Here is a 72,089-nt window from a genome sequence, read left to right as displayed (position 1 = left end):
ATTACGTAGTTTTGTTTATGAATAATTCAAATAAATTCTGATAGGTTTGGTACCCAATATTATATTTGAAGCCACACTCATGGATTAAGTTGGAAATGTTCTTAATTCCAATGCCAGCACTTTCACTATAATGACTATTACTACGCCTCAATCCCCATAAAAAGATCGTGTTGATACTTTCCTGCACTGTAGTTTTTCTGTTAAGAGAATTGTATGGTGCAGTTTGTTTCTTAACTATAATACTTCGAACTTTTTCCTTCCATGCGTGTATGTGTTCTCTGATATGGTTTTCAATAACATGCACATTTCTCACACTTGGAAATCATTAATGTATGTTGTGATGAACCAAAGTAGCTCCAAAGTTTTGGTGAAGCATTAATCTACGCCTGCTGATACAACTATAGTGCATACTTTGAACCTCCTATTCTTATGTTAATTGTTCTTTATGCATACTGTAGGAAGACGAACGGGTAAGAACAAACCGGCTTGCACTGCTGAAGAAAATAGCAGACTTGCCAAGGGGAATAGTAGATCTCTCAGTTTTACCGGGATTTTGAAGTATGTACCAGTGTCCGCTTAGTTTGTGCCATACTATCAGCTGAGGCATCAAAGAAGAACAGCTATTGCCCATTAGCGGAGGAGAAAACAGTAAACAGACTAATTTTTTTTCGCGGAGGGGAAGGGATACGACCAAACAGAGGGAACTAGAGGAGAAACTGTTACACAAATTTCGTAACGATGTCACAATTTTGACTGTTGTACAAGTATGTAACAAGTGAATGAATAAAATGAACTGTCGCTTGTATGTTCACATTGTCTGAGGAATATATTATTTTGTTTCAAGTTATTCAAGAAATTCACCTTTGATTGAATGAATAAATGGCCTAAAAAATAAGTACCAGTAACCTTCGTAAACTACTGTGGAATTAGTAAACTAGAAATAATGCAAATTACGTGTTATATTAGAACGTAATATGGTAAAGATATAATGAAAAATATACATATTTTATGGACTATAAACTTCTTTTAAGTAATAATGTTTTAAAATTGAACTTGTACTTTTATTGGCCTAAATTACATACGAAGTTAGGAACTAAGTGCCATTTGTATTGACTTAAAAAAGTACTTCCTCTATTTCTATGTACTTATCCACTTTTAAATTGACACAATTATTAAGAAAACAATGATTGATATAGTAAGTTTATCATTTTACTCCTATTAATTGTGAAGTGGATGAATTAAAAATTTAAGATTTTCAGGAAGTTTTACCTTTTTCAAAGTAACTAATTGAGGGCATAATAGGTTAAAAAATTATTCTTTTCTTGAATTGTCAAAATAGACAAATAATTAGGGACAATTAAAAAAAGAAAATGGACAAGTAATTAAGGGCAAAGTGAGATTTTAAAAAGTGTCAAAAATAGGTTTGACCAATTTGTGGTTACACATAAGTTCTCTGGCGATTAAATTGTACAAATTATTATGGACAAATTACTTGACTACACTCCTTTACTTACCTTAATATCCATTTATCCCTACTTATTTCAAAAATTTCAAAAATCCCTTATTTACCTATGTATTCCACATGTATCCCGTGCACAACGCTATGTATCTCGCTATGTGGAATGTATCAAACGCTATGTATCCCGCATGTATTCCGTGCACAACACTATGTATCCCACTATGTGGAATGTATCAAACATTATGTATCCCATGCACAACTCTATGTATCCCGCTATGTGGAATGTATCAAACATAATGTATCCCGTGCACAATGCTATGTATCCCGCAAACATCATTTTTAAGGAATTTTTGGTAAATAGAAAACTAGAAGGGATAGGATGTTATTTAGTACTTATAATATGTGATTCCTATAATTTATACAATTATTATACCAGACATAACTAACTTGTGTTATATTATGGTAAGAAAATATTAACAAGATTTTTCTGCTTACATAGGAATATTTCCACAGAGAAGCAATAAAAAATCTCCGCCACTTTTAATTGTCATATTTTTTCCTTTTTTTTTTAGAGTAACTTTGACTAACATTTTACTATGTATTTTTCATCATATTGATATGCAAAAAATTGAAATTTATAGTACTTTTTGTATAGTTTTTGAATATCTAAATTTTTGTTTAAAATATCGAATTAATATAATCTAATTTAACTTTGAAAATAAGTCAAATTTACTTTCGAAATGCGCAATATGACAATTAAAAGTGGATGGAAAAAAGAGCATGTTATATATGATTATATTCTTCAAAAATTGTGTAGTCAAATAAAGATGTGTTTGACCTTTGAATTTGATTACCTAATGAGCGCCGAGATACTCGTACGTATTCGCATATTCTCTATATGTAAGGATCTCGCAACGTCATGCATCCTTGCATCGACATCAATGGAAAAGTCAAAATGGGCCTAGGTTTTTCCACATTGAGATGTCCGAACCAAGGTGTGTTGTGAAATTTACAACCTGTTTAAGGAAATTAAATCGAGGTCTGTATTCAGTACGATTATCAGCAATGAAGAGCGGAGAGCAATTGTATTGTGATGATGATGATGAAGGAAAAAAAACTACAAATGGAAATTGTGATGTACTAGGAAGAAGAAGTAGTAGTAGTTTAGAGAATGAAATTGAAGAAATAGAAGAGGAACAGGGGACTAATATTAATGGTTATGTTCCGGCAAGTGAGTTGTTTGAGATTGATAATAGAGGAGGGTTAGCAACAATTAAAGAAAGTCATGAAGTTGAAAGTAGTACTTTATATTCATTTGATTTCCATAACAATGGGAATGTTGTTGTTTATGTTGCTGTTGGGAATAGTAGTAGTGCTAATAAGATTAGTAAGGAGACAAGTATGGATGCTCTTCTTTGGACACTCAAAAATGTTGTGTTGGATCCTCCTTCTACTATTGTTTTCTTAATTCATATCTATCCTGAGACTAAGTACATCCCTACTCCTTGTAAGCTCTCTCTTTTCTTTTTTTTTTCAGATTGATATTTGATACCAATGAACATATATATTTGTAGTCTTGTCCTTCGAGTTTTGTTACTACCTGTTATTTTGTTGTAGTTACTGTTCTGTTGCTTTTGTTACTATCAGTTGAGCCGAGGGTTTATTGGAAACAATCTCTCTACTTTTGAGGTAGGGATACGGTTTGTGTACACATTACCCTCCCCAGACTCCACTGAGTGTTGTTGTTGTATGAAGATATTTGTAATGACTAGATTTGATTAGCTAACAACAGATGATTTTAATCTAAACTATGAAACGTTCAATGATATTTGTAACTAGTTCTAGCTATAGTAGCAAGTATGATCTCTAGGAGTTACTGCCTACTATAAATCACATGCCCAATCGAGTACACAATACAGAATGGCTAGCAGGATTTCTATTCAGGATCAGCTTGCTTGGGTTAAGGGCTGTCCAGTAAAGAGTTAGCATCAGTTGGTCCGGAATCTCCTAGCTAGCTTGTTTCATGCTTGAGAAACTGTTTTTGATGTGTAATTTGCTGTAATCTACCAAGAATATTGATCGACTAATTGTCGTTACTTGGTGGATGATGGTTACAACAGTGGGATTGATTCCAATAGGTCAAGTGAGTGCAGAGCAAAAGGAGAGCCACATGGCTCAAGAAAGAGGCAAGAGGCGGCAGTTCCTTCAAAAGTATTATGATGCATGCGCTGCTACAAAGGTAACCATTATTATTGGCTACTAATTCATCTAGCATAGCATACCTTCTTAATACACAAAGATAACATGAGGTTAACCATGTAACAAAACACATTCAACAACAGGTTAAAGTCGATACCATACTTATAGAGAGCGATACAGAAGCAAAAGCCATACTGGACCTTATGCCCATCTGCAACATAAGAAGGCTTATCTTGGGCACCTCTAAAGCCAATCTCAAGTATGAAATCTCACTTGTATTATTGAATGCATAGTCCTCATTTCTGAATCTTGTTAACTCAATTCCTTTTGATGGGTCTTAAGGAAACTAAAGTCGAGAAAAGGTAGTGGAACAGCGGATCAGATACTACTAAATGCACCTGAATTCTGTGAGGTTAAGATAATATGTGAAGGCAAGGAAATGGTTGAGCTGCAGATGTTTGAATCTCCTTCTCCCAAAGCCACTACTGGTAATAGTCCAAAGCCAATTCAGAGTCATACCGAAGATCAAAATCAAGTCCAGAATGGATCCTTCGGATGTGGATGCTTTAAAGCCAGAGTCTTCAACAATATGCATTAGCATCAAACCCAAAAATTCAAGGTTGGATGTCAATTTCAAGTTGAAGGACTTATCATATCATACATATGCATGAAAGTCGGTAACTATATATTGTATATCGAGAAACAATTAATATACACACCATCGTTGATATGTTCAAAAAGATGTAAAGTTCTCTTTTTTACCCTGATTCAATTAACTACGGATCCTTAGTTCGGTCCTGGTGAGTAACTTTTAGTATAGACAATTGATCATTCTTATGAAATGATAGTTGTGTAAGTTAATGATCGCGCTGAGAAGTAAGGAGCTAAAGGCATACATGACTAGTAAGAAAGAAATATGGGTGTTTCTCCTTTCCTCAAAAGAGACGAGCAAATTCTATACATACAAGGAGAAGGTAAAAGGCAGCAACTTCCTGTGGATCAAAAAGGTATAGCAACAGGTTTTTGCTGGTTGATTTTTCATCTTTGAGACCTGTGCAGAGAATTATCAGGAATCTTGTATCTCTGCTGTTGGGTGATCAGCTGCAACAAGTTTTTTGCTGGTTGATTTCTCATATAGTCGCCCAACTAATAATTATATTATCTTAGAAAGTCGTCCTTCTTCTTAGTTTCAATTTTCTTCAAAAAGAAAGTGTTTTCAGAGATAATAACTGAGTTGGACATCCAAAGTGGAGTGACATGTCCGAGTTGGATTACCACATCAGGTGTCATATCAGCACAAAGAAGGACCTGTGAAGTTGAAGGGCATTTGTGATCCTTGTGTTAACGATAAGGGTAGTTTTGCTACCAACATGAAACGAAGGGTATATGTGATCCAAATCCAATAGTTTAAGGATAATTTTGGCCCTTTCCGTTCATAATATTACAACCCTCCTTAATTTGCAGCTAAAGTATGCAAACACTATTTGCAAGTCTTTCTCTTGCAAACAGTACTGGCCTGTTCTTTATATACCACACTTTTCTTTTTAATCCGTTCTAAAAAGAATGTCATTGTTTTATAATTAGAGGTAACTTAACTTTTAAATTCCCCTTTTACTCTTTAATAAAATGATTTATAGCTACATAAACGTATAAAGTTCGGTTTAGACCCTAACTTTTAAAAGTTTTTGGTTTTTATATTGTGTGTCAAGTTAAACGGTGTTATGTAAATTGAGATGGAAGGAGTAGTTTCTTACTGTGGCCCTTAGGGGACACGTCGATGAGCTAACAAAATTATTCACCAAATACAAATATGTCTTCAAATCATGACACTTTGCTACATTTCCTTTTCTAATTGAATCTTTGCTACTCAACTTAAGTTCCTTCCCCACCTCAGCATACACCCATTGCGTATCTTCCATGTACTTTTCAAGCCAGCTTGGCAGTCTTGCCACCGTGGCCTCCCCTCAATGTGCCATGTCATCATCATCAATCACGAATCCCGGAACTTTTGTTATGGGATCATCAGAGTTGACTATTCTTAGTACCTTTGTACCATTTTTTTCCAATTGATACCTAAAGCTCTTGTTACCAACTCTAGGCCCTCCAAATGATAAAACTGTCACCATAGGCAAGTTATTAAATTTTGTTGTTATATCATATGCTGTAAGTGTAGCTAAGGCTGCTCCAAGACTATGTCCTGTAATTGTTATACTTAGAGAATATTCATCACTATAATTATTGAGAATGCTGATAATTTCTTCTCTAATTGTTTCTTGTAAACTTGGAATATGACCTTCAATTTTCGTAGTGTACATGCTCAAGAGTCCACTTTGTACCATTGGTTCGCTATTTTCATCAGGTGACATGTCATCTGGTAAGCAAGTCAATGTGGCACGTAAATTTTCAAGCCACTCCGAACAAGTGACAGTACCTCTATAAGCAATCACAATGTCACGGCGACCTAGCCGGGTAATTTCGTTCACGTCATCGCATACCGCCACGTAACCAATCCAGCTGGATTGCGGCGACTTCAAATTAGGGAACTTCTCTATCCACCGTGGCATTTGAACAGCACACGTGGCATGCAAGTTTTTTACTACCTTGTACCCGCTCCGTCCTAGTCCGCACTGCATCAGCATCGAACGTTTCGGGTACTGACAAGTTGCATACGTGGCTGATGACGTGTCAAAGTCGAAGCAGCCATAGGCTGCTTCTACAAACTCTCCATACCTTAAAATCTCCCCGCGAAGATCATCATCTAGTGGATCAAGCAAACCGTCCCAATTCTTGATTCCTTGAAACTCCATCCACCTCTCTCCGAGTTTGTCTTTATCGTTAAAAACAAGGCAATGACTCGAATCGGGGTGGCAGGAGTTACTAATTTTGGTGATCCGATGAGTAGTAGTACTCAAATTTAGAGTAGACATGGAATAGTACTGCCAAGTATTAGGCAGTACTATTCCAAAATATTTGTTGGTTAGAAATAGTTGATTTGGGCAGCGCATTATGTCGCAATTTGCAGCGCTAGTTTGTATACTTTAGTTGTACATTTTGTATACTATATATAGCATAAATTTATAGTTAATGTAACTATCACAAAATTCCCTCCTTCTTCACCAAGCCATATTGACTCGATTAAATAAAATTCAGTATTTACAATGACACAAGATATAGTTTTTTGGGTAAAATAATTAAAAGTGGTTTTAACAATACTAAATATTAATGGTAAAATATCTTTAGTGCTAAAAGTGTAAAGGTTAAACATATTTACTTTGAATATTTCTGGTTGTGCCCTCTTCCCCAAGCTAAAAGAGGAAATTACGTTGTTATGGGGGGAGAATATATGTATATTAATTTTTAATTAAAGAGGACTAATTGATAGAGGGGAATTGGGGGCGGACGGTGCAATGAGTTTTATGGGATAAGTATTATCTGATTAAAGTGTAATTAGTGACTAAAAGATGATGTTGGATTTTTAATATTGATGACGAATAAGAAAAGGTGAAAATCAAATTAATGAAAGCAACATGTCAAAATAATGATAGGGCTTCAAAGTCTTAGAAATTCCTCTTTAATAAATTCGTATAAATTTAAATTAATCAAGCTAGTAAATTTCGAACATCGCATGAATATTATTATACACAAAGCATAACTAATATTTTGATATATAATTGTGAAAGCCATAAATCATTTGACAAGAAGGATGATAAAATTGTCGATAGAGAGATAGGCATAAGGTCCTTTATTTAAAGAAAGAATTCACATCAAAACTTTGATAAAGAACTCTAAAGATTGTGTAAGAATATCCTTGAGGCTGCTATTGTGGGTTAATTATAACTTGCAAGCGATCATCCCATAAAGTTGGTTAATATTGCATCAACCTTCACATAAATTAATTTATGGTCATTACTGATTCCCTCCCCCTTAATCTATCTCATGCATAGAATGGTGACATACAGTAAGGATTTGAAAGTATTTGTGTGTTTCTTCAAAAATCTCGAATTAAAATATAATAATAACTGAATTCACAATATTTAATGAATTTCTTAACACATGCAAAATTTGAAGAAAAATTACTGAATCCATAGGTTACACTGTGCATCCATTCCTGCTTACTTGTGTTCTATTATTTTTAAAAAATCTGTGACATCATTCAAGATTATCGTTAACTAGACGAAAATATGCTAATTATATTCTCATTGGACAAGTTCTAAAAGTGAAAAAAGCTCAATTGGATAAGTTAAAAGACCAATTATTATATTAAATATCTTTAATATTCATCTAAGTATATATGGTGATACGTATTATCCCTTCTAACCGAAAGGCGAAAGTTAAGATGCTGAGTATTTCATAATTATTCTTCAATCTTTGTTGTATCTTATGCTAAACTAATTTGGAATATTGCTAATTTCCTTTATTTCTAATCATTCTACATTTGGTCATAATATGTATTGATTAGAGTTGACATTGAGAATCATTCAAATATACTTCACAAGGTACCTTCCTTCCAAACCCCACTTATGAAATTATAGAGACTACGAGTATCATATTTTTGCAATATTTTTGAGGAGTCACTAAACCACCTAATTTGACGTGCATGAAATGATAACTAATAGTGCTATTGTGGTGACAAAACAACTTCGTCGTTGCATCGTTGCCACAAATATGTGCTGAATAAAATTGCTAGTGTCACTCCAAAAAATCTACCTAAAGGATGGTATACCTAACCAAAAAAATTCTAGCAGCAAACAATCAATTCAGATATTCACGACCAAGAAATACTGGATTCTCTTACATATAGGCCCAGAAAGAAGGAGAAGGAAGGTTGAGATTCCAACAAACGCCTATTATATTGAATTTATCTAATAGTTCCCATTTTGGGAACGTCCAGTGCAGGAAAACACAATAAATCACCAATCCAAGACCGTAAATATACCTTATCTGCAGGACAGTCATACTTATCTCTCCAGTCACATCGACACAATAAAACTTATAGTGAAAGCACAGATTGCCTCGACTCGGTGAAGAGCTGGAACAAGACAGAAGTAATTGTTTTGAAAAGTTTTTAATATATATTTTGTCTTGGAGAAAGATATCATAGAAGGTACAGAAATCTTACAAATGAGAAATTTATCACTTCCAATCATGACACTCTCTGCGCAATAAAACAGTAGATGCCGCCTATCAGCCAACTTCCTTGATTTCCCATTTTATGCCACTACTTAACCCTGCTTGACATTGATATATTAGAATTGATCATGTCAGCAGACCGATGAATAATGACAAGAAACAATGGTTTTCTTTCCTTTCAACGTTTTTTTTTAAGGATTGCATATCACGTCGCATTACTATTTTCTTTCTTAACCCACTGAGTGACTTGTTTTCTTGAACTTTGAGCAACTTGTTTTCTTGAATTGTGCCCCTGGTGTTTCTTTGTGCCGGAGTTCCTTGCTCTACTGGTATTAGGTTTGTTTGTGGAACCACTAGAATTTGTTCTGGAGTTGACTGCCATACCTTTTTCTTGTTGCTCTTTTGCCTCCTCAGTGGATGCTGTTGAGGGTAATGCGGCAGGTTGTGGAAGAAAAATACCTGGCCGCAACACTTCATGCTTTTTGATTTCAATTAGGCCGCCCTTCTCTTGCTGGAGTTTCAGTATTGCATCAAATTTCTCTCTTCTTAATTTTTCCGAGTCTGAGGAAAGAATTTTGTCCTCATTGTTGACTTCAAACCTGCTGGACGTCTGGATTCAAACAGTGAGCAGATATCAACAGATCCTCCAGACTACCTCAAATGTAAATAACAAAACACCACAAAAAACAAACACTTTATTTAGTACCCAGGGGCACTAACCAACTGTACTTTGTTTCAGATCTAACATATCAGATCTCCTAGTTTATTTGTTCCATATTTAATAGGCAAAGGTTTTACAGTTTGACTTCTCAAAGCTCAATATAGAAACTAAACGTGCATAAACAGTCACTAGGAAAGAGTTTAGAAGAACCATAATCCACACATAAAACTGAGGCCGTGTATACTGTCTCATCCTCTTAACTTATCATCCTCATTATCATCCCCATAACCCATAAGTGTGGTTACGCATATGGAGACCTATCAGCCTTTTATTTCTATCCTTGAACTTTTGTCTATCGGCCTCGTGCTCTATCAAATCTCCCACTGGCTACAGAGCACAAAATCATTCAGCACAAAAATTCAAACAGGGTCTTTCTTTTACAGAAAGGCAAGAGTAGATATTTCTATAATAATACTGTATTCAAAAAGTATTGTGACCATCAAATACACCAACTTATTACAGATTGTGATGCTACTGCAACACAAATCGATGTGTTACTTTTATACAGTTATTACAAGAGGATTACATTATCATCAACACTATCATTTCCCAGGATCAGGATGCAATAAATTCCGATTTGCCGGCTCAAGGTCTCTGACATTTTTACCATTTATTCAGCACCCTCAAATAGAAGAAACCCAGACGTTTCAAATTTTAGGATGACATAATTGAACAAAAGCATCATGTTTAGCAGAGTGAAGCAATTCATCTCGAATGAGACTATCTCTTCACTATTAAAAAGTTAACACTTTGTGCTCAAAAAAATCTTTCATTAACCAAAAATTGATGGTGAATTTAGAAATCGACCTATTGGATTTCAAATTGTAACAACTAGAGACTCAAAGTCATGCTTAACTCCTCAAATTATTTTCTTTTCTGTTTCTCAATGCTTTGGCAAATGTTGCATACAATCCCATACCTTCTTACTCGCTCGCCATTAATTACCAACAATACCTACACAGTTTTATAAAGATCAATACAATAAGAAAAGGGAGGATACGGAAACTAATCAATGAGCTAACACTTGGTTCTCAAAAAAGTCTTTCATCAAATAAAAATTGGAGGAGGTTGTTAGAGATAAATAATAATCACATCGGATACACAAGAACATCCACAAGAGTTATAAAGGCCTTAGGTAACTCCACCAATATGTTGACATTCTATATTTGGATGCTCAAATACATTCACAACAAGGAGTTTTATACTACACTTCACTATTCTTTTTGCTAGTGAGGAGTTTCCTTGCCCCACTAAGGGAGAAGAACTCTTTTTTGTTGAAATCAGGAATATTCATATATAGGAGCAGCTGGTACAATATTTCAGCAAATCAAGGTATTTCCCCTACCTAAAAATTCGAGAAAAGATATGACTTGAGTTATAAATAAATGAAGATATTTGTGCAACTTACCACAGCATGCTGAGTCTTCACAAAGTCAAGCACATGCTCAATGTCCTTTGCAAGAAAAGATTTGCGACAAACTGGGCACTTCCTCCTAGATTCTTCTGTTGAATCACACATCACCAAGCAAGATAAATAATGAGCTATGGAACTAGAAATGTTGGAATATTATGTCCACAAAAAGACACATAGATAAAAATAAAAATTCACCCTGGGCTCGTCCCCCAAAACCCCCAATTGTAAACACGCATCTGGAATATATTTAAATTAGAAACCTAAACATAAAAATAAAAAATTCAGTGATTTCTTTACCCGCTCCTCAAAAAATGAGGGATTTTACAATGAAACACAAAAATATTAAATTAGTCCTTAACAACCAAGCTTGCGAGCAAAAAGAAACACTTAGTATAACCAATGTGAGTGATATAGGAGCAAAATATGGAAGAGAAATGGAAGGAAATAAGCTGAATCATTGAATGATGGTATATAGACAAAAGCAAGGCTCAAATAAAAACCTCAACCTCTCTGCAGAATGAAGAGACAGGGGACCACTTAGCCCCTGGGTTAGTAGATGCAGAGCCTCTTAAGACTAAATGATGCAAACACTTGTTCTAATGAAGTGAAAGTGCTAATACTCTTGCAACTAGATGGGGTATGCAGAGAGTGTGAATACATGAATTATTTCTACAGAATTTCATTAGTCAAGTAAATTGGGTAAAAAAGATCAAGTCCCTGAGCAAAGTTGACACACACATGGTTCAACACAAGTAATTGGTTGGCCCCACACAACTTTTTTATGCATCTGTCATCCTATTTCTTTCTTTTTTGTGTGGATGAAAACTATCCTAAAGACCTTTGCTTCCCAATAAAATCCAGTTAACCTTTTTTAAATCTAGTTGGAGCAGGAGAATAGAATGAAAGAGGAGTAGTATATGCTATAAAACAATTCAAATCCTAAGGCATCAATTTCATTGCAACGGACCATCCTGATCCCTGATACTTCCAGAAGATGAAGCAGAACCAGAAGCTGTAGGGGCATCAGATTCTTTTAGTAGTTCAAGCCAATTCCACCATCTGATGATGCACTCACTGCACAGTAAGAAAAATAAATGAGTTTAAAGTTGCAACCACGCATCTTTCAGCCAGCAGGCAAAGTAATCATAATAAAAAGGTATTAGCAACAAAATTTACCAATGAAAGCAATGAAAACAAGACATTAGTTTCATAAATGGCTCAGAGCTTCCTGAATCTTCAGCAACTAACGGATACAAGCACAACGGACACTCTCCATCAGGGTGATTCATACTCGAAAGCTGCTCCACTGCTTCCTAGTGATACATTCAGAGCATTAAATTTCTGGAAATTAAACCCACTTCTGAAATTCTAACAATTATTTGGACCATTTAGCAACACATTGCCTTTGTTGTTATAGCTTATAAATGTGAGTCCCTGATGAAAATTCTTATTCATAAAATCAAAAATAGAATTTTTATTAGCATAAAGCTAAAACAAAATCCAGGATCAATCAAGCATATAAATGACAGATCTTTATTTTTAAAAAAACATATTAATGACAGATACTTGGCATCTGCAACCTAATAAACTTCAATATCCTTATTGAAACTGAACCTTATAAATACTCTATTCTACATCTACTTTGCTCCTTTTTCAATTAATGCTCTAAATCGGCTGCAAAAATATCAGTGTGTTCTTTGAATTCATTTGACTGAGGACAAAAAGATCCGAAGTACATTGTCATAAAAAAAAAAGATCCGAAGTATATAGTTATTCTTATTCATCATAACGTGAGTTCTGAGATTCTGGATCTATGTTTTATTAAACGAGGATAATCTAACTAGGATTGTCATCCATCACCGAACTGGATCTCAACAGTACAATGGTTACCTCACAAAGTGCTACAAGCATTAGACATGAAGAAAGTTCACTGGCCCTTTCTGAAATACAACTTATCAATTGTTTTTGCCTTTGCTCATCAAGACCCTTGGAATCAACAATTCTAATAGCAGGGGGCTCGTCAGGATACTGCCAAAATAATCATATCAGTGCAGGAAAGAAATATGAAACCTGTCTAATCACACGAGTATGGCTATTGCATGAACTAGTTAACCAAGACACAAAATGGGACACAAGCTATCAGATGAAAAAAAACATAAAATTTGATGAAAGAAATGCAGATGAATTAGACAGCAAGGTCCAAATGGTAATCATCACCCCCAAAAATAAATCACAATGATAGATGTTCAAACTTGCATATTGTGGACAAGTTAGAAGAGGAGGAATGCAAGATGTTTTGAAGGCAAGAGCAGCTCAACCCAGAAAATCAAGAGTACAGGCATTTCTCTTTTTCATCTTTTGGTGTAAAGAACAGTTTGTAGAAGATGCAGGATCATGGATGGACATTTTTTTTAATCAGGAATGCTGAATCATTGATCAACTTTTTTGACTCCTTGTAAGAATTACAGGGGGGGGGGGGGGGGGGGGGNGGGGGGGGGTTGTACTAGTAAATATTAAATCAGCCCTTTTTGGGTGCTGATGATATAACATGTAACCATTTTCAAAAAAGAGAGAGATCACAGTGACAGAGTACCTTTGAACCAGCCTGGATTCCTATGATTGCTTCCACAAACTGAAACACAGGAGAAAGTAAAAATGATACTATTTTCTATAGCAGCATACAACATAATCAATATGAAAAGTAACCAGGAAATCAAAGAAGAAAAAGAACTGTCAAGTATAATGCCACTTCATTAGATCCATAGAAATTATCAGAAAACATTGACAGCCTTAGGAAACACGAACTACTCTTAAACCAGTTCTCTCTTCTTCACTGTGTTCAAATCGTGTATCTCATCTTTATAGAATATTATGCCTCCATTAATCTCTCTATCAGACTCCGCCTCTGCATTTTCTTACACTATCCAAATTGTGACTAAACATGAAAATTTTGCTAATGCTTTAACCTTCCAATCTAGGCGATTCATAAAGTATTGTTGTCAAAGGCTTATCTGTAACGAGCTGAAATGGAAAGATGGTCAGGTCATATAGCTGACTCTGTCTCTCTTTGGATTGAAACATAGTTGTTGTTGTAGTGTTGTCAAAGACTTATCTCAACCATGTTAACCCTGAAGCTACATGATGCTCAAGATGACCACTTTGCCTTGCTTAAACACACTTCAGCATAGGTATCAAGGTGTAAAGGTGTGCCTCATTTCTATGGACTTCATATAAACATTAAAATTACAGGTAAAAAGATAGATTTGTATTTAATAAAAAGTAAATTTAAAATTTTAATCGAAGAAACTAGTCACTTGACCAGAATTAAGAACTCTTTTAGCATCTAACCTTGTGTTGGTTTTTTAACTTAATTATGTGCTTTTACTTCATAAATTTCACTTAATTTCAGATTTTTCATTTACCTTGTTCTTATAATTGTTGTATTTATTCAGCATTATTTATTCTTGAATTATATTTTCTTTTTGTTCTTTTTTTTTTAAATCCCTCTTTTAATAGCGCTTCTTTGCACTTAGACCAGCAAACTTTAGGCACTTTTCAATGTTTTTTCATCTTTGACAGTGCTGCATATGAGGTGTTCAAATATGCTTGCCTCCATGCCGCAGCGGAAAAAATAAAACATTTTGGTAGGCGGTAACTACATGTGGAGAATAAGGGAGTCCTTAACTGAATTCTGGCATATCCTCCTCTTCTTTTCCTATTTTTTTGACAAGTTACATTTCATTTATCCTCTCCCCTATATTTCCCCACAATTAACGATATATCTGGATTACATTGTGTTCCCACTTGACATATCATTTCTTATGAAGGTGACCGACGACAAATTTGGAAGGAATTCAAACTAAATTATGAAAGAATATGGAGGAGCAATTTAAAGTTTAGGAGGTCCAATGTTTAAAGGAACAGTTCCAATGGATGCACAGAAATGAGAAATAAACATACGTTAACCTTAAAAGAAGTGAAACCAATTGTAAGAGGTGATGGAATGAAGACCAAAATTAAATAGACTCAGATAGCTGCCCCCTTAAAAAATCGATAGAAACGTATTGAAATTAAGACCAATAACTGATGACTAATGAGAAAGCCAGTTTTATTAAATTTATTGATTTGTCACTTTTAACCGATGATAAGTGAGGATTATCGCCTTATAGGTGAAGCCAGTAACTTTAAAGACGTTTGAACTTCTAATAATGACGAGCAAACTGATCCAAACGGAAGGCGGTTGGTTCCTTGAATCTCAGCTTTAAGGAGCTGATAAATATTGGGGGTATTGGGACATTAAAATTAGTTATTTTAAGTGCAAATCCATTATTTTGTACTAAAATCATATTTGTTATTTTTTCTTTTAAATCTCTAAAAATGTGTGTTTCACTTCAATGAAGCTTGCACTTCAATAAATGCTTGTCGGTTCAAGACCCGTGGACCTTGTTGTGTTTTTATGCTTCGCACTTTGGAGAAAACATTGATATATTACACGGGAAACTATACACGCAATGACAAATTAGCAATCTGAATTTAAAGGGCACTAGGGGCATATTACCATCAATGCACAATGATTGTAACCGATACTTAAAGCTCTTAAATTGCTACTACACTACAAGTTTCCAAGGTGTTTGTAGCTTAAGTGGAAGTTAACTTATTGTACTTCCTAATATTTCGGAATTAGCCCCAGGCCCCATTCTTTGGGTTGTTATGTAGCACTTTATCCTTATCTAGAAAGTAGCTAAAACAGAGTGAAGAGCAAGATCCTCCTATTCCTCCTATTATATTTTGGAGGTCTTTATACTTTTCCCCGTCTTGATGACAAATGATCTTTTCCCTTTTGTACTTCTTTTCATTTTGATAATGAATGGACTTTTTCCATACCAAAAAAATTTATTTTCTCGTATTTCCTTTTCCATCATACATTTTTTTCCTTCTTTTATAAAATTCTGTTTTGGGAGGTTTTTGCTGCTCTATTTGGGAGATTCCACTTGAAGGATCGGACTTGTAGTGTAACCACAATGCAAGAATGATACACAGAAATAGAGAAGTAGCAGTTTTCAAATTGGGGTTTATACACATTCAGTTCTCTGCTCAATAGCTAGTAGATTTTAAGATGTCACTCTCCTATCACAATTACCAAATTAGCGCCAGATTCATTAACAAAAAAAAAAACTTGCCCGCTGCCCCCAACTCCCAATTCTCATAACAAAAGTCCCAGGACACAACAAAATTATATTGCAAGCACAAAATATAAAGATTCCAGCACAAAGATCAATCAGCTGTTTGAATAATTTTGGTTGGAAAGAGAAAGAACCTGTTGAGAAGAGTCATCGGCAGTACGAGGCTTGATATGAAGATGAAACGAAGGAGGATAAGTTTGTAGGAGTAAGCAATCATCGCCGTAAACAGCTTGTAATGCTTCTACTTCTCCCACTATTTCTTCTTCTTCCGCCATGTTTGGCTCTGTGGCAAAGGCGGTGGTGAGCGTTGCTAACTTTGTACACAAAAATATATATATGGTGGAGCTCCTTCAACTATACTTTATGTTCAACAAAGACAAATTTAGTCCATATTAAATTAATTTCCCTTTATTTTCAAGGAGCTACTTGTTAAAAAAAAAAAAGGAGAAGGTTCTATTTTGCTTTAGGTATTTTTGAACTTTTTTCAGATATTAAAAAACTTGCACGTAATGAAGTAAAGAAAATAGAGTTGAAAGTAGACTTTTCCAAGGCTTTGTTCGGATGGTTGTTGCGTATTATTTCATTAAATATCGTATTGTATTGTGTTGTATTATATTATTTTAATGAGCATAGTGTTTGGATAGATTGCATCGTTCTCCGTCGTTGCATAATGTCACACATTCATAATTTGAATTATATACCTAGAAAAAAAAAAGTAGGGTATGGTATAAAGTTATTATGAAAAGGTAGGATAAAAGACGAAATATGATTATTAAATAATAAAGATAAAATGAGAAAAAATTATGATAACGAAACAATCACACCAAATCGGTCATTACAATATTTTCGTCGTTATCTAACAATGAATTTAAACAATATGATACAATAAAATTTAAGTAACAATCAAAATAAACATTGTATTTAAACTAACAATACAATAGGTAATAACCATCCAAAAAAAAGTGTTAATTTCCTAAAACTGTTTTACTAAAAATCTCTTTATAAACTCTTCTCCTCATTCTTTACATTCATTCTTGTTGAGAAGAAAGAAAAATAAAATTATTGAGGCATGAAAAATTCCTTGAGATCGAGCGTTCTAGTCCAACGATTCTGCATTTTTGTTATAGTCTACACTTGTCTGTCCAAATGATCAACCTTGCTATCAAGTTGGATTACTCAATCTTTGAGTGTATCCTTAACAACAGTCGTTGTTGAGTATTTTCTTAACTACAGTTGTCGCTAACACTTCACTGCTATCATCATGTACATGGTACAACAAGAAGAGAATTAGCAGAAATCGAAAGATTTTATTCAACTAGCCTCATAATTATATTTTTTACTACAACCACAGATTAATTTTACATAGTACAAGGACAAATTTGACAATTCTCACCGTTTAGAACATATAATTTTCATGCCTACGGTATTTAATATGCAAAATTATTCACGTGGTAATTGAAATTGGTATAATTACTAGGATAGTAATTACCAGTCTAGTAATTATACAATCTACTAACTACACTATCTGTTTGTTTGCCACAGTGTAATTACACATGTACTGTTTGGTTGAACAAGTGTAATCATAAGGTTATATTGAATTTTAAAAATAAAAATTAATTATTTAAAATTAAAAATTTATATTAGACAAATAAAGGCCTTTATAAATGATATTAAATTGAATATTTAAGATATATATAGTCTTTTGAAAATATATTAATCAATAAACATATGATATTAACTAATATTATAAAAAATAATTAATTTATATTTTTCAATTTAGTATATTTTAATTAAATTAATCATAAAAAACTAACAATACAGAATTCCTGTGAATATCATGAAATGCATGTTTGACAAAAAAAATTAATATTATATATATAATGTCATAAAATTATAAAACATTTGACAAAAAAGATAATCTATCAAGTCTAGCTTTTTTTAAAAAAAGTAGTAGTTTGCAATGTAAAACATCGACTCAATACTCTTACAACAAATGAAATTAAAAATATAACATAAGTTCTAAATTCAAAACAAAAAATTTAACATAACATACATGAATATGACTTAAAAGAAAAGAAAAATGTAAGTCCATAACTTTACTCAAAAATGAATTCCACTTTAATTTAAAAATTAAAATACTAACAAAATTATATTAATGATTTGTTTTAGATAATAGAATCACACGAAGTAAAGGTTAAGAATAAGAAGGAAATGAAATATAAAAAATATATATTTTTAGAAAATATTAGAACAATAAAAATAAAAAAGAATTTCAATCAATAAAAATAAAAAATACATTAAAACGAAAAAATAAAAATAGAAATAAAAGGAAGAAATTAAAAAATAACCAGCTTGAAATTACCGACAATTCACAGCCTTCCCTGTGAATTGGAGAGTGTAATTACACCTTGCCAATTACACTCAATTACCTATTGACCATGTAATTACACAGCCAACCAAACAAGACATACACTCAATTACACTAAAATCCAATTACCACGATGACATTCCAAATAGGCCCATAGGTCCTACTTCCATAATTATTCAAATCATAGTGTGGATATTTTACCATTCTCAATAAAAGATTATTCAATACATGATACAAAGGCTCTTAGGGGGCTTGTATTTGTTACATAATTACAATTATTTTACCATTTACGTAGATAGTACAATCATGTAGTTATTGAAGATGTACATGAATGTCCAAAACACAAAATAAGAAAAATGTACAACATGCAAGCCTTTCACCCAAAGAAAGAAAATAAAAATGGACAAAAGAAGTAGCAGCATCTATGTACACAGCTCATTTATCCTTTCTGCAGCTTCCGTAGGTGCTCAAACTCTTTCAGTTGTGTCTTTAGAAGTGTATGCTCCTGCTGCATTTTGCCAAGCAGTGTTTCGACCATAAACATCTCATCTTTTAGATGATTAATCTTTTTATCCAGAAAACCTAGTATATCAACACCCGTCTCTCCTAGTCGATACATACTACTTGCAGAGTCCCCTTGAGATATCACTTGGACGTGCTGTGGTCTACCTAACAACACGAGTATGCTCATCTGCAACAAAGTTTGATGAGACAAAAAGATTAATCAGTAAATTTATCTTTCACCATCTTGACTACACAATCAAGGGGTCAATTTATTGCAGATCCATCATACGTGGAAACCAATTAACTCATAACAGAAAAAAATCAATGTAACAAGAAAGTTAGAGCAATGATGAAAATTGACATAGTGAAACAAAAGCCAGACTGGGCTTGAAGCTCTTGACACTAGTTTTTGACCTGTTTTCCAGAAGACAGACATCAAAACAAGGTGGAAAAGGGCAGGCATCTAACTACATTTATAGAAGATGGCCAGAGCAAATATACTAGAATATCACCTGGTCATTCCCTTCAAAGTGGGCCCTTAACTTACTTTTGAAAACTAAAGTTGTTACACTCCTGTAACATTCAGCTAATTACACTCCCTTTACTCGTCTCAATTTATTGACCAAGTTTCTACCTTCATTTGTCAAAACAATGATTTCGAACTTTGATATGTTTAACTTTTTTCCCCTTCACTTCAAATAACAACATACACACTGGTACATAGACCCTACCCCTACCTCAGAGGTAGAGAGGCAGTTTCCGATAGACCCTCTGCTCAGGGAAAAACAGTCCAAAGCAATCCAGAAAAAGAAGTAACCAAAGTGCAAGTAACATTTCAATAAAAGCTACTTTATTTTATTTTATTTTTTATGATGCTGGTGTCAGGGCTAGTTTGCGCGCACCTCAATTAATTCACCGAGTACGTGTTACCTCCACCCATCATAGATACTGGGAAAATTTATCCCCCAATGCTAAGGCAAATGCGGAAAATCAGTGCCTCCGTTAGAATTTGAACCCGAGATCTCATTGTCCTCATCCCACTTCATTGAACAGTAGGTCATATACCTTGGGTCGCCAAAAAACTAAGTTGCTCAGACTCTCCAAAAATGTTGCCGCACCCGTGTCGGATCCTTCAAAAATGCACTACTTTTAAAGGATCCGACACACACCCGATAACATTTTTGAAGAGTCCGAGCAACATAGCCAAAAAATGCTACTTTATATTATTTCAAAAATTAATTTGGTTTACCATTTTACACTTCCTCACAATTCAAATTATTTTAACTCCTTTACAAGACCAATACAATTATCTGTTAAAACCTTGAAAGTCAACCCATATCAATTAAAATGGTAAGGGCGGGGTGTCTGCATTGCTATCTTAAACATTGAAAGGTGAATTCCGCTGAGCCAAGACTAGTTTACAGAGAGTATCTGATGCTAAACAGAAAAGCAAGAAAAAGAATGAGACCAAAAATAAGTTTACAGTGTTCGGTTATTTTTAACACTAATATCATAAGAGGAACAATCTGTGGTAACAATTTCGTTAAAACATAGTTCTCAGATAAAGAGTGCAAATTGAGAAACATACCTGCATTAGAATCAGTATCACAGCAATGGTGATCACTATAAGAATGGAAACATGGCTCTGAGATTTCAAAGATGATGAACACTTGAGCATGAAATCTCTACACAAGGAAGTTATGGACACAGTACTGCTATCTGCAGCTTGTTGGTTGAGCGGCGGTATTTGTGACCTGATTTCATTACTTGTCTCATCTAAGTTTTCTACATGTTCATAACTTTTTTTCGGCTGAGCACTTGTTACCACAATAGCAGCTTGACCATCAGCTGACAGAATAATTTAATCAGATAACATGAGCTTGGAACCAAAGAATGTATAGCCCAACATATAAAATAGCCAAAGGTGTGATGCAAGAGGTTTCCAGAAGCACTACCTTTTTCCTTCTCTAACTTCTTTTGCTTCAACAGTTCATCATGCGCCTGAAATAAAATCCCACGTCAATCTTTTAATCTGCTTTACAGATCCTGCAAACTGAAAATAGAAGAAATTGTAGAGGAAGAGGAATATACAAGGGCAATCCATGTGACATACAAGGCTCGACATTCATCAATTGTAGACTGCACTATCTTCCCTGCAGAGATTCCCAAGCAATTAGCAGCGACACAAAAGTTCTCGTAAGGTGAACATTATAAATTACCTTTTTTCTGTAACTGCTTAAGCAGCCAAACTAACAAGGATACACAGCTAGCTACCCACGATATGCGCAAGATACAATACCTACCCCCTCCACAACCTCATTTTCTAGCTCCCATCACAATTTTAACTCTTTGATGGGGTTGCGAAATGGAGAGTCGGGGATTAAATTTCAAGTGCCAAAGATCAGAAACTGACACTCATCCATTAAACATGAAAACTTCTCAGCTGTTGATATCAATGAAGTGTCTAATCCAGAAGTGTTCAGAGAAAAGGTTCAGTAATAAATATCATTGTGTCAACTGGAGTGAAAATCTCCCACATACAGTATGCAGACGATACGCTTATATTATGTGCGACTGAGGAGTTTCGCAATTGAAATATCTTAGGTATGATCCTACTACTTTTTGAAATGATTTCTGGTCTTGAGATAAATCTGGAAAAAAGCTCTCTGTTCACAGTAAATGGGGAGCAAAGCCTACCTAGATTAGGAAATGTTTTGGGTTGTCAGATTGGCGAACTACCCACAGAAGATCTGGAAATGCCATTGGCGGCTAGGTATAAGGAGAAACATGTGTGGAAAGAGATTGAGAGAGATGTGAAAAGAGACTTGCTATGTGGAAAAGACAATGCTTATCTCTTGGGTGTAGGGTGGTGCTTATCAATAGTGTTTTGGATTCTCTAACTACATGTCTTATGTCCATATTTCCTTTGCCAGTCAGTGTGAGAAACCGATTGGATAAAGTTGGGAGGAGTTTCTTGTGGGGGTGGTAATAAAGATAAGAGGATCTATTAATTTGATGAAGTGGGAGACAATGTAATTCTTGAAAGAAGATCTCGCCATCAGAAACTTGAAGGTCCATAACAATAGCTTATTGATGAAATGACTATGGAGATAAGGAAAAGAAAATGAGAGCTAGTGGAGAAGGATCATATCTGAATAATTTGGAGAACAAAGCATCTGGTTCACTGGTCCTATTTAACTATTCTCATGGTTTAGGCCTTTGGAAGCATATATCTAGCTTATGGTGTGATTTTGTTGTAAACACAAAGATCAAGTTTCGTAATGGTAGACACACTAGATTTTGGCAAGACGCTTGGTTAGGACACGCCCCCTTAATGACTCAGTATCAAGTATTAAGATATCGACAGGTTCCTTCGAATGCAGGTAGTTTAGTCTCAGATTCTTGGAATGGAAATAATTAGTGCTTAGAACTTTGCAGAAATTGTTTTGATTGGGAAGCTCTGAGAACAGCTCTACTATTGCATGATCTAGAGAAGGTACCATTGAATGAAGAAGTATCTGACACTATACTATGGATGACACAGAACACTGGACACTTCTCAGTTTATTCCTGTTGCAAGGCTCTTAACAGTGAAGGGGGTCCAGAAGCACAGTTTGGCTTTGGAAGCAATTATAGAAGTTGAAACTGCCCTATAAAGTCAGCTATTTTTTGTCGCTAGCCTCACATGATGCTTGTCTCACTCAAGCAAACCTCCAAAGGAAAGGACTATATATTTGCCGCAGATGTTTTTTGTGGAACAGTGCAGAGGAAAGAAGCACTTGTCTTTTTATACAGTGCCCTGCGTCAAGGCTGATTTGGGCTTGTTCTCAATCTATTTAGAGTTCATTTTGTAGTGGCATTCACTATGAAAGATCTATTGACAAGCTGGGGGGTTGAAGGATTACAGAAGTCAGTGCAAATAGTATGGAAGACACTGTCAAAATGTCTCTGCTGGGTTATATGGAAGGATGCTAGATGCCTCAGAACGGAAAACGAAGACTGTTCCAAAGATTACATCCAATTGCTTATGGCTTTTGGCCTTTTGGTGTAATTTACAAAATGCAAAAATGCTAAAGATGAAAATAACATGTTGAGTTCATAGATTCACTACAGGAATAGGAGCTCATTCCAGAGAAAACCTTCTTTTTGTTTTGGTACAGAAGGGTTGCGAATTATCCTGGCACTAGCTTAGTGCCAGGCTTCCATAATACTGTGATATAATACACCATCTTACCTGTTCTAAAAAAAATTATTCATATTTGAACTTTCTGAATAACAACCAACAGGACACGAAAGTATAGTAAAATGCACATCAAACCCACAACATTTCCAGAAATTACTGTCGTATTTCACCCTGCTCAAATTTTGATATGTCAATCCTCATTAGCCAAAACTGCTACACATGTCATGTCGTTAGGTGAAAAACTTCTTGCTGCATTTTCCATCATTACATGTCATGCCATGTGATGAAACATTATCTGTTTTTCCATCATGTCAATAGTTTGAGGGCACGGGAACACACTTTAAAGAGCCTAACCCAACCCAAATTTCTATAATATCAAAGATCCTAATGAGGAATCTTTAGATTAACCCACTTTGAACTCCAACTTGGGCAACAAAAAGTATAGCTTTGATCCTCATAATAACCCTTGCCAACAGATAATTCCTTCTTAAAGGACATACACTGGATGATAAGAAGATGAAACATAATCTGATAAAACACAACTAAGGCTGAAGGAAGATAGCCAGAAAATAGCTATATCCTGCTCAGGGTCTTACAAATCAATATCAGAAATAAAGTAAATTTCCCATGCATCTATCGAAGTTTTTCATCTTGACATAAAACAACTGTCCAACCCCTATTTCTGTTTTCTTTTGTTTCAGAATGCTTTATTTTGTTGTTGTCTTTGTGGGTGGGGTGGGGGGTGGGGGGGGTGGGGTTAGGCACGGATATTGGCATCCAATACATACAGGAAGGGGGTTTTTATAAGACCTTACCTCCGCAAAATCTACATGGTGATTGGTCATTCCCAACCATTTTCATCGGTCCTTACCTTGCTTGTGGTATGTGTTATACAAATCGTGATGAAAAGGTTGGATTCCTTAAGAATGAACTTCTTTGGGGAGGGGAACAGTGAGAAGAATAAAATACATCTTGTCAATTGGGAGTCTTGTCTAACCAGCAAGAAGAATGGAGGTGCTGGAATTAAGAATATGAAGATCCAGAATCAGAGTTTAATAATGAAGTGGCTATGGAACTTCAACTCAGATGACCAGCCATTACGGAAGAAGGTAATCAGGGAGAAATATGGTTTGGATGGAAGATGGAATACCAAAGTGAGCAATAGTCCGTATGGAGTCAATCTCTGGAAATCCATAAGGAACTTGTGGCCCAAATTGCTAACAAAAACCATGTTCAGCATTGGTAATGGAAAAAAAGTAGATCTATGGAATGATAAGTGGATAGAACAAGGACAGATATTCCCTCAATCAACAAGAAAACTCAACAATTGAAATGGTTTGGGGTGAAATGGGGTGGAACTTGAGTTTCAGAAGCTTTAAATGATTGGAAAATTGATAGACTAGCAAGCTTTTTTGGAACTTTACAACAGTTCAAAGGAACATCAACTGAGCCAGATTTCTTGATATGGTTAAGGAAAGCAAAACAAATTTACAGTGAAAACATCATCCATGGTATTCACAACCTCAAACAATCAGAGTGGGACTTGGCCTTGGAAGATGATCTGGAGGGTTCAGAACCCCCACAAAGTTGCATGCTTCTCTTGGTTGCTAGCTAAAGAAGTTGTACTCATACAAAGTTAAACTCACGAGGAGAGGTTTAAATCTTTGCTCAAGCTGTTTTCTCTGTGATAAGGAAGCAGAAACAATCTATCATCTCTTTCCTCACTGCAGTTGGACTGACCAGTTGTGGAAGATTTTCATTTACTTGAGGGGCATTAGCTGGACTATGCCAGGAACAGCATTCTGAGGTGCTGCAATGCTGGAACAGTGGTACCAATCCTTCCAATCAGAAAGAGAGATGGAAAATTGTCCCAGCTTGCATTCGGTGGACTGTGTGGGGAGAAAGAAACCAAGTTTGTTTTGAAGACAAAGCCATTAGTATAAAGAAACTAAAGATGAAATGTTTACGGCTTTTCTTTTTTTGGTGTAAAAAACATAGCTTAAGGGAAGAGTCGGAATCAATTTTTGATGTACTAGATTCCTTATGAGAAGATTAAGGACTAGGAGCTCATTTTTCTGCTCATCTGGATGTAAATATGGGGGACTACACACCCTGTGTAGTTTGTTATTAATATACAAAAATGTTACCTGTTCAAAAAAATAATTGTGATGCTACTATGTGTTTTTTCAATTGAGATGCTCCCAAGTTGTGAGATAATTCCTCTACTTCATAAGATAAACTCTTGGAAATTACTTACTAAAAAAGATATACCAAACACAACTAAGGTTCAATTGAAGGAAGGGCACTAGCAAATGGTTATATATATTTGCTCAACATTTCACAGTCAAAATCAGAACGACCAACTAATAAAATCTGAAAGGATAAGTCCTATGTACCATCTATGGAACAACATTTTAACGAATCTATCAACATAAGTGTACTAAGCACATGAAATAATTTGACTAATCTATCAAGCACAGACAAGCAGGCAATATGTGTCTTGTTTATCCAGCTTCATCAAATTTGACTATGACAAGAAGAATCCAAAGTGAAAGGGAACCACATTTTGTGCTTCTAGAAAAAACAAAGAACCAGATCCCAATATCAAGTTAGATAATATGCCTGCTAAAGCACAGGTTAATACAGGCCGACCAAAAGAAGCAATCATAGATTACCAGATCCTAGACACATCTTCCTAGATAAGGAGAGCCCAGGATATGGGAAAAACGTCTTTTGGGATCGTAATGGTCTCTGAAATAATTTGGAATGTGCGACAATCAAGCATTTCTTTCCAATTTCCACATTGACACAATACAATGTCTCACACTCGTAGGTCATTTCTTTTCAATTTCCACATTGACACAATACAATGTCTCGCACTCCTAGGTGGCCCTTGAGCGCAGTTGCTTTTAGTTTAATATTGTATTGATACCAGTAGTTCTTGTTTTCTACTTCTTCTCTCTATTTACTGATTTATATAATCGTCATCTTCTCATGCTCCAACCAAAATTTTCTTATGAGCCAAATAATAAAGCAATAAAGAGATATAAAGAAGAAGCCATTTGAATAAAAGAGGCCTATAAGCATATAGAAGCATTTGATTAATTTATCACCAAAAGCTCGAGTTTTTTGAAGATGAGGAGAAGGCAAGATATCTTCATGAAACTAATAACTTATTGATGAGTTGGAGAAAAACCCTGCATAGGAGGAGGGGGGGAAATAATAAAAGCATGATACCCAAAGCCCTAACATTGCAGCAAGATTTGATCACACTTGCTCTTTCTTTTTGTATACTACAGAAGTTAAACTTCAAAAGGTATATGAGGAATAAAATATTACACCTGCTATTTCTTTTGGAAACTACAGAACTAAAACTTAAAGAAGGTATATGAGGAATAAAATAAGGATGTGCACCTCTAAATATAGTTTTCTTTGTAAATACCACATTTAGGTAAACCTTCATACTGCAGCCTCCTTCGGGTCCATCCTCATCCCTTTCTACGTCCCAAAAAGCCTAATGTAAAAGCCAGAGATTATGAGCAACAAAGAATAAATAAGAAAATTTAGACATAACCAACAATGATAAGCCCCCTCTCCCCAACACACACACACACACACACCCTTCCTATAACAAAAGGAATCCTAAAGCATAAACATATTCAAAATAATTGTGGTCAAAAGAAGACATTGTTTGACAGTCTACAATACTTCTAGAAAATAAAAAGGCCAGACAGAACACTGGGGATTACAGTTAGCGTAGGCAGCAGAATAGGCTTAGATGTGAAACACACACCAATTACGCAGATCTATAGACTCAATAATGTTATCAAGAACAAATGCTCAGCGGAAAAGTATCTGCTCTTCTTCGCTCATAGATATTTTCTTCTCGTGGTTATATCCTTACTTTTATATTCATATTCAAGCATCATATAAGAATCGGCAATTCTGTAAAAATAGCTGGTTATTCAAATAGAATTAATTTTGATAACATTCAGTTAGATTTTCAATGAACTGATAAACTATAGTTACTGTACCAGAGATATTTTCTTTTTGATGAAAGTTGTTAATAATCTGACTGTCCCAGGGATATCTTCCCTCTAAAAAATCTTGCACGGTAATCTAGTCACTTGACTCAACCTTCCACTTATAGTTTTTCATTTGGGACTTTAAATTAAATTGAAGAACAAAGCAATGTACATGCCCAACTGTGCTTTAATCTCAACACAAAAGGAACTTACAAGTACCCAACTCTCATCCTGCAGCACGATACAACACTAATTGCCATGGCGGACAAGTAGACATGACCATTATGTAGCCAATGAAAGTTACAAGGAACAAGGAAACACCTGGAAGATGCTAATACATTATTATCATGCCGTTGACATCCCCGAGGACCCCAACTGTTGATCTATGTTTAAGGGTCTTCAACAATCCAGCAGAAACCATCTGGTGCAACTGTGGCACTTTGACACATGCCAGCATTCAGACTGTGCCACCAAGGATTAGAATAATATTTGCTTGGAACCGCCCATATGCCAGGCATGCCTATGGCCAATATGCGCCAAGTGAGAAGGCCTTGACACTTATGCCACACACGTCTTGCTACGCCTGCCTCGCACATACCGACATGCGCATGCCTTTCACTTGCCTTGGTGCCAGCATTGCCTTCTTTTGCTTGATAATATCCCAAGGCTGTCTTGCCTTCCACAGGCACCTTGGTGCAGCCGTACTGCCCAAGTGTCAGCAAGAGCACTTAGCCCAAGACAACACTCACATTGCGCACTCATGCAATTGCTTCCAAATCCTACCAAGTCAAATGTCAAGTGGCAATTTGACACTCTTGCACAGCCTATTCCATGTTTGAGGCTCTCGTCTAGGGGCCTAGCTCTTACCTTGGTTCTTTAAATTTTAAATTATAGCTCTGTACGCTAACCCCCTTTTGGGATAAATTACCCTTATGGGTCAACTTAAAGATAAAAATCCTTTCAATAATTTATCAAGAAAAGTTGCATTTGTGTCCTTAGCAAAACAGAACGGTGTGGACAACCAACAGCCATCACTCTTGTCACCTCCTCACATTCCATCCCCTGTCCTCCCCGAGACAAAGAAATAAAATAAATGAAGTGAGAGAACAGTAACAACTCAAACTGTCCTTCCCACCAACAAATCAACCTCCAACCTGCCTCCAAAAAAAAACGATAACCAACTTTTGGCCCTTCAAGGTATGAGAGTTTTATTGCTGCAAGGACGAACCACTTGTGCTTGAATTGTATTGTACAAAATACCGGGGGGTCATTTGATATTTCAAGTTTTAGAAAATATTTTTTTAGATGAAGTAAGATGTAGTCATTGATATATGGCAACTGGAAGGTCCCAAATTACAAAAGCAAAAGCCAGTGGGCTTTTGAAGCAAAAAAAAAACTGTTAGCCTCTATTACAAAAAAGCTATACTAGTAGTCTAGTACCATGGAGCTAACTAAGTTCAAAAAAATGTCCATGCTATTAACAGGAGTAAGAAAATTCCAGCTAAACAAAACAACTACGCATCAAGCTTTCAGGGCTTGAGTTGGAATTGACATCCCATCGAAACACCTGTGGTTTCTTTCATTCAACACAACCCAAAAGAAGACTAAAGGAATCATTTCCAGACCTTCTTGATGGTTTTGTCAACTCTCCAAAAAATAAAGCTAGCGTAAGCTTCCTTAATGGTCTGAGGAAGGTCCAAAAGTAGATGGGAAGGAATTCCAGATTTCAGAAGTAAGAGGGCAGTGTAGAAGTAAGTGATTGACAATCTCTAGGCTTTGATGGCACAAATAACATCTGTTTACGAGAGCAATTTTCCTTTTACAAAGGTTATCTTGAGTTAAAGCTGCTTCCCTAAGAGCTGTACAGGTAAAGCAAGAGACTTTGAGTGGCATTTTGGTTCTCCAGATATGTTTCCAGGGACTTTCCTCAAGAACACCATTTTGAGAACACAAAACATCCTAACCTTATTTGACTGTGAACTTCCCCTACTTTGAGCTTCCCCATAACAGCTTATCTTGTTCCTGATCTGTGAATGTGAAAGTATCCAAAGTGGCTAGAAGAGTTATCAGATCAATGATCTCCCTGTCATTTAGGTTCCTTCTTAGTAAAGGTCTCCATATGTTGTCCTCTCTATTTTGAGCCACAGATGAATCCTGGTTGCTGGCAATAAGGAACAAGCCAGGATAAGAGTCCTCAAGTGTTAGTTTCCAGTCCACCTATCTCCCCAGAATTTGACATTCAAACCATTGTCAACTTTAACGGATATGTTCTGAAATAGGGCTTGATGGAAGCTGTTGATATGTTTCCAGGGGCCAACACCATGAGGATATGTGCTATCCCTTTGGACTTCAATGATTCTAAGCTCCAAATTTGGCAATAATGATCTCTTTATAGTAACTAGCATCTATCTGGTTGTCCAAACCATTTCATTAGCAAGCTTTCATTATGTAGTTCAAGATTTACGATTCCAAGTCCTCCAGCAACTTTTGGTTGAGGGACAATGGCATTTGCGAGTCTCGCTGTTGCTTTCCCATAAAAATCTCCTCCTTAAACAGTTCAGTTGTTTTAAGACAGAAGATGGCATAGAATATAATGACATAATGTAGGCATAGGATGCTACCACACTACTTCCTCCCCCTCCCCCCCCCCCCCCNCCCCCCCCCCCCCCGGATAGCGTATAGCATTTGCCATATTGCAAGCCATTTTTTCCACTCTTTCTGTCACTCCATTCCAGATTATAGTGGATTTGAATTTTGCACCCAAAAGGCAGCCCAAGGTATGTGTGGGTAAGGCACCATTCTGCAGCTTAGAGCTTATGCTAATATCTCCAAATTCTGAACCTCGTTGACAGCATAGCTAGTAATCTTGAGCATGATAATGTGCAAGCCTGTTAAAGCTTCATAAAGGAGTAGAATGAGGTTGAAATTTATGACCTGAGACCTCTCAGCATCACAGGATATCGGTGTATCATCTGCATATAGTTGATTGAGTCAACTGGATTACTGGCCCACCTGAAAACCTTTTATCCACTGAAGCTCCTTTGCTTTACTTAGCATCTGCGTGAGACCTTCCATTGCCAAAACGAAATGGAAAGGGGAGAGAGGTTCCCCTTGCCCCTTAAGCTTCTATTAACAGCACAGAGTATTTCACATTTGAAATACAAAATTCTATCCACCTAGTTCCAAATCCCATTTGTCTTAGGATTTCAATTAGGAAGGGCCAACTCAAGTGGTGGTCAAAGGCCTTTTCAATGTCTAATTTGCATAGTAGACCTAGTTCACCACTTTTTATTCTCCAATCCAGAACCTCATTAGCAATCAAGGATGCATTTGTGATTTGTTTGTTCTCAAGAAAAGCACTTTGTTGTTCTGATATCAGTTTGCCAATGACTCCCCCTTCAGTCTCTCTGCTAGTGCTTAGGCCACAATCTTGTGCACACTTCCCTATTAGACTAATAGGTCTATAATCCCTAAGCTTTATCACCCTCTTCCTTTTAGGGATAAGAGCAATAAATGAGGTATTACAGGATTTCTTCCATGTGGCAATTGAGGTGGAAGTGATTGATAGCCCCCATTAAATTCTTTTTAGTAGTTTAGCCACTTAATTAAGTAGCAGGTAACACTTAAATTCAATTATTAGATCTTTACAATACGACCGCTAAGTCAATATATCCAAATAAGGTTGAATGTAGTCCAAAAGAAACAAAGCAAAATCGAAGGAGCATTTGTTATGGAACACAAAATTACAGTGAAAAGCCGCCAAGGTGAGACGGGGGGAGAGAGGAAATGGGAAATACCAAAAAGCCCCAAATCTAGTGGATCCTTGAAAAAGAATTAGATTAAGCACTGAAGACCATCAAACATTTACACAAGTTTATTCCACCAAATATAGCCCCGTATATCCCAGACAAATGACCCCTTGGGCGGGTGTGCAAATGGAGTGACTGATGATTACAGAAGTGTAGCAATGGTCGTTTGCGAATATGATAGCAATGTGTGAAGGAAAAATAGTGGCATAGTTGGAAAAAAAAAAGGGGGGGGGAGAGAGTTTTCTAAGGTTCTTTCTTTCAGAGCCATCTACCTTTTACGTTTCCACCTATGAGGTATTTCCTTGTGACCAATATATGTCAATCAGTCATCTAGCATGAATTGGAACCACCCTAACGATAAGAGGCAAGTGCAGTTTTGAAATAAATTCTAATCAAAAACCAGAAGTAGATAACCACAGGGAGTATATTTCTAACGAGAAATCAGACCCTTAGGAAAAGTAAAACTCATACCTCCACTCGAAAATAGTCTGCAAAAGGAACACCAGTGATTTCTTGTGATGACTCAATCACCAGGTGACTGAAATCAAAGTAGCATATTAAAATAACAACATTACATATCAATAGCAAATCAACACACTAAAACCTGTGCATTTCTAAATGATAGGGAAAATAGAAGAGAGTCTAAATGATCAAACTGTCTAGACATATGCAGGCATGGGACATTTCTTCAGGAAGAAAATAGATCAATTATGTGTCTAAAGAATCTACCAATTTGCAACTAAAAAGATTTTCTCATTACAGTAGTGAAATGAAATAGATTTTCTTCTCTCTTGAAGCCATGAATGGAAGAGGGGGATTTAAGAGGAGGATAGAGGCCACTTTTTTTATGGACCAAACGGCATTGTTCTGAAGGTTTGATTCATTGGGATATCCTAGTGAATTTTAAAAATCAATGAATTTCAATCAACTGCTTATACCAAAAAAAGAAAAGAATCAATCAACTATGCTTCAATCCAAACAAATTGGTATCATTTTATTCTACTCTATTCAGGTCCATTTCATTCCAATGTTAATTAAAGGTTCTCTAAACAGGAAAAAGAATACCAGCTTCCAATCAGCATCATGAGAAATTCTGGGGTATGTTGACGAATTCCAAAGAATTTTAGGTATCAGATTCTACAACATTAAGACAGGTATGTATAAGGACGCCTTTGGCATCCTCTTTCATCTTTTTTGCACATGTAGCACTCATTTATACGTAGTTTGATGCATGAGATCCAGCGTACATAAAGTTTCTTTATTAAATTTTATCATCACTTAACCCAAAAACATCAAAACATCTCTTCTTCTGAACCTCTTTTTACGAATCATCTCTTCTAATAAGGAACTTAGAGCCAAAAAGCTAGTCCATGGCTGCAGCCTACATGCTTTTGTCCATAAATCACTACTCCATTCATCTATTTCTTTCTCTCATCACTTAACTTAGACCTCAAACAATATTCTCTTTCAACTTCTTTCTACCAATTAATAGCACTTTTGGGCTGCAACTTAGAGAATAATAAGTTATGTTTTTTGCCCATACATCATTAACTCCTCACTATTACCATGTAAAATATAAAAAGCTAGGTTGCACAAACCTAATGCTTGCCCAACCACCCATCAAACTGAAATATGGACATAAAAACGCCAAGTCAGAGATCTTATCCAGACTCTGTTTCTGCCCGGAGATGGCCAGGTATGTTAACAAGAGCTGATACTAGATGTTAGACCACTGTTACCGCGTGATTGCCTAATAATTTCTGAATTAACATGATTGTTTGAAAGATGGCAGACTTGCTATTAACATGGTTGTTTGGAAGATGACAGAGCTGGCTGCTACTGGGGACACTATATTAAAGCCACCCAAATTACTAACGTACTGTTTCGCGATTTGCTAAATTTTTTGTTCCTATATGATTACCAGGTGTCTTAATCATATATTAGCTGTGAAAAAACATCAGTAATAATGTACTTTACATATGTTTTTATGTGACAAACATCATCTTAAATTACCAAAAAAGGAAGAGTTGAAGGTTTCGTTAAGTATATGGATGATAGACCTTTTTTTTTAGCAGTTAACATATTATTATAAACAAAGTACTACACCAAAGGTATACTTCAGTAATAATTACAAGTAGTAGTCATATGAGCAAAACCTACCACCTAAACGTCATAAATAATCTAAAACACTAGGAATGTCCTCGTCCTCTTGAGGATATTCATGAATACACAAAAAGTAGTATATGGATGACAGATCTTAAAGAAGCATGTGCTTTGCAAAGTGTTATCTTTTCATGGAGATAAATAGACTATTGATATTGATAATACAAGATGCATATAAAAGTAAAGAATCCATAGCACACGGAATGTTAAGCCAGACAACTTTGCACAAACCGAAGCCTGTCGACTGATTAAATTATAGGTGGCCCAAACCCCTTTGACTTTTGGAGAAACTCAAACGTAACCACAAAAATGATGTTATGCATAGAAGAACTCTATCATGTATCAGACACACTGGTGCACGGAGAAGCACAGAGAATTACAGCATTGAGAAAGAAATTAAAGTGCCAGTATGGGTAAGGAAAACAGATCAATGAGTTACAGTAGCACCATAGTAGAAGTTAGGACAGATCTCCTGGACAAAAAAACGATTACCTGTTTCTGTAACGACGACACTTTTGAAACTCGTGGCAACCACCAAATTTTGGACCTAATGAAACCTTACATTAGTCATAAAAAAAAAAATCTCAAAAACCATTAGAGAGAGTCCATGTCATATAGAGGCATAGTCACACCTAAATAGATTTTAATAGGATGCTGAAACGACAAACTACGAGTGTGCCCAAATTCTTCATGAGGACGCCACTGTGTACACTTAAAATCTGAAAAACAAGACCGCAAGTTAAGGTGAGAAACTGCATAATTACTCATCAGTTTATTGTGATTCATTGCTTCTAAAGCTAACTAACATAATATGTTGAAATATATCTGCTTCAGCAAAATCCATGAATGATGTCAACCTTTATCACCACATTTTCTACGGAATGACTCCTGAAAAGCAAGACCGGCATCTGAAATGAAGAATTCAAAGAACTTCTCAACCTTAACCTGCACCACACAGACTAGGTTGAACTCACAGTCTAATTATAGTCATTACACGTCCATCACACAGAAAACTAGGGATTCAGAACAAATGAAAGATTTTGGAAAAAAGATAAAAAGTTGTATCACCGGAAATTTTGCCTCTGCAACAAGTGTAAAACCTTCAGGGACTGCATGAAGGAAAAAAGAAAAGAAGCAACGTTAAGCTAAATTTATTAACTGAAAACAAGGAATAAGATTGCATAAAAAAAGGAACGTTTCACTGGTGGAGTCCAAGAAACAGTTGCTTTAAGCCTTTATACGCTTTTGGACCTAATGGATACTAGAACCAAAAAGAATATTGTTTCTGGTTAAAGGTATTCATCTGCCTAATAAAACTTGAGCATTAACCTGTACTGAACTCTAAGAATAGACACCCACCCTTGAATACCAGACAGCATCTGTGTCTAGTACTAGGGAAGTGAACCTACTCATAAGCCCTAGTAAATGTCTCTTCATTCTCAAAAAAAAAGAAAGTCCTAGCAAAACACTCTCACTTTGTGATGAGCATGTCCGGCACCATTTTAGCAAACAGAGGCACAGAAATAGGATTACAAAACCGGACCAAAGAGAGGGCACTATATATTATCAAGGAAAGGGAAAAGGCAGCACCTTCCAGTTGAAGGTTCTAAATGAACAGAGAAGCTTAAATGCCTCATTGCTCCTATCCTTTTCCTTGCACATTTGAGAAAGTTGCATCAAATTTAGCTTTGCGCATTGCATTTTAGCTTTAATTCTATTTCATGTTTTAGACTCGTCTCACTGCAACTTCTTTGTGTTCATGAAGTAGTAAAGTGTAAGGGCAAGGCAACATGAGCACATACTTTTGTCACAGGAGAGGCAGATAATCTCAACATGCCAGTCATTTATGAATAAGCATTGTTTCTTTAAATAGCAGAAGTTATATTCATTAATTGAATGGAAAAGGCCGTTGAACACAATTGAAAAATAACAAAGCCCAAAGGACATTTGACTGACCCCTAGGTGCATCTGAATCCTCCTGCTTAAAACCATAGGACTTTTCAGATGATGAACAATCAGTATTTTGAACAATAACCACTTCTTCCTCCACGCTGTCCTGCACTCCTGAAGGGTTTGATACAATTTCAAACGAACCATTGACTAATGGCTTTGAGTCTTCCTGTACCATATTGTCCTCATTCCTGGCCACATGTATGAACAGACTGAAATAACTCCAGAAAAAGGGCAGTTGATTCCTAACTTGACTCTAGATACCTTTCTAGGCATTCCACCCCTTCCTTAGCCTGCCTGAAACTATCTGCTCCTTCTACTATTCCACTATCTAGGAAGTTCAGATCAGATTGTGGTTCCTGACATCAAAGCAAAGTTCAAAACAGTTACAACTGCAATGAGAAGACTCAGAAAAGCACATAAGGCAAGCAAAAATATTTTCATTGGATTGAAGCAGAAATTCCTCAAACTTCTCTTTGCAAAATAAAAGAGCAATGAATAGAAGAAACCAGGAAGTAAAATGTTCAAGTTCAGAGGACTTCTGCAGAGTCATTATGGTAAGGAAACAATCTAAGAGAGATGATGCCCATGCTCTCACAACCAACTTAAAAAAATGCCAGTGAAGCAGCAACATGGCACATGACCCAAATATCTGAGACTTGACACGCAACTTAGCCAGGAATCAGCACCATTGCAACGAGTAAGCCAAAGGTCTTCACATCAGACTCCAGATTATATGTACTTGGTTGTGAATTAAGGGGAACAACTATTCTTAGTACCATAGCAAAGAAGGGTACGGCTGAATCCCATCCATTTTACTATCAGGTATTCTCATGCAAAAAATGCAAGTCATAGTCCCATAGATAAGATTTTCAAGAAAAAGCACCCCCTTTCAATAAACTGCTTAAATTTTGGTTGCATATCATGTTTCATTTCCACGGTGAAGAATATCTATAAAGAAGAAATTCTAATTAATTTCATCTGAAATTCAACCAGTAACTAAAAGGAGTTGGAGGAAATAAATCCAAAAGGTAACGTGGAAACATGTAATAGAGATTCAACTTGGAATATTCAATTCAACATCCTTACACTGTAACACCTCGGATTCAAAAAGGGTAGAATTGCAGCTTTTTGCAAGATCTGGTGCCAGTCCCGACAAAGCCACCCACGGCCAGTGGACTGACACACAGTCCGCGAGTCATTTCGTGGGTGGCAGTCCAAAGGTTGTCCAAAATGTCAAGTTCCAGTACTTTTCGACGGTTCACCATGACAGTCGATTGGTCAGTACACGGGTCGTAGGTAGGTTTCGTAGGTGAGTCCCAGAAGAGAAATTTTAGGACTCAAAGTTGAGACCCACAACTGGGCATGTACGGCTCGTAGGTGGACCCACGGACCGTACATGGATCCGTCGTTGGGGGTCCAAAAATCATGGTCTTTGAACCTATCGACGGTCGACCAGGACGGTTTGTAGGTGGACCCACGGACCGTAGGTCGGGCCGTCGACGGGAGTCGGCAGTTATTTTTATGAGGGCTTTTGGGTCTTTTCCTAATTATTCTAGCCTAATACTATGTCGTTTTGCCCTCTATTCGAGGCCTATATAAACGTTTTTAACCCCTAAAGTCTTCCAAATCAATTCATTCTCTCAAATCTCCAAAGAAGAACAAGCTCTTTCTCCCAATATTTCTCTCTAGAAGGTTGAAGAAGAAGGCTAGGGTTTCAAGTCAAGTCTCCAATTCCTCCATTGAAGTCAAGCTTTTGGCATTAAGGTATGATAGTCTTCATCTATGGAGCCCTTTCCTCCATAGAGTTCCTAAATTTCTCAATTTTGAAGTTAGAAATCCCAATTGTAGTTAGGGTTTTCTTCCATGTCATGGGTTCCTTTCAATGTTGATTTATTTGATTGTTTTATGAACTATTATGCATGAATTGAGAAAATTCCATGATTTTAAGATGAATCCCCATGAACCCATGCATACTCCATGTTTTCCAAGCTATGATGATATAATGTGGGTTTTGAACTATGAAAGATGAGTTTATGAAATTATGCATGTTCTTATGAAATTGATGTAAATGTTTTAAGGATGCTTTGAGAGTGAAGTATCAATGTTGTTGTTGTGTTGTGAAAGGATTTCTCATATACACATGAAAGCATGAATGTGGAAGGTTTTCTCACATAAAGGATTCTAAGGTTGAAAGATCTTCTCACATAAAATGAATCAAAGTTAAGGAGCTATTCTAATAATGAGGCAAGCGACGATTACCCATGACCTCCCATGCTAAGACAAGTGGTGATTACCCATGTCTCATGAATGATAAGAAAAGTTAAGAATAACCAATATTTCGCGGGATTTATGCTTAGCACCGAGTGGACAAGTGGTGATAACCCATGGACAAGTGGTGATAACCCATGTCCCATAAACTAAATGCCATCATAGGTTGTCTAGATAGATATTAGTTAGTGGATCCACATAAGCTAGAAGTTCATGGTCTTACCTTGGCAAGTAGGACACCCCTTTTTGGTGTGGAGTAGACACCGGATTCCATGTTAATAGTTCACATGGTCTTACATGTCGGTTAAAGGTAAATCTCCACAAGTATGAACTAAGGTTACTTTTAGAAGTATCTCATGAATGTTTTAAAGATGTTAGCTTGCTTTGACTATGTTTTATGACTCATGTTTTCTAACTCTTTTAATTCATGTTTTAACTTGGTCATTGCATATCATGAAAATGTTCCTTTTTAAGCATGATTTAATATGTTTTATGCATTGCTATCATACTTGGTACATTTTTGTACTGACGCATACTCTTTCCTACATTTCTTATAAAAATGTAGGGTCCGGCGTTCCAGATTCGCATTTTCGTGGCTAGGTATCTTTTAGTAGAAGATTGAAGATTGGTGAGTCCTCATGTTCCGAGGACCAAGCCTTTATTTCATATTGTCTTTACATTTCAGTTTTTGAACTTGATGTACGGGCTACGTCCCGATTACTCCTTTGTACTAGATGGCTTTGAGACATTGTTAGACTTCTGCTTCATTTTATAAAACTCTTATGTTTTGAAATTGTCTTTTAAATTCTCTCAATTTTCTATTATCTTGTATGATGTATGCTAAGTGGCTTGTATGTGGCCTCTCGGGGTCTTGTATGCCATGTTATGCCTAGGGGGTCTACCTTGGGTCGTGACATACACGCTCCAGTTAGAATTTTCAATTTTCAGATTGAAGAAATGACAATCAGAATCCAATCCAAATAAGCTCGGATAGGATTAGATTTTTTACGTTCAATTTTGGATTAATTGGATTGGATATTTCAGATTTTCAGTTTTGACCTTTGAGCCTAAAGGCAGGCCATTACAATTAACAACCTCAATTTACCTAATACTTCGCTCATTAGAATGTATAATTCTCTACCATTAACAAGAATTGAGGTTACTCTGCCACTCATCCCGTGTGGGACTTAAGAGGGCCGTTGGGTACTTATCTATTGGACCTTTGGAAATTGGACTTATTACTATTTGACACATATAATATGGGTAGGGATGAATATAAGGTATAAAAAATTCAAGATCTGCAAATCCGTAAAACTAAATCCAACATCCAATCCAAAATCCATAAATTCTTAAAATAAAAAAATCCAAAGTCCAATCCATAATCCAAATATCCAAAAAAATTGGATTTTGGTTTGGATTTCGGGTTGGCCTAAACTATGCCCACCCCAAGCTGCAGCATACTTCTTTTCGAATTTGTTAGAATAGAAATATGTACATATACTCCTACTTAGAATAGGAAGAAGAATAGGAATAGGAATCCTAGTTAGAAAAGGATTTCAATGTATTGTCTATAAATAGGGTCTCAATGCAACAATTTAAACACACAATTCAATAATATCTTCCCCATATATTTCTCACATGGTATCAGAGCATTGGTGAGAAATTTTAAGTCATCGTGTCAAATTCCGGCGACGACAATTGGGACTGATTTGTGTCATCTTTCATTCCGAAGGTGTTGTGCGAAAGGCAACACCATCACGAGGCTCGGGAAGCTCAGGCGACCAGACCCCAATCAGATCCACCGAAAAACAACCCTCCACGCGCCCCCACGCGCCGGTCGGAGGTGGAAACTTTCCGGCGAGATCTGTTCACGCGCCGGCGCGTGACTGCTGCTCCGGTCATCATTTTTTTTAGCTGTTTTCTTCTGTTGAGGTCGCCCAGTATTTCCGACCAGATTCCATTCAGTTTTCTCTAGATCCGATCACCGGAATTAGGGTTCCGGCGATTTTCAGGCAGTTTCCGGCGAGTTCCCGGTGAAATCAGGTTTTTTTTTCAGGCCACTGTGGGTAAATTCCGGCAGTTTCCAGCTCTTTTCAAGTCAAATTTCGAAAAATGTCTTTCGGATGTGATGTTTTTGGCTCCAAAAATACGGGGATTGGAAGTTCAAGCCTTACAATCACTTCAGAACCATTAATGGGAAGTTCAAACTATTTAGCTTGGGCTTCTTCAGTTGCGTTGTGGTGCAAAGGTCAAGGTATTCACGATCACTTAACAAACAATGCTTGGGTTGAAGATGAAAAGACAAAGTCTAGTGACGAAGGTGCAAAAGCCAAAGCACAATGGGAGAAAGTGGATGCCCAATTATGTAGTCTCCTTTGGCGCTCTATTGATTCTAAGTTGATGCCCTTGTTTCGCCCATCCCAGACATGTTATTTAGTTTGGGAAAAGGCACGTGCTTTATACACTAATGACATATCTCGATTCTATGATGTGATATCTCGGATGACCAACTTAAAGAAACAAGAATCCGATATGTCTACTTACTTGGGACAAGTACAGGCAGTCATGGAGGAATTTGAAACATTGATGCCTATCACTACAAACGTGGAAAAGCAACAAGAGCAAAGGCATACATTGTTTCTAGTTCTTACACTTGCTGGACTTTCTACTGACCATAACTTTGTGCGTGACCAGATTCTAGCTAGTCCTACAGTTCCCTCAATTGATGAATTATTCTCTCGTCTGCTTCGTCTTGCTGCACCTTCCAGTCACAAAGTGGATGACTCCTCTATTCTTGCATCTCAAACCACAGAAAAGCGTACATACCAGTCTATGGAGAATCGGCGAGGGGGAGGGCGTTTGGGAAAACCTCGATCCAAGTGTAGTCATTGTCATAAACCTGGACACACTCGTGATATATGTTATATTTTGCATGGTCCACCACCCAGTTATGATCCTATTGTTCTTAAGGAATATAATGAGTTCCTTCGAAATCGTGCAAGTAAACAGACATCTCCACCAGTAGCATATGGTGCTCAACCTAATCAACCATCCAATAATGCTCATATTGCTCAGACAGAATATGATGAGTTCCTTCAGTATCGTGCAAATAAACAAACGTCTCCACAAGTAGTTTCGGTTGCACAACCTGATGTTTCTGTTGCGGGTAATTCTTTTGCTTGTGTGTCACAGTCTAGTACTCTTGGATCATGGGTCATGGACTCAGGGGCTTCTGATCATATCTCGGGTAATAAATCACTTTTGTCCGATATTGTTTATTCACAATCTCTTCCTGCTATTACTTTAGCTAATGGGATCCAAACAAAACCAAAAGGGGTTGGAAAAGCCAAACCCTTATCTTCTGTCACCCTAGACTCTGTTCTTTATGTCTCTGGTTCTCCTTTTAATCTAGCATCTGTTAGTCGTTTGACGAAGGCTCTACATTGTAGCATAACCTTTTTTGATGACTTTTTTCTCATGCAGGACCGCAGTACGGGACAGACGATTGGAACAGGACATGAATCACAAGGCCTTTACTACCTTGCCTCTCCAAATTCCTTGAAAGCATGCTCCGTTACAGATTCCCCAGATCTAATTCACAAACGTTTGGGACATCCGAGTCTATCCAAACTGCAAAAGATGGTGTCTAGTTTGTCTAGTTTATCCAAATTAGATTGTGAGTCGTGTCAACTTGGGAAACACACTCGTGCTACATTTTCACGTAGTACTGAGGGTCGTTCAGAGTCTATTTTTTCATTAGTTCATTCTGATATTTGGGGTCCTAGTAGAGTCAATTCCACCTTAGGATTTCGTTATTTTGTTAGTTTCATTGATGACTATTCAAGATGTACTTGGGTTTTCTTAATGAAAGATCGTTCTGAGTTATTTTCTATATTTAAAAGTTTTTTTGCTGAAATAAAAAATCAATTTGGTGTTTCTATTCGTACTTTTCGTAGTGATAATGCCTTAGAATACTTATCCTCCCAATTTCAGGAGTTTATGACTCACCAAGGCATTATTCACCAGACTACTTGTCCATACACCCCTCAACAAAACGGTGTAGCAGAAAGGAAAAATAGGCATCTTATTGAGACTGCTCGTACTCTTCTCCTTGAATCCCATGTTCCGCTGCGTTTTTGGGGAGATGCAGTTCTTACGTCTTGTTATTTAATAAATAGAATGCCCTCATCTTCTCTTCAGAATCAGGTTCCACATTCCATACTGTTTCCTGAGTCACATCTCTATCCTATCCCCCCTCGTGTCTTTGGGAGCACATGCTTTGTTCATAACTTAGCCCCAGGGAAAGATAAATTAGCCCCTCGTGCCCTCAAATGTGTCTTTCTTGGTTACTCTCGAGTTCAAAAAGGGTATCGTTGTTATTCACATGATCTTCATCGTTACCTTATGTCCGCTGATGTTACATTCTTTGAGTCTCAGCCTTACTATACGTCTTCTGATCATCCTGATGTTTCTATGGTCTTACCCATACCTCAGGTTTTACCTGTACCAACTTTTGAGGAATCTGCGATTACTTCTACATCTCCAGATGTAGTGCCACCACTCCTAACTTATCATCGCCGTCCGCGTCCAGCACTAGTACCAGATGATTCATGTCTTGCGCCAGACCCTGCTCGTACTGCGGACTTGCCTCCTCCTAGCCAACCACTTGCACTTCAAAAAGGTATACGATCCACTCGAAATACTAACCCTCATTATACCTTCTTGAGTTATCATCGTCTATCATCACCCCATTATGCCTTTGTATCATCTTTGTCTTCTATTTCCATTCCTAAGACTACAGGTGAAGCACTTTCTCATTCTGGATGGAGGCAGGCTATGGTTGATGAGATGTCTGCTTTGCATAAGAGTGGTACTTGGGAGCTTGTCTCTCTTCCTGCAGGTAAATCTACTGTTGGTTGTCGTTGGGTTTATGCAGTCAAAATTGGTCCAGACGGTCAGGTTGATCGGCTTAAGGCTCGCCTTGTTGCCAAAGGGTATACTCAGATATTTGGGCTAGATTATAGCGACACTTTCGCCCCTGTGGCTAAAATAGCATCTGTCCGTCTTTTTCTATCTATGGCTGCAGTTCGTCATTGGCCTCTTCATCAGTTGGACATTAAGAATGCTTTTTTGCATGGTGATCTTGAGGAGGAAGTCTATATGGAGCAACCACCTGGTTTTGTTGCTCAGGGGGAGTCTAGTAGCCTTGTATGTCGATTGCGTAGGTCACTCTATGGTCTGAAGCAGTCTCCTAGAGCTTGGTTTGGGAAGTTCAGCACAGTTATTCAACAATTTGGCATGACTCGTAGTGGAGCTGATCACTCTGTGTTTTATCGGCATTCTGCACCAAATCAGTGTATCTATTTGGTTGTGTACGTTGATGATATTGTTATCACTGGTAATGATCAAGATGGTATCATCAAATTGAAGCAACATCTCTTTAAGCACTTCCAGACTAAAGACCTTGGCAGATTGAAGTATTTTCTAGGTATTGAGGTTGCTCAGTCTAGATCAGGTATTGTTATTTCTCAACGCAAGTATGCCTTAGACATTCTTGAGGAGACGGGAATGATGGGATGTAGACCTATTGACACTCCTATGGATCCGAATGTTAAACTCCTTCCAGGACAGGGGGAGCCACTTAGTAATCCTGAAAGGTATAGACGACTCGTTGGAAAATTGAATTATCTCACAGTAACTAGACCTGACATCTCTTTTCCTGTGAGTGTTGTAAGTCAGTTTATGACTTCCCCTTGTAATAGTCATTGGGAAGCAGTTGTTCGTATCTTGCGATATATAAAGTCAGCTCCTGGTAAAGGACTACTCTATGAGGATCAAGGCCATGAGCATATCACTGGATATACAGACGCTGATTGGGCAGGATCACCCTCTGATAGACGTTCGACATCCGGATATTGTGTTTTAGTAGGAGGTAATTTGGTGTCGTGGAAGAGTAAGAAACAAAGTGTGGTTGCTCGATCTAGTGCAGAATCAGAATATCGAGCAATGGCAGCAGCAACTTGTGAGCTAGTTTGGATCAAACAGTTGCTGGGAGAACTAAAATTTGGCGAAATTGATCAGATGGAACTTGTGTGTGACAATCAAGCAGCTCTTCATATTGCATCAAATCCAGTGTTTCATGAAAGGACTAAGCACATTGAGATTGACTGTCACTTTGTCAGAGAAAAGATACTCTCAGGAGATATTGTTACGAAATTTGTGAAGTCAAATGATCAGCTTGCAGATATCTTCACCAAGTCCCTCACAAGTCCTCGTATTAATTACAGCTGTAACAAGCTAGGTACATATGATTTGTATGCACCAGCTTGAGGGGGAGTGTTAGAATAGAAATATGTACATATACTCCTACTTAGAATAGGAAGAAGAATAGGAATAGGAATCCTAGTTAGAAAAGGATTTCAATGTATTGTCTATAAATAGGGTCTCAATGAAACAATTTAAACACACAATTCAATAATATCTTCCCCATATATTTCTCACAGAATTTATATGCCTAGAAAAGTTATGTTCTTCACACACATCTCCAGAGTTGAAAGTAACAAAAACCATTACAAGGTTTTAAGTAACTGGCAAATAAATCAATGCAGGGCTACACAAGGAATAACTGATATGTTGATTATTGAGTAACCAAGATAGTGCAAATAGAGTATTCATAAGTTGCCAGCACTAGGCAAAATAACATGGGAATGCTTCATATTGCAACATGACTATGCATTTTATAAATGGCCAAGCTATGTGAGTTACAAACACACCAGATCCGCAGATTCTTTAGCCGCACCATTGTGTTGTAGCCAACCATCATCGATAAGCTTAAAAGCTTCATCTCGGGAAAGGAAAGATGTAAAAAAGTACTGCATTAACAGAAGGTATGTCAAGACTTTGCCATGTAAGTAGTAATTTGAAAGGACGAGAACAGGCATATAGCACGGTAACATAGCATCACAGATCCAGGACATCACCTTCTTTCCTCCGGCTACTATTTCTATTGCCGTCGGGAATATGGCCGCAGATCTAGCTCTTCGTACTGCCGTGATCTCATGAAAAGGAATTATTTTCTGGCAGATGAACATAATAATTTAGTCTGCATCAAGGTAAAAATGAAAGAGAAAGAGAAATAATAGGACATAAGCTGACATCATGGGTCATGCAGTATAAATTCTTGGTAAATGTCCAATGGAGCTTATTAGTCAGTCTTAGAGCTTAAAATCCACTGCTTTATGAAGAATACATACAAATAAATCCTTTACACACATTCAGTAGGACCTCATGATGGTGTACCCTTCTATTGCCAACAATGGCAGGAACGATTTTATGCATTAAGTCCAAAATATTTCAATAGCACACAAGCACGAAGTCAACAAAAAATTATGAAATTGATACATATTTATGGAGCCCATTTTGAAGAACAAATAAAGGGGAAAATACAAAGGAAGACATAGGAAAGAGAGAGTCCCTTGTGTTCAAATATCCATCACCTTCAGATCACAAGACTTTTCTTAAAGCAACTGCTTAGGGAGAATACTAATACAGCATCCCGCTATGAGCATTTTTGATATCTCTCTTTCCAGATGACCTCCCACTAACACATGAGATGATATCATAGCGGCCCTTGCCTAAATCCTCCTCTATATCCTGTTATACCAGTCCAAACATGTGAACCAAACCTTTTTTAGTGTTACTTGGAATCTTCACTTCTTTGAAGCACCCATTTCAAATGGCTAGAATATAAGTATCTTATGCAAATTCAATCGTCATTTCCAGTTCTAAATTACAGATCCTTCCTGTTCTTTCAACCTTGAATTACAAAGAGGCTTTTATTTGAAATTCAATCAAGAAGAGCACCACAAACGATTCCAAAAAGATAAAAATTTGCATTTTCCTTCTCACACTGGCATGAAATCGCTTTCCCGACCTCGTGATGGCTATTATATTTTGTGTTAATAATAACAATTCCAAAACAGTTGCATAATGGAACTAATAAATCTCAGCTATATTTGCGGACAAAATCGATGAACACCTTATCAGCAGTGAAATCCTACCTCAATCAACTATAGGCTTTATAAAAGATCAAACTATAAAAAAACCGAAACAACAAACCTTTGTCTCAAAGCCAAAGAGGTTGGAATAGAAGCAAATACTATGGCCAAAGAGATACATATGACCCTGCAACAAAAGTACAACATTAACCAACTCACAACGGCATGTAAACCAAATTAGAAAGAAAGAAAAAAATATGTTACATATAAGAAATAAGATAAGGGTGGTTCAAGAAGCAACAAGTTCAACTATAAATGCTTAGACCATTTCTCCCAATGTGTATGGGGATATAAAATGTCATACAGTTTAAAGTTACCTGAAGTAGAAAACTCTCTTGCAGCGCACAATTAAAATCTTGAACCAGGACCTGTGAAGAATTTATAAGGAAGATCAGACACAACAGTATGGGATTTAGGTGTGGTGGTTGTATCAGAACATAAACATAAAATATCTGTTAGCATGTAGATCTGAAAGCTTATTCAGTCACATGAAAGAAGATCCAGAAGTATATTCTTTATACAGATGAGACGGAGATTAAATCAGACATGCTCAATCAACCACTTTGACAAGTGAAGAAATGTATACTAGAAAAGGTCAAAAAATCATATCTATTCCTAGTTTGAAACAGTCACATAAAGATTAGATGCACAACAAATGAACTTGATGAATGACACATATGGGGTGCACATACAAGTATAACTTGGACACATGAAAGCTAAGTACTTTTTTGAGTAAACAGTTCAAGATAACTTTTTCCCAATAAGCACTAGGACCACATTCGCTTAAGTGAACAACCTACTATTTTCTTAAGCATGAGGAACATCTCAAACAGAAACATATCCTGTTTATGACTCAACCCGGAATAAGTTCTCGGTCATACGAATCTTTTGTATCCATTCAGTTCTAGAGGTCTGATCATAGTTAGAATAATCCAACATTAATATACACTGGCCATCAACCTAACACAACCCTCCTCCTTCATTCCAAATTTAGACCAAATATGTTGCCAATAACCGGAGAGGTTTATTTTCCATAACCACCAAAAAAGGAATACGTGAATCCAAGTTCTAGTCAAGAATTATTGATCTCTCTTAGTATCTCTCTCAATTCAAAAATCTAGGATCCTAATGCATATAGATACAAATGGTCCAACGGAGCAAGAACCTATGATTAGCTTTTCGGTAAACTTCCAAATGAATACTTGTTTTTTAGACTTACAGAAGTACGCCCCAAACAAGAATTGGTAATTAGAAATACCAATACTTCTAAAGACATAAAAATACCAAGTAAACAAGGACATGTATCCTTCAGTGAATCACACTACAGCATACATAACCATAAAGTAAACTACAGCAATTTGATACATAACCATAAAATAAACTACAACAATTTGAAGTCTAGGAAATTCACAGAGAAACCAATTTAAAGAAACGATTTGAGTATCCCTCAAATTTACAAGCACATTATAGTTTTGTTAGGAAATAAACCAGTTCAAGAAACTAAGCACATGAGGAGAATTTCACTCACTTCATCAGGTGGTAAACGAAAAAGTAGTCGATACTCTTCACTCTTCAAAGCTAGCTGATTCTGTCACAAAGTCAAACCATCCAGCAACCACAACAAGGAAAATTGTTTAAACACAGTCATCAATAGTAGAAAAATCTTGAAAATTAAAAGAGTTCTTATTTGAATGGAACAAAATAAGAGAACAAATTTTCTCTGAAGCGTTATATTCATAATTCGAACTTCAAATGCAATGTCAAAGTAGAAGATCAATTGAAATAGTAACCTGAGCATCAGACAACCGTGAAGGGCTAGCGGTGGAAGAAGAGGGAAGATCAAAGGAAGAGCGGCGATCGGGAGAAGCGTTAGTGTCAGAGGCGGTGTCCATGCTGCGCCGGGAAGTAGAAGGTGAGACATGCATATGCTGCGACGGCGGAGGCGACGGTGACATGATTTTCCCCGGCACGACGACGGCAGCCATGACGGTGATGGTGGTTGTGAAATTAATTTATAAGCCAACGAAGAGTCAGAGAAAGTGTAAACGGCTATTTTATAACAGGCGATGACGTGTTGGTTACATCAACGTTCCAGCGCGTCGTCGTTTTGTTACCGGACTTTGATATGCCTATATTTGACCTTTTTTTCGTCCTTTCTCCTCAATCAATAAATATAAACAAGTTTGAATTGATTTTTGACTTCTAGCTCAAACTAGTAAAATTAATCGCGTTTTGCGCGGAAATTTAATATTCAAAATTTATAAAATAAAATTTAAAATTTATCGGGCATTAAAACTAAAACACTATATTATCCTACATACAAGATTACGTAGTAACAAATATTAATAATGTAAAGGAAAATGAAAATTATTACATTTTATCATTTAGCCTTAATAACATAAGCATAAATTATAAATTAATGATTGTAAAAATACATACCACGATCTATAACATAAGCAATAGTGTCAGTGAGTCACTCAACATGAGCAAAGTATACAAATATTTAATTGGGAAGAAGAAGAAGAAGAAGAAGAGGAGGTTCAAAATTTTCGTTGTGCTAAAATGAGAGGAAATCCCTCTATTTATAGAAAACAAAGGATAGTGTGAATAAATGTTAATTGTGCCTTATCGGAAAGGTTACAACTATTTGGAAAAGTTGCAATCCTTCGGAAAGGTCACAACCTTTCATAAAAGTCGCAACTCTTCATTAAAGTCGCAACTTTTCATAAAAGTCACAACTTTTCATGAAATGGAAGACTAATTTTATAAATAAATTAATTAAAAGAGAATTTTGGTTTGTGGTGGCGCCACGTAGGCGGACCTAAGGTTCTCTTTTATATATATATATATATATATATATATATAACAAAATCACTTAGTAAAGTACATATCAAGGATGGTTGAGATTTCTTTTTTTAAAAGTACTATATGATTGGTAGAATAAAAAGCACCTAGTAATGTATGTATTAAGAATAAGAATTGTTGAAATTAAGTAAAGAATGGTATTTTTAATTTATATGATACACACGGATTTATGTGATAGTTATTATTTCTCGGTCTGGATATTTTGTAAATTCACTTTTTCATAAAGGTATAAAAAAATTTCCAGTCGATTGGAAAGAAGATGTAAAATTATCGATCTTAGTCTTTAACTTTTAGCTTCAAAAAAATTGTAGTGCAGATTGGATCTTAGCCTAAATTCTTTCGTTCTCTACTGAATGATCAAGTAGCTTTGACTTTGAGAATATAAGGGGTTGTTTGGTAGCTTATTTTAGAGTTGTATAAAAATTAGTATATAGGGATAAATTGTGAAAAAAAATGTATTGTTTTATACATGTATTAGTTATGTGAGTTTGGTTATTTATGTATTAGTTATGCAAGTTTGGTTATTCATGTACTACCTCCGTCCACTTTTAATTGTCAGATTTTCTTTTTTTATAGTCAAACGATAATAACTTTGACTAATATTTTACGATTATTTTTTCATCATATTGATATGCAAAAAAATGGAATTTATAGTACTTTTCGTATAGTTTTTGAATATCTAAATTTTTTGTTTAAAATATTGAATTAATGTAATCTAATTTAACTTTAAAAATTAGTCAAATTGACTTTCAAAAAGAGCACATGACAATTAAAAGTGGACAAATGGAGTATTAATTATCCATCTTCTATTCTGCATAAAGTAATACTCCCTTTGTTCAAATTTATGTGAAACAATTCGTTTTTCGAGAGTCAAACAGTTTAAGTTTGACCAAAAATTTTCTCATGAAATCTTCAATTCTTTTAAAATGAAATTTATATATTTGTAAACTATGTAAAAAGTAATATAAGTCATACAATAATTGACAATTCAAAATATTTAAAAGGGATATGAAATATTACAGTAAAAAATAGACTTGTTTGAATCTTGAAATCCGAAATGTGTCACATAAATTGGGCATAGGGAGTATATAAGTTCCCTCATAATTTATACAAGTATTAGTTATGTGAGTTTCAATATTACAAATCAAACTCTATACTAACTTACCTCCTAATCAACTACCAGGCGTGATATTACTTTAACAGATTTAATACATGTATAACTCACTTTCAAATCAACCATCGAACGGCCCAGAATTTATAAGACTTGATACACTATCCGACTATTAAGAAGAAGGTAAGGAAATAATTTATTAATATTAAAAATTACACATTTTCTAGCTCAATTAAAATTTTATTCAATCTGATACAAAATTCATGCTTGAATTTTATAATGTATGATCCAATTTGATGTAAAATATGACTATCATAAATAAATTTGATTAATATATTTTTTGATGAAGTAGGTCTCATTAGAATAACCAATATGATTTTATTGATTTCTTTGTCAATCTATATATTATAATAAAGCTGGATATAAAAATGGTGACATGGCGCTCTCTAGGGGCTTGATTCTTATTTATATTTTTTGTGTTTTTTTTTTACATTTTTCTCTTATTTCTTTCAATATTTTATTTTCATACATTTTCAATTACATAAATTTTACTCTTAATAATCTATATATTATAATAAAGCTGGATATAAAAACGGTGACGAGGCGCTCTCTAGGGGCTTGATTCTTATTTATCTTTTTTGTGTTTTTTTTTGGCATTTTTCTTTTTTGTTGGTTAATTTTTTGTCTTCTTTGATCTGAATTTTCAGGAGAGAGATCTATAATGAAGATTGTTAGACATTTTTGTGCAGTTAGATTTTACAAGGTAAAACTATTTGATGTGCCTAATATAGTTATCACTTTTTCTATGTTGCAATTATACATTCAATATTATTATTTTTGAATTCATGATAATATGAATCACAATTTCTTTTAGAAAAAACTATTTGATTTTTTCTCTTTGCTTCTCTTTCTAGTTTATAGAGAATTTTTCTTCTTCTTTTTGTAGTTTTTGGAGCATGAGGTTATGTTATCTTGATAAGAAGATCCTTCTTTTATCTTTGACTCATAATTAAATATTCTTTAAAGTTTTTATTTGATTAGTTAACTTCATTTTTATATTCTTTTGTTGTTGACTTATTTTGTTTTCATGCATGATATTTTTGAAAATAGAAGCTGAAAAGAAAGCCAACACATATATGTATATGACTCAATAAAGCATGTATATATAATTTTGTAGTCATGTAAATCAACTTTTAATAACTATTATGATAGAACATGAGAATGTAAAGTTAATTCATAATTTTTAATATATTTTATAATTTATAAAAAAGATGTTTATTGATATGGAACTTTGCAGTCTTCATAGTTTTAGTTTTTTTTTTTATTATTATTAATATTAGAAGTTCTCAAGTTTTTGAGATTTTCAGAGATCACTATTACAATTTGTTTGGTCGAAATTGAAATACAAAGTATTTGTTTAGGATAAAAATGATTTAGTAAAGTTGTTCTCTTTCAATCTACTTTCTATACCAACATAAGAATTATCTTAGATAAAAGAAAAGTGGTGTAGCACATCTCTTTGGCCAAGAATCTTATTTATCTTTCTTTTTTTCCTATTTTTTTTGACAATTTTTCTGTTTATTTATTTCTTAGTATTGTACACAAATGAATGTATCAATTACTACGCCTTTATTGATTCATATTTTTTAATATAAAAATTTAAGTATCTTTATTTTTCGTACTGTAATGACTTTTGATGATCATAACTCTTAAATTATATTAATAATTATATTCATGATATCATTTAATATTTCATATTGTTGTCCTATAAATAGAGGCATTATAAAAAAAAATTATAAAAAAAGGATCAAATTTATATGTACAGTAAAATTAGGAGTTTTATTTATATATATATATATATATATACTAGATGTATGTTGCCCGTGCGCGCACGGGCCCAACATTTGCATATGTTTAAAAAATCTGTTCAAATATAAATTTAGAAGATATGCATCATATCTACACACATTTACATTCATCAATGTACTGTTTTATGCATATAGATGCAACAATGTTTACACAATTACATAAACTGACATTGGCAAAGGGCAAAATAGCAAGGTTGTAATCATCTTGTTCTGCTCAGCTATTGTGGTAGTTTAGCAGATGGTAGAGAATGTTGTAGCAATAAAGCCTGATAAAGCCCAGTGTGTATGTTCTTATTTGACTTCAATCTAGCTTTTCAAGAGCAGTAGCCAAAAAATATCAGTCTCAATTTGACCATCTGAACGACCAGAGTAAAAGGGAAATGCCTTTTAATTAAAAAAAATAACACACCAAAGCTAGACAGATTAAAAAAATATTCCTTTGTGAAACTTCTTGAAATAGATAAGCAAATGGAAGGATAATGAGGCTTGCAAAAAATTGACAGCAATTAAAGATAAGAAGAAACTACTTTTTCGATTGTTAGTTAACAATAGAGATAAAAACTTAATTGATTCATTTGTATTCCAAAGTTGGATATCCTTATCAGCTTATTAGGGGTCAAGACTAAAATATGGTCTTCTTTGTGTTGTGAACTCAAAGTACAATTTTTTTTTCATGATACCTATAAAAAGCATCTATGCTCATATTTTTATGATTGAAATAAGCATAAATTACAGTAGGATGACAAACATGATGTAATAAATGTACCAAACGAAGATAGTTAGCATAAATAGGGGGTCTATCTTCAATAGGCATCCAAGTAGATCTTAACTAAAAAAATAAGAGATAATATCATAGTAGCGACTTAAAATGTTCAGTTATGAAAGTTATGATAAATATATGACTACATCAAGAGGTTATTTGTTCCCCTTAAAATATGAAGCAACAACTAATATATAACAATTCTTTGTCAAAGTCCCAACATAAAGCACCCAATGCACTACATCAAAATGGGGATGAGAAAATATCAATGTTTAGAACCCTAACAGATAAACGGTTATTTACTATTTAGCATACTACTCTGCAAAGAAAATACAAATTCAGAAAAACACATTTATAGGCAAAAAAAAAAAAAGGCACAAGATGAAAGGAAAAAATAACATTTAGGCAAAAACTTGAGAAAACATACCTCAACTGATAGCACCAGTTTTCAAACTTGAAAGGAGGGAAGAAATTGAGAGTATTTTTTGGAAGTCTGCACAATTCTGAAAAGTAGGGAAAAGGAATTTAAATTTCCCCTTAATTACATATTTAGTATTGTTATATGCTAGCACAAGTTCTATTTTAGAGGCACACACGACAAACATAAACAATATAACTTAAATAAACATACACTATACAATATATGTGCATGTGACATACATCCTCACTGAAAGAACGCATCACGAGATTCAAAAGTATTCTTTACTTTCTTAAACTCAGTGTCACGTCAAAACAGAGGGAGTGCAAGTAAATAACTTCACACATCCCTGTAAAACAACATAATTGCATATACTTTCCTTTATTTCAATATCATAAGCAAATTAACATCAATTCAACAACCAAAAAAAAGAGGATCAAGTTCCGGTTAATAAATAGTCTATCTTCTGATCATGCAAATGCATACCTCCATTAAAGTAAGCAACAACCTCCTAGCTGCATCTCTAACCGGCTGCTTCGCATCGCCCAATAGTTCAATAACAGCTGGCAGTAACTTCAAATAAATTTGTTATTAATTAAAAACAACAACAATATTACTTTTTCAAAGAGAGATACATCCCCAAATGTTGGGGAAAAAATTGGTGTGCGACCATTCAAAAGAGGAAAGTGGGTTTTGGAGAGCAGGCATCTCCTTCTTCAATTAGTGTTTTGAGCAATATAAGAAAATACCATTGATTATGTTTTTTACGGTCTTTCTTGCAATACAGAGTGATTGGCTTCGAATCACATAAGCCTATGTAGATGTCCACTCATATTCCTCTAAAGCTCTTTCAATAGGGAACACAATCAATCCATACAAGAACCTACAGAGTCACCCAACACTCAAAGACAGGTACAATCAAGGGAACAAATCAATAGAAAAAGCAGGGGGATGCAAGTCAATATAAAAGTTGTACTTATCGGAGTCCAGAATATTGATCACACACAACAATAAAAATTGAAAGTAAATAGAAGAATGAAACTCACCATAATTCGAAATACTAAACACACAAAAACGTCAATTATTATCACAAAACAAAGTGAAATCTGAAATAAACCAATAGATGCATCAATAATTTACGACCACGACTAAGGAAGTTAAAAAAATTAAAGGTTATAAATCAAGAAGAAAAGAAAGCAATGCATGGATTCTGTGGGTGTTATAGATTTCTTATTTAGAGGAAAGCAACAAACTTTATAATATGGTCCAAAATTATATTATATAAATTTTGTTTAATCAAATTGTCGACAGTGATCTTCGATTAGTACTTCATGAATAAACACACACTCTCCATGTAAAGAATTATATTAGTCTACAATTACTCCATAGTATTAAGATCTCTGACCAATTTAAAACTCACATATAAAAACATAAAATTATCTATATACCAACAGAATTATAAATTTAGATTGTCAGTTCAACGAAAAGAATTGTTCTTATTGCCTTAAACGATGATACTATTTTTTTTCCCCAAATCAAAATTACAGGATAAGATGAATTCCAATGATCAGTCGAATTCATGTCATTGTAGCTCATCATCCTAAAATTTCATCATGTAGTTGGAAGGATTAATTTATTTTTTTAACAAAACTAAAATATTTACTACCAAAACAACTTAAGCTCCAATAATTTGAAGGAACAACTAACCAAAAAAGGTTGAACAAAAATATGAGAAGAGGAGAACAACATCATGCGTCCTTTAGAAGCTTATTTTCAGCCCTGGGCTTCTTCTCTTTGGAAGATTTCAGAATCGAGCTCCACAAGCAAAACTAATTCATTCCTACAAATCAAATTAAATGAAAGATTCGTGAATGAAAGAAAAACTACAGATATGCAATTTAAGTAAATTAAAGACAACGACGCACCAATATTAGAACAAGAACCAACAAAATTCAAAACACAAGGAAAACATAAGTATATGATACCTGAAAATTTGGGCAGAATTCAGATGAAAGAGTAGCACAGATACATATTAATGGAAAAGAAAGGTACAACAATAAATTGAAACTACAAAAAAATAGATACGGAGAAAAACAAATTTGGGCAAAATTGAGAAGAGCAAATCTGAAATTACAATAGCTAAGCCAAGAAAGTTAAGCAATCTTGAATCTCGACGGTCAGTTGTCGGCAGTCTCTTTGGTTATGAAACTGAAGAGGCTGTAAGAAGATTTTAGATATAGCGAACAAGAGAAATTGAAAAGTGGTATTAGTGGCTTTTCATGTGCAGGATGGAAGACACGTACACATAAATTTAGTGAAAAGTCAAAATTGTCCTTAACAAAAAAAATTATGTCAAAAAACAACCATGTTGATACCATTACTCTACTCATGCTTCTACTATAGTAGAATATATATAAACTAAAAAATAATCTCCTTAACTCTCTTTTTTTTTTAAGAAAAACTTTAAATTTCTCAATAACAAATTTATGTTAAAAGTGTTAAAAAAAATCATATATATAAATTAATTTTCTTCTTAACAACATAAATGGGTGTAAATAAGGATAATAAGAGTCATTTTTTTCTTTTTTTTACCACAATAAATGTGAATATATGATTAATGTGTGTTAAATTTATTATTATTGAAAGCAAATAAAAGTTTCTTTTATTTTTTTTCTACATCAAAAAAGGAGTTATCCTTTGGAGAGTTATTACTCCAATTTATTTATAATAATTACCGTGATAATATTTCAATAATAGAAATAATTGTATTTATGTTGTCAAACCTTTTATTGTCCTGTCTTCAACATTGCATACACGTATTATTTTTAAAAAAAACATTTCTTTCCCGCTCTTTGATAATCTCTATACAAATGGATTAGGTAAGTATCACACCAAGTCACTAAATGATATCATGAGTTATCTTTTATATCTCATTTTACGTTATGTGTTTAACTTTTTTATTTTTTATTGTAAAAATATAACCTCAATCGTAATGTTGCACTATCGCAACTTAATTCTCTCTTCTCACAATGCCTCTACAAGAATGAGAGTTTAAATACAAAAAAAACTAATATTAATGAATTTTATGAGACACAAATTGCATTAGATGAGTGTCGGTACGAACATCAAATATTGAAAAATATATATATCTCTAACTTTTGAATTTCGTGCACAACTATGTTAGAATATAATACAAGTATTTCTTTCTCACCATGATTTACCACAAATGTATCTTTATTTATTTATTTTTATTATTGTGTCATTTATATACAAAAAAAAAGTCACGTAATTTCTGATCGAGTAGATTTAATGTTATTGATTGAACCAATAATGTTGCTATAAGAATAATTGAATTTCATATGAACCTACGATAATTAGACTGTCAATTAACTAACTGAAGCTTTTCATATCAATGTTTATATTTTCAACTTTTTTATCAGTATGAAAAATTATATTTAGAATTTTTTTCTGAATAAGTAATATCAAAGTCGTATTTTAATTTGTATTTCTTTCTTTTATTATATTATTTATTAAAACATTTATCAAATAGTGACAATAATTATTCAAAATACATTTAAGTTTTTCTTATAACCGCATGAAGCACGGACAAGTACACTAGTAATAAAAAAATCGAATCAATGATTTTGTTCACATTAAGTGTTCAGTGTGGAATTATGAACCAATAAGAAAGTAATTAAGTCTTAATTGTATATATTTTTTAATTCTAGTTATAAATATTTGAATTATAGGACTCTCCTTAAGCATCGATTGTTGAACAAATTTTTAAGGAGTCTATTCAGTAGTATTATTAAACCATATTTCTTCAAAATTCATTAAAGATCATGAAATATTTCAATCTTAATTAAACTATACATCAATACTCACAAGTTTTGCCTATCTATGTATCATCTTCTTTATACGTCAATAAAGAAATAATTTGTTAGAACTTTAACTAATAAGTTGTAATGGGTGTTTTTATCAAAGATTTTATCTTTTTCTCTTTCTATATATTTTTATGATTATCGTTAAAGAAACCTTATGCTTTTTTAGAGATGATAAATGGTGAAAACACAACAATTTTATAGAGCTGTTTTATTTGTGTCTTACATGAAAATATTCATGATCCACATAATCCTTTTTTTTCAAAGTTTGATTGGATAATAATATAATTAATTAATTAATCATAGTAATCTCAATTAGTCAAATGGCAAGATTTCTTTTTAAGTAGAAAAGGAAATGTAGGTTTTCCATATCACGTAGGATACTTCATCTAATTCATTATATATATAAAATCAAATAAAATAATAAATAATAAATTTATCTGATTTGAGCAAAATACTCTTATTTTTCTGCTGGCAGATCTCTCCAACTAGGCAGGCCCAAATTGATCTTAAAGGGAATATAAGTTAACATTTTACGTCATATATTGCACTCTTCAAAAACGTAGCACGTGTTTGAATTTTAAAAGTAAAAATTAAAGATCAACTCATTTAAAGGGCTCAAAATAAAGATCAGTCTGTTTGAAAAACAACCCCGTTCAATTAATAAAACTATATTGGCAAAATTCAGTCAAATTGTCCATGAATATTTCAACTATAGTATAAGTTACAACTGTCACGTGACTGTCTCTCTTTATCAAGGCAGTTGGAAATTTGGAATTCGTTGTCTTTGGTCCAAACTAATTTCAAATCATAATAATTCCTTATGGGCTTCCATCCCAAAGTGGACCCTTTGGGTTGTGGACCTGTACTTTTTTGGGCCTAGAATTGTTGGGCTTGGTCCCACTTATTCAATTGGGCAATAAGTATTTTTCTCAGTTATTTCAAACTAAATTAGAAGTATTTTTTTGGACAAATTACTTAACTACACTCCTTTACTTACCTTAATATCCATTTATCCCTACTTATTTCAAAAATTTCAAAAATCCCTTATTTTACCTATGTATCCCGCATGTATCCCGTGCACAACGCTATGTATCTCGCTATGTGGAATGTATCAAACGCTATGTATCCCGTGCACAACACTATGTATCCCGCTATGTGGAATGTATCAAACCTAATGTATCTCATGCACAACACTATGTATCCTGCTATATGGAATGTATCAAACCTAATGTATCCGTGCACAACGTTATGTATCTCGCAAATATCATTTTTAAGGGATTTTTAGTAAATAGAAAACTAGAAGGGATAGGATGTTATTTAGTACTTATAATATGTGGTTCCTATAATTTATACTTTTTTTAAAAAAAATAAATTATATGTACTTTAATTGTACAAAACCATTAAACTTTGCAAGAGATTACATGTTAATTGTTTAGTTAAAGAGAAAGAATTAGAAGTAGAAAGTTATATTTCCATTTCAATTTGCAGAATGGTTCATGACTTCATTAAATGATTTATTTACTATCAACTATGTAATATTTATTTTATTTAATATAAAATATTATTCCTATTTGACACAATACAAATACATGGAGTATATTGTCCATTTTTGCTCAACATTCTTCACAACCAATCTCCTTGGTTTGATGCTATCAATGTGAACTTGTAATATGAGCGTTCTTCTATTCCAATGTGAAATTAAAAGTTTATCAAACTAAAAATATGTTAATCTTTTTACGTGACCTCATTTGTCTACCACTATGGGTGTCACATGCAATTCCTTTTACCTAGGATAATTTTATGCTCCTTAGTCAGTGCAAGATTAAGAACTAATACAAGCAAGGAACAGGAGATTAGATTATAATAAAGTTTCTTTTTTCTTTAGGTCTTGTGGACCAAAAATTCAAGTGAGAAAGGAATCATAGAAAGGGATCATCTCTTCCTTTGAATAACAACCCTAACTTTATTTTCCCTTTTCCTAATTCCAATACAACAATACTCAACACTTTCAAACTCAATGTTTGCCTCTTTTCAAAAAGCAAGGTGGAATGGGATTACCCCACAACAAAAAGAATGATTTAACAAATCAAACACTTCTTTTTTAAGCTTATTGTGGGAATGACTAACTATAGTATATGTTGAAAATTGTTACTAAAAAACAATTATATATTGAGGCTAATCATTATAATCACTATAAGTTTCAGCTTTCATGGGATTGGTGAAGGACCAACTTGATTATTATATGTAGCCACTTCATTCATCACATGATATGCTTATTTAATTTTTTCTATTTTTATTCAAACAATAATGATGAAGAAATAATTTATGGACCTTTTTTCTTTTAAATGTACTTTTCATTTTAATTTATATGATAGATATTTAATCGAACACAAAATTTAAAGAAAGAAAGAAAAATTACATACTGTAAATTGAGATATAAAAAATAATACTCTCATAGATTGAGGAGATAAAAGTTAATGATGAGCTTAAAATGAGACAATAATGATTAATGACTTTACAATAACATATCCAACACAATATATAAACAAACGTCGCATTATAATTAGTGAGTTTCTTTCAAGATAATTTTGCAGTCTTTAATTGTGTTCACTAATTCAATATTTTTTCCCCTCTGATTTAAAACCCCTTTTGTGAGTGCCAATTTGAACAAGTTAAATGGGACAACACTTGTGGGAAAATAAAATAAAATGGGGAACACTTTATAATATAGTGTCCCACAAGGTACATATATATATTTGAGGATGATTTCAAATTCACTGTGATTCCAGTACGTACCTCTTTTTGACCAGTCAATAATAGGGACAATTGTGAGTTTTGAGTGGAGGATCCTATAACTTCTTGCTTTATCTTTTAAATAAGTAACAAGGGAAGATACATCTAATATAATTTGTTCAAATTAATATTTACGTATCTCAATTGATTTTACAAAATATCTATAATAATTTAGCCAAAGTATTAACACAGTATAATATAAATTTGTGACACATATATTTCTATGTTTTGAAGATATATGAGTGAGAAATAACAAAATGATATCTTATGTTTGAGATAGATCCAATATAATCTCTTATAAATATTTTTTAAAACAGTCTTGGTCTTTTAAATTAGCTAAAAGTGAATAATTTCGTCTCCAACAAATATTTTTAAAACTATGTATGTTAAATTTGACGAGAAATTGAAGAAAGAAAAAATTGAGCTTGTCAATTTAAAGGTGTAATTTTTTTATCTATTATGTGTAGTTTCTTGAGGTGTAATTTCTGTTAATATTGGTACCTATATAATGTACAATTTTTTGTGTTATATGATTCCTAGAATTGATGGGATAGCATCACGGCGTTTCTAGTTAGTTTTTAATAAATAAATAAATTATTTTTAGAATTTCTTTCAAATATGATATACAAATTTTGTTGAGTTGATGGAAACAAATTAAAACGTTCACTTTTAACAATTTAAAGGTTCAAAATTGCTCATAAAATATATTTAAGAGACTACTTTAAACCTACGGCAATCCTAAAGAAGCAATTTTTTGTCATTTTCTCATGTAGGGTAATGAATCAATATAACTAAACAAAATGGTTTTCTTTTTGTTAATTTTAAATTATTAATATTTATTTGCACTAACCTTCTCTTAGTTTATTGGGGCTTACTGTACAACCAAATAATATGCCCACCAAACTATACTTTAAGCATCACAAATGGAATATTTATTTGTTTATAATGTCCATAAATTCTCATGCCATGTAAGTCCAAAATTAGGTAAAACTATAGAAAAACAAACATAGCATTGTCTTTTAATTTTTTAGTAATCACCTTTTTAGTTGTTTATTTTGAAGAGTGTTGTGTAATTAGCAACTTGCATGTGAATTGTGATTAACAGTGTAGTCAAAGTAGCTAGGCACTAGTAAAATAAAATATTAATATCATCATGCCCATGAAAAGCACATAAACATTAAAAATAAATTATAGCCTCTGGAAAATGGAAATTAATTAAGCATTATGATAATACTAGCTCTGATAATTGAAACTAATAATTGACCTAATTAAGAATGTTAAACTACACTTAATTCTTTGACTGAAACATACACAGACATGTGTAACTTGCAAAAAGATTTAATAATAATGAATCCATGGTAGTTGATGTGTAACTTGCAAAAAGATTTAATAATAATGAATCCATGGTAGTTGTGTTCAAGAAAAATACATAATCCTCTGTTCCAATTTGTTTGTCTGATTTAAATAACTTGATATAAAGTTTAAGAAAGTATAAATTTTTAATTTTTCGCTCTTAACAAATTAAAAATATGTAAAATTAACTAAAATACTCTTTCCTCTTTCTCTGCATTTGTCCATTGAAATCCATGATGAAGGAGCTGTAATAATATCAATAAAAGAAAAATAAATTAATATGAAAGGTGGTTGATAGATTTGTGCGTAATATGCGCCATGATTGTACAAATTTTTGTTTACGCTTAATTCTAATTTAATACTGGGTTAAACCAGTGTTATATTTTTATTCTTTTTGTGGGTAAGAAATGGGCAAATAGTCACTATTAATTTATATTTAATTATTCCTTTTCAAAACTATTCAATATGTAGCCATATTTTAATGTGAACATAAATTCAAACAAAAACGCCCTAACTATTTAAAATGCAATGCAACAGTAACAATGATATTTTCAATGTAATTCTACTGAATTCAGAGAGCATAGGATGTATGTATACATAGTGTTGGATATTTTGTTATAAATAAAGTTCTTAAATTAAACATATACATCTGTTTATGAAAGAATATGATTGTTATGAAAAGTCATTTATTCATGACTCTAATGAAAAAGTCATCTCTTAAGTTCTATAAATATAAAGTCTCTCTTGAAATAGCCTAAGAAAAATATGCATGTATAGAATTTTGTTGTATCATGAAGGGATTTATTTGTATATTACCCAATATATATATGGACAATATCTTCTTTTTAAAAATAAAAATAAAAATAATTACACGCATCAAAATCATCTTCTTCTTTAATTTATATTTCCTACTATTTTTTTCTAACACGTATATCTTATATTTTCCTTCCGTCGATATTGAACCATATCAGCCATTCAAACTCATTTTTAACCCTCTTTTTTTCCATATAGATAAGGGGGAATAAAAAAAGTCTATGTAACTGAAGTATTAACTACGACCTCTTAACAACATGATAGTTCAAACAAAAAAGCAAATTGAAACAAAGGTAAAGTTTGAATTTTAATTTATAATTTTTATGTCATAATTATAAATACAAAATTTTGATAGATTATTTGTATATATTAAAAAAAAATTAACAACACATACAAAAGTAAGCTAAAATTAATAAGTTAGGTCGAATCACTACTATGGCTCCACCCCTAATTTGGATACCTATGCATTAAAATTTCTTTAACACAAATATAATGTTAGAGTTAAAGTTATTGAGTTATATCGAATTTATTATCACTATTATGGCTCCATATACTTAACTTAAATTTGAGTTAAAATTATTGAATAAGCTTGTAATCATTACTTTTGTGGCTCACTACCCCTACTTTGAATGTTCATAAATAATTTATACATATTAATTTTATTTTTTTTATGTATAATTATAAAATTTGAGTCAAAATTACTACTGTTACGTCCGACGTGTAACCAGATAGGTAGAGGAAAAAGAATAGTCGGGGGAGCACAGTATTTAAATGACTGACTATTTTTGTCACCAAATAAAGATAGTGATTGGGCATGCATGCTCACACGTCTTTTTCTTCTCTGTCTCTCTTTTCCTTTTCACTTTATTTGTTGTTGTTCTTCAACTCCCTTTTATGTTAATCTTACTTATATTTAATTTAAGTTACAATAAGAATTTGACCAGATGTTCAACCTTACTTATATTTAATTTAAGTTACAATAAGAATTTGACCAGATGTTCAACCGTATTTTTACTTGTCATGTTTTACTTATCGAGACTCAATTTTATAGATTTTAAGATATATTTTTGTATAACTTTTTATATTTAAATATAAATTTTAAATATTGAATTTAGTTAATTCAATTTAGCTCTGAAGTGAAATGTGACAAGTAAAAGTGAACTGAGGGAATAATTTCATATATACATATGTGTGTCCGGTACTAATGTTGAAGTTCAACTAAATTTGAATTCGCAATGAAAAATTTCACATCTGAGGCAAAACGCTTTCCCTAACAAAGACGATTTCATACTCAAAATACTCAAATCTAAAACATCTAATCAAGGATAAAAATATACTTATCACTCCATCACAATTCTTCTCCATTTGAATCCGTTATTTATTACTACTACATGATTAAGACGACATATCCACAACAAACCTTTGAAGCATTGTGGAAAGTGCACAACATATTGTCACGCCCCGAGCCTACACCCTGGGCGGGACTAGCACTCGAAGACCATTGTTGGCCTCAAGGGAACCCTTGGCCTGACTTACTAACTCAGCGGAAAACTTAACTCATCACATACACATTTTTGAAGTAACTAGAATGTTATAAAGGAACATTCAACTGGCCTTTAAGGCAAACTCAAGTCTTTAACATATGAAATGAAAAGTAAAGACAACTGAATTAACTAATTGACTGTCTGTCTGTCTATGAAGCCTCTAAACAACTGAGATGGATGTCGGGACAGACCCATGACATCCTAATGAACTAATACTAAAAATGAAAACAATGAAAATGAGTCCTCTGGAATGCAAAGAGGCTCACCAACAGACTTTGAACTGCTCACTGGATCAACGATGCGTCGGATGCCGACCCTAGTTACCTGTCTGCATCATAATAAGATGCAGGCCAACTGACATCAGTATATTAAATGTACGAGTATGCGAGTTGGAATGCTAAAACAACATAGGCTTGAAAGGGAATCTAAAAGAAACACTTGCATTGGCTCTTCTCAACTCATGAATACATAACTGAACTCATTTCAATATAAAGCAAATTTAAAACAAGTGCAATATAAAGAAAAGTTGTTTAAAACATGATGTCAACTCTGTGTATATACAAGGATACAACATAACTCTGAAATGCATGTAAAAATACAATAAACTGATGTATATAAAAATACAATAACTTTTGTGGGAGTTTCTCTAACCGACAACCATCACTATGAGCCTAAGTGATGGTACAACATTTTACCTCACGTTGCCAAGGACCGTCCTATACCTTGCCATCGATATAAAACCAGAACTACTAAGTGGATCCACTAGTCTATGCTAAAAAGCACTAAGGAATCATCTAAAAAGTATGATCCTTTTTCTGCCCATGATGGCTACATGGTTTATGGGAGCTTGAGTTAATATGAACTCGCGTCCCCATATCAGTGCTCAATACTACTCCCAAAATATACTTAGCTCATATGTTTTTAAAACAACTTCTTCTCTGGTTTGAGATAATTGCTCAAACTTAGCTTAAAGCTCTCTTGGAATCAATGTTCCCTTTTACTGTTCAAAACTCTTTTGGAAATCTCATTTTCCTCTCATCTTAAATGTGAAAACATTTACTCTTGAAAATACTTAGTTCCCATATATCATTTTAAAGAAAATAAACTTTGCTCTTACTCTTTACTCAACTTCAAAATTTAAGTCTTAAAACAAAGTTAAAAAACATTTGCAAAAAACTTCTTGATAGGACTCTGAGAAATTTCTAGACTTGACTCTTGACTTTCCTTGAATTTGAATTTATGGATTCAAGGTTATGATTCATGTTTATGGATGATTTCTAGGTGTTTAGAAGTCATTTAGAGTAGTTAGAATCAATGGAAAGTGTTAGGACACTTTAGAATAACTTAAATAGACTAAACGACGAAAACTGGTGAAAAACGCCGATCCAGGCGCATCCCTGGCGCGCCGCGCCAATCCCCATTTTACTGGGACTCATTTCTTGTGCACTGCTGGTGCGCCGCCCCAACCTTCCTAGCGCTATGGGGGTGCATCGCGCCAGCCTCCAGGTAAAATTCAGACGAACTTTTGATTGCGTTTTCTGACCCTAAATCGTTTTAATCCGATTCTTTTTCCCAAATTCACTTTAGATTCATATACCCAAATCATATACACCAAATCTAACTCAAACAACTCAGGAAAACAACACTTAATCATCAAGAAACTCCTAAATCCCAATTCATATTCAAGAACGAAATCAATTAAATAACAACTATCAAGAACATCAATTCTCAATCATTTTAGGACGAAAACACGCTGAATTAAACATGTTTGGCGTGTGGGTGAACTAACCCAACACTATGTGATCTCGCATACCTTGTAGGGATCACCCCCGACGAAATCCACAAGCTAAACTCGACAATCTTGACGATTTCCTTGCTTCTCCTTCTCTTTTCCCCTCCTCTAAAACCCTAACTCTTTTCCAAAAGCGTAAAACTGACCCAGTTCAGTTTAGACCCTTAATTAATTCACTAAAACGAATTAAAATAAAAGGGTAAGGAAAAGACCAAACTACCCTTCAAAAATCCGGATTTGGACTTTCTTTAAATCAACAACCCAACTTCCAAAGGGCATAACTCACTCATCTGAACTCGGAATCGCGCAAACTTGGCGGCGTTGGAAAATTCATTCCAAGAGCTTTCCAACCATATCTGGAACTACACCTAACTCATCCTGAGCTAGGAGTTATGGTCGGTTGAAGTTGACCAAAACTCACTTTAACTTACTTAAAATTTTCGAGTTTTTCTTATACTTTTCAAAAATGACTATTTCCAGATTTTAAACTTCTTTCTAGTTCTGAGGTGTTACACATATAGTTCTAATATAAAATACGAGACTTTAGAAAAATCAATTTGGATCTTTCTTTCTATTTTTTTAAACACAAATTATGTTAATTATTTAATATTTGTCCGCTTAGAGGAGCAAAATTACATGAGATTTAAATTACTTAAAAATATTAATATGCTTAATCAAATAGCATGAAAAGCGAAATTGATATAAAGCATCAACTCATAGAAAAAAATCGCTATCTATATATTTATTTGTATTCCCACAATTCACGTTGATATACTAATTAATTTGAAGATGAAAAAAATAACTAATCGATTGAGATTTCCTACCAAAGCGTGTTTTAATTAAGAACCACATGGGAACTATATAGTGGTGAGACTATAGAGCCATTAGATTATAATAGTGTTGTTATCAATGGGGTCCATGTTTCTTTATTAGGTCTAGATACTCCCCTAATCTCTTTTATTCTTGCGATTCGTTTAATACAAAATTAACTTATTTCAACATTAATTTTTTTTTTAAAATGAACTTATTTTATATTTAGTTGAAATAAATCATAAAATAACTTATCATAGAATTATAATATTATTTTTATGAAAAAATAACCATTTCAAAATAATTAATCTCTTAATAACTTATTTTCCAATCGAACTTACCCTTAACCTAAGAAACTTCTTAAACGTTGGGCTATATCTTACTAGTACATTTTAGGTGTTCAATTTCTCACCAATTGTAGTTACATTTGGGAGAAATTGTTTCAATTCAAAAGTCAAAATATCTTTACTACAAGCTATATATAGTTACTACGTTTAGCTTTTCAATACTCACAAATAGTCAATGCATAGAATGAAAGTCAAAATATCTTTAGTTACATACACTAATTCCTTCAATTTCTTTGAAATGGAACATGAATGTTTAAATAAACATAAAAGTATCATGAATACTTTTTATATGATATAAAAAAAGAAATTTTAAGAAATTGAGGCGCAAAAATAATTTTAAACTTTCCAAATGCCACTAGATTAATTAATACATTGGAAAAATAGGTACTCTTTTTTCTTTTTACTTTTATATCATTTACTATTTCTCATATTTCAATTTATTTGTTTTTCTGTTTTCTTTAATATATTAAAAAACTAATATATCTTTCTTATTTTACAATTCTTTGATTTCAATTTTCCACATGACACATAATAATTTACTTAACAAGATTCAAATTCTTTTTTTAGTTTTCTTAAACTTCAGATCAAGTAAAACTTGACAAACAAATTTAAACAGAAGAAATAACAATTTCACTTTAAAGTTTCATTTAGACTATAAATTTAAATAATTTTTCTTTCATTCTTAAATTTATTGTCCAATTAAATACTACCACATAAATAAACACCTTATTTTTCTTAAAATGATTAAACATATTAAAATTAAAAGCATATATAGTGCAATTTTCACTGGTCCATAGTAATGTTATTAAGGGGGAATTAAAATTATGTATTTATAGTTGAAAAGGATGGAGAAATAGACATGACATAGAATAGAAAGAATGACTTCTTTGCTTTCACATTTTCCCACTCCTTTCAATTTTTCTTCCTCCTTCGAAAAGACGTGTACTCTAAAGAAGGAACATATATGGGAGTGGGCCACATTCCAACTTTCAACAAGTAAATATTCTTCCGCTCTCCGTGTTGTCATAGTAAAAATCACGTTCATTAAAAATAATATAATTTACTAAATTACTTCTATTTGTTTATTTAATATCTTTTGAATATAAGAGCATCGTTAAAAATATATATTAATTTTCATCTTGAATTTATACGAAGATGACAGTTATTTTGAGACGGAGTGTGATGGCCCACTTTTTCTTGGTTCTCCCCTTTTCATCACGCCATCAATTCTCTTTCTGGCAGTCGTTGTAGTTTTGCAACTTTTCTTCCTGCCATCACCTATTTTGCTATTTACACTATATAATAGTATTATTTTTCAAAATAAAACAAGAAACAAATATGTACTCTGTCCCAATTATTATTTGAAATAGTCAAATAATTTTTATTTTATTTTTTGGATATGAGTTTTTTTAAAAAAGAAATAATAAAGATAAAATGTTGAAAAATAAATATTATTTAAAAGCAAAAATAAAATAAAAATTATTCTTTTAATTTTTTAAATTTAAAGTAAAATTATATTTAATAAATTGAACAAATAAGACAGAATGAGGGAGTACTAACTAACTATGGAGGTGATTAAATTAACAAACTCAACTAATTAAGAGGGGCGGGAAAGAGTAGTTAAGTATGAAAATAGCATTATTCTTATTGGTTCACCCTTAGCCTAATTCACCTTTTTGGGGTGTTTTTCTATGTCTGATAATAGAATAGGATTAAATTTGGAGACTAAATTACATTTTTGAGTGATGCTTTCAAAATAATTCTTTTTTCTATTTCAAATTTTTATTAATTAAAAGAGAACGAAAGTTCAACCATCGGATAATAATCCAATTTCATCTTTACAAATTCACACATTAGAGCTTGAATTAAATTTGAATTGCGCATGATTCACTTGAGAATATGCTTTCAACATAATTTTTTTCCATATAGGACTCAAATCCGAAACGTCGGGTTAAGCCTTCACAAATTTATTTTCTCCATCTCTTTTTCAATCTTTTAAATAAACAAAACACGACCAAAAAACTAAAATAAAAACAGAGAATGACACTTTCACTTTATTGTATCACCAGTATTCATATGATATAGTACAGTGAACACATGACTAAAGCCTTCACAAATACAACAACACAAGCTAAAAAGAGAAGCTAAAGGCAAAATCACCCATAATCCTTCTCCTCCAGCACCACCTAGTACTACAAATTGTTTTTCTATTCAGCTATAGGAGCTAATAGCTTCAGCATTTAGTAATAATCAATCAATTTTCTGCCGCAGAAATCACTGTGTTGTCCTCTGTGTTAAAGAAGAGAACAGAAGAGAAGAAGTGTAGCTGGAGCTCTAGCTAAGCTTTATTTTTTTTGGCATTCCAAGGACTTGAGAGAGTAAAGAAAACGACCCAGTTGAAGATTTTTTTCAGATCTCTTGCTTAACTGGTAAAATTCTGCTTTCTTGATTTTTTGTTGTTCTGTAATGTGGGTGTCGTTTTTTTGGGTTTTTTCTTTCTGTTATTCTTAGCATTTTTGTGTCTCTGTTTTGGGGAAAAAAAATTCCCAGAAATTTTTAGTCTGTGGGTTCAGAGTGGCCACGTTGAATTCTTTTTCACCCATAGCTGAAGCTAGATCTGCCCATGGTTCTTGCTTGTATATTTCCATGTTGGTGAGTGTTTAAAAAAACAGTGAAATGTGATGGGGGTTCTTAGAAGTTGATTGTCACTCACTTTGGGATTTAAGGTTTTATATTTTGAGCTTGTTGAGGGTTATTTCATACTGTTATTAATGGAACTTGTGGAAATTATGGAATGTTGAGGTGATTGTAAATATTATATTTGCCTAATTGGGTGTTTTTGTATCACATCATGCATGTATCTTAATAAAGTGCCTGTGTTACTTACCATATCTGAAGATTTTATAGTGACTAATGGAGATTGTGTTAGTGAAAAATGACCTTTGTTATAGTGACTGTTTAATGAGATGTAGTTTCTTTGATGTGTTTGCATACTTGTCATCAAAATGGTCTTAGTAGATTTGATTAGTGGTATAGTAATGTGTGGGAAGATGGTACTGATTTTTTGCACTTCTGCAGAGTTTTCTTCTGGGGATGTACTTGTGATGATACATATAGTATTTGAAGATGGAAAGGATACCTGAAGTTAGAGAATCAACTAGGCAGTTCCCTATAGGGGCTAAGGTGGCACATACTTTCTCAACCTCCAAGAAGGAGGTCGGTATTAGAGGCTTTCGAGATTTTGACTTGGCTGTTCCAATACAAACATGGAAAGGAAAGACCTCCTATCAGGAGGAAGAAGAACTCATGGTCGATGCTGGTACAATCAAGCGTAGTGATGATTCACTTGAAGATAGTGGCTCTACATCATTTCATGGGGCGAGTCATCCTCCGGAACCTGTTGATACAGACCTAATGAGACCAGTGTATGTACCAATTGGTCAGAAGAAAGGAGATGGGAAATGTCTGGTGAAAAACATATCTTTGAAGGGTCCTTTCTTGGACGATCTTTCAATCCGGATGCCAAATGTGAAACCAAGCCCATCCCTTCTTTCACCGGCAGAGAGCTTGGTTGAAGAGCCAAATGATCTAGGTGTAATCTCTTCTCCATTTACAGTTCCTCGTCCTTCTCAAAACACAGAAACAAGTCTGCTTCCTGATTCCGAAGAGAAAGAATGTATTTGGGATGCATCACAGCCTCCAAGTGGAAATGTAAGTCCACTTAGTAGCATTGATAGTATTGGTGTTGTGAGATCTATGAGTATTGTCAACAGTTGCACAAGCACGTACAGGAGCGATGGGCTTATGAGTGATGGCATGCTTAGTGTGGACAGAAACTATGAGAGCACGAAAGGGAGCATTCGAGGGGATTCACTCGAAAGTGGTAAAACTAGCCTTAGCAGAGCAAGTGACAGTAGTGGACTTAGTGATGATAGTAATTGGAGTAACATCACTGGCAGTGCCAATAAGCCTCACAAAGGAAATGATCCTAGATGGAAGGCTATTCTCGCGATTCGGGCACGTGATGGTATTTTAGGCATGAGCCACTTTAAGTTACTCAAAAGACTTGGTTGTGGAGACATTGGAAGTGTTTATCTTTCTGAGCTTAGCGGGACTCGCTGCTATTTTGCAATGAAAGTGATGGATAAGGCATCACTTGCAAGCAGGAAGAAATTGACCCGTGCTCAGACAGAAAGAGAAATCCTACAGTTATTAGACCATCCATTCTTGCCAACATTGTACACTCATTTTGAGACCGATCGCTTCTCCTGTTTGGTCATGGAATATTGTCCTGGAGGAGATCTGCATACTCTACGACAGCGACAACCTGGGAAGCATTTTTCAGAATATGCTGCAAGGTATGGAATTGCTATCCTTAGCTAGAATATACAACAGGTAGATAATCCTCTCCTTATAAAAGGCTTTCGCATGTAGTCCAAACGTAAACACAATAAACCTCTGGTCACTTTAACATTCCTTAATCCTTACATGGTATTAACTCTCTTTTCCTAAGTGAAACTCTTTATCTTCCACTAAATGCACCTTTACTGGCTAACAAAGGGCTATTTCTTTTCCCTTTCCTCTTTTTCTTGAGTGGGTTGGTGTTGGTGGAGAGAGGGTGTATTGGTGGAAGGAGATGATTTTGCCACAATGAATGTCACCCCTTTTCACTTTTCCAAAAAAACAAAAAGATTGTTGCCCATTTTCTCTTACTCTGCAAATAGAGAATGCTGAATATCTGATAAAATCCTTGAACTATGTTTTATTAAGATGAAAAGTTATGTTGAAGCAGTGATTTAAGCTTCCAAAGAGCTCAGTTTGTTCACTGTCTTTTCTGTACTAGGTATAAATTTTGTCCCCGTTGTGTCCCTGCCTGGTTTTTCTTCAAAACTGTTGTGAGAATCTTAGAGCTTGCCTAGCTTGACATCAAAGTATGTGTCATTAAATTATATCCTTTATCATTATCACCTAGTTAATGTTACTTGAGATTTGTATTCAAAAGCTGAATAGACTTCATTGTGGTCTCCCTAAAATAAAGAGACTATTCGAGTTCACTCTGGTGTGAGGATCATAGAGCTTTAGTTTCTAGATTGGCACTAAAGTATTCAGGATTTTTTACCTTGCATTTATGTTTAAACTTTTGAGTTCTTTAATCAAACTTTAACTAACCCCCCCTTTTCTGCCACAGGTTTTATGCAGCAGAAGTTCTATTGGCACTTGAATATCTACATATGCTTGGTGTAGTGTACAGGGATTTAAAACCTGAAAATGTTCTTGTGCGTGACGATGGCCACATTATGCTTTCAGATTTTGACCTCTCCTTAAGATGTGCAGTTTCACCTACGCTCATAAGGACCTCATCTGATGATCCTTCAAAACGAGGAGCTGCATTTTGTGTGCAGCCAGCCTGTATTGAGCCCACAACTGTATGCATGCAACCAGCATGCTTCCTTCCCCGTTTATTTCCTCAAAAGAACAAGAAAAAAACACCTAAGCCTCGAGCTGATTCTGGGTTTCAAGCTAATTCAATGCCTGAGCTAGTTGCGGAACCTACTTCAGCACGGTCAATGTCATTTGTTGGGACTCATGAATATTTGGCCCCCGAGATTATCAAGGGAGAAGGCCATGGCAGTGCGGTTGACTGGTGGACATTTGGTATTTTCCTTCATGAACTACTATATGGAAAGACCCCTTTCAAGGGATCAGGAAACAGGGCAACTCTTTTCAATGTAGTTGGCCAGCAGCTTAGATTTCCAGATTCTCCTGCAACCAGTTACGCCAGCCGTGATCTGATACGTGGTTTGCTTGTTAAAGAGCCTCAAAACCGGCTTGGGGTGAAACGAGGAGCAACTGAGATCAAGCAGCATCCTTTCTTTGAAGGTGTTAATTGGGCTCTGATACGTTGCAGTACACCACCTGAAGTGCCAAGACCCATGGAGCCGGAGTACCCTGCAAAGTATGGGCAAGTGAACCCTGTTGGGGTTGACAATACCAGTAAAAGAGTGGTAGGGGCAGATGCGAAGTCTGGGGGTAAATATCTTGACTTTGAGTTCTTTTAGTTTTAGGATATAGGATTCTTGTATCAGTGCCATTAGTTGATCCTTCAGCAGTCAGCACTGCTTTCTTCTAGTTGTGTTATCATTTGTTCAATTGATGAACTTGCAATACACAAGAACTGGGAAAAACTCACTGGCCAATGTGGTTGTGTGAGAAAGGTGAAACAAAATGCCTTGTTATTTCCATGTCTTAGGAGCTAGCCAAGACTATAATGAAGAAGCAGTTGGCAATATAATAC

At 34.4% G+C, this 72,089-nt stretch overlaps 5 protein-coding genes, 1 long non-coding RNA gene and 1 pseudogene across 9 annotated transcripts in view; 3 read left to right on the top strand and 4 right to left on the bottom strand.

Annotated features, from left to right (window-relative positions):
- LOC125862635 (glycine--tRNA ligase, chloroplastic/mitochondrial 2) overlaps nucleotides 1–830 on the top strand; it is a 47,542-nt gene extending 46,712 nt beyond the window's left edge. For both annotated transcript variants that reach the window (XM_049542756.1, XM_049542763.1), the window contains one exon: nucleotides 459–830. In XM_049542756.1, coding sequence (XP_049398713.1) covers nucleotides 459–557 — 99 coding nt within the window. In that variant the 3' untranslated portion in view covers nucleotides 558–830. The remainder of the gene's footprint in view (nucleotides 1–458) is intronic.
- A 1,666-nt stretch (nucleotides 831–2,496) lies between these two features.
- LOC125876616 (uncharacterized) lies at nucleotides 2,497–4,425 on the top strand. The gene is made up of 4 exons (XM_049557840.1): nucleotides 2,497–2,966; nucleotides 3,580–3,698; nucleotides 3,802–3,917; nucleotides 4,001–4,425. The coding sequence occupies exons 1-4, from the start codon at nucleotides 2,525–2,527 to the stop codon at nucleotides 4,254–4,256; spliced, it is 933 nt and encodes a 310-aa protein (XP_049413797.1). The 5' UTR covers nucleotides 2,497–2,524; the 3' UTR covers nucleotides 4,257–4,425.
- A 942-nt stretch (nucleotides 4,426–5,367) lies between these two features.
- Nucleotides 5,368–6,663, bottom strand: LOC125849168 (phospholipase A(1) DAD1, chloroplastic-like; annotated as a pseudogene).
- Nucleotides 6,664–8,991: 2,328 nt separating this feature from the next.
- On the bottom strand, nucleotides 8,992–16,465 carry LOC125848977 (uncharacterized). The gene is made up of 7 exons (XM_049528948.1): nucleotides 16,241–16,465; nucleotides 13,517–13,555; nucleotides 12,814–12,951; nucleotides 12,100–12,236; nucleotides 11,891–11,997; nucleotides 10,918–11,012; nucleotides 8,992–9,398 (listed from the first exon to the last, which is right to left on the bottom strand). Exons 1-7 carry the CDS (start codon nucleotides 16,379–16,381, stop codon nucleotides 8,994–8,996), a joined length of 1,062 nt encoding a protein of 353 aa, XP_049384905.1. The 5' UTR covers nucleotides 16,382–16,465; the 3' UTR covers nucleotides 8,992–8,993.
- Nucleotides 16,466–18,636: 2,171 nt separating this feature from the next.
- On the bottom strand, nucleotides 18,637–47,489 carry LOC125867248 (protein VASCULAR ASSOCIATED DEATH 1, chloroplastic). The gene is made up of 18 exons (XM_049547677.1): nucleotides 47,227–47,489; nucleotides 46,965–47,024; nucleotides 45,754–45,804; nucleotides 45,498–45,563; nucleotides 44,360–44,455; nucleotides 44,153–44,251; nucleotides 35,373–35,467; nucleotides 35,115–35,299; nucleotides 34,227–34,267; nucleotides 34,016–34,103; nucleotides 33,791–33,877; nucleotides 33,651–33,705; nucleotides 31,467–31,533; nucleotides 26,576–26,675; nucleotides 21,070–21,131; nucleotides 20,934–20,979; nucleotides 20,567–20,826; nucleotides 18,637–19,165 (listed from the first exon to the last, which is right to left on the bottom strand). The coding sequence occupies exons 1-18, from the start codon at nucleotides 47,419–47,421 to the stop codon at nucleotides 18,914–18,916; spliced, it is 1,905 nt and encodes a 634-aa protein (XP_049403634.1). The 5' UTR covers nucleotides 47,422–47,489; the 3' UTR covers nucleotides 18,637–18,913.
- A 3,895-nt stretch (nucleotides 47,490–51,384) lies between these two features.
- On the bottom strand, nucleotides 51,385–54,654 carry LOC125846620 (uncharacterized). Of its 3 annotated transcripts, XR_007444376.1 has the most exons (5): nucleotides 54,444–54,654; nucleotides 54,166–54,298; nucleotides 52,945–53,021; nucleotides 52,464–52,543; nucleotides 51,385–51,727 (listed from the first exon to the last, which is right to left on the bottom strand). It is a non-coding gene; the product is annotated as an uncharacterized LOC125846620 (long non-coding RNA). The 3 variants fall into 3 exon arrangements; XR_007444375.1 differs by having other exon boundaries at nucleotides 52,945–54,298; XR_007444377.1 differs by having other exon boundaries at nucleotides 52,945–54,298; nucleotides 54,384–54,445.
- Nucleotides 54,655–67,868: 13,214 nt separating this feature from the next.
- Nucleotides 67,869–72,089, top strand: part of LOC125874651 (serine/threonine-protein kinase D6PKL1-like) — a 4,293-nt gene continuing 72 nt past the window's right edge. The window contains exons 1-3 of the mRNA XM_049555643.1: nucleotides 67,869–68,223; nucleotides 68,873–70,152; nucleotides 70,983–72,089. The exon at nucleotides 70,983–72,089 is cut by the window's right edge and continues 72 nt beyond it. Of these exons, the coding sequence (XP_049411600.1) occupies nucleotides 68,921–70,152; nucleotides 70,983–71,853 (2,103 nt within the window). The 5' untranslated portion in view covers nucleotides 67,869–68,223; nucleotides 68,873–68,920 and the 3' untranslated portion in view covers nucleotides 71,854–72,089. The remainder of the gene's footprint in view (nucleotides 68,224–68,872; nucleotides 70,153–70,982) is intronic.

The sequence above is a fragment of the Solanum stenotomum genome, chromosome 1, assembly GCF_019186545.1.
Source record: "Solanum stenotomum isolate F172 chromosome 1, ASM1918654v1, whole genome shotgun sequence".
Classification (NCBI taxonomy): domain Eukaryota; kingdom Viridiplantae; phylum Streptophyta; class Magnoliopsida; order Solanales; family Solanaceae; genus Solanum; species Solanum stenotomum.
The sequence above is the reverse complement of the archived record's forward strand: the minus strand, read 5'-3'. Positions and strand labels throughout refer to the sequence as shown.

Bases quoted from the DNA above. Each gene is read 5' to 3' on its own strand.
- LOC125876616 (XM_049557840.1), top strand. From the start codon at position 2,525: ATGAAGAGCGGAGAGCAATTGTATTGTGATGATGATGATGAAGGAAAA. The intron at 2,967-3,579 runs GTAAGCTCTCTC...TGGTTACAACAG, and splicing joins TAAGTACATCCCTACTCCTT to TGGGATTGATTCCAATAGGT. The intron at 3,699-3,801 runs GTAACCATTATT...ATTCAACAACAG, and splicing joins ATGCATGCGCTGCTACAAAG to GTTAAAGTCGATACCATACT.
- LOC125867248 (XM_049547677.1), bottom strand. From the start codon at position 47,421: ATGGCTGCCGTCGTCGTGCCGGGGAAAATCATGTCACCGTCGCCTCCG. The intron at 31,534-33,650 runs GTAATCGTTTTT...CTTTGATTTCAG, and splicing joins TGTCGTCGTTACAGAAACAG to TCACCTGGTGATTGAGTCAT. The intron at 21,132-26,575 runs GTGCACATCCTT...GAATCTCTGCAG, and splicing joins AAAGAAAACTATATTTAGAG to GGAAGATAGTGCAGTCTACA.
- LOC125848977 (XM_049528948.1), bottom strand. From the start codon at position 16,381: ATGGCGGAAGAAGAAGAAATAGTGGGAGAAGTAGAAGCATTACAAGCT. The intron at 13,556-16,240 runs GTTCTTTCTCTT...CCTGTGTTTCAG, and splicing joins CCGATGACTCTTCTCAACAG to TTTGTGGAAGCAATCATAGG. The intron at 11,998-12,099 runs GTAAATTTTGTT...CTTACTGTGCAG, and splicing joins TGTTTTCATTGCTTTCATTG to TGAGTGCATCATCAGATGGT.